Consider the following 60,994-nt stretch of genomic DNA (forward strand, 5'->3'; position numbering starts at 1 on the left):
AACATAAGAACATCCCCACTGGATCAGGCCATAGCCCATCTAGTCCAGCTTCCTGTATCTCACAGCGGCCACACCAAATGCCCCAGGGAGCACACCTGAAAACAAGAGACCTGCATCCTGGTGCCCTCCTTTGCATCTGACATAGCCCATTTCTAAAATCAGGAGGTTGCACATACACATCATGGCTTGTAACCCGTAATGGATTTTTCCTCCAGAAATTTGTCCAATCCCCTTTTAAAGCCATCTAAGCCAGATGCCATCACCACATCCTGTGGCACGGAGTTCCACAGACCAAGCACATGCTGAGTAAAGAAATACTTTCTTTTGTCTGTCTATTTACACTTAGCAGTAATGAGGTGCCTACTAGCTTATGGCAATCCCTCAACTCAACCCCTGCTAATTGGGTAAGAGGCACTTTTTCAAGTGGTTGCTCCTCTTTTTAGCAGGGGGAGAGTAACTGGCCCACCTCACCCCAGCAGTGTCTTTTCTAGTGGCTGTCTGCTGGTGTTCTTTTTGCATCTTTTTAGATTGTGAGCCCTTTTGGGACAGGGAGCCATTAGTTATTTGATTTTTCTCTGTAAACCGCTTTGTGAACTTTTAGTTGAAAAGTGGTATATAAATACTGTTAATAAAATACTGTTAATTATGGAAATGTATATAGAAATGTGGCCAAAAAACTGAGTTGTAGCTGAGCAGGTAAACAAGCATTGGGCACAATATCCTTTCCCTGTTCCAGTGAGGATTTGCTTCACCTTTTATTTTCTTGCTCCTTGCCTCCTCTGTCCCATCACACAATGCCTTTCCTTGGTCTCCAACTTTATCCAGCCCAGCTTCCCAATTCCTACTTTGGCCTGTACCACTTTTCTTAACCTAATAAAAATCTTGCTAGGTAAGTTTTCAAGTTACCCATTTGCTTGCCTACTTGTTGGTGTTGGGAAGTAGAATCATGCTGCCTGGTATGAAATGATAATTTCAGTATTGGCCAGTGGTGTCAGCATGGTACCAAAGATGGGAGTACCAAGCATATTGTCCTATGACTGGTGCAGTTCTCCAAGGAGTACCTTTTTTCTCAGATAGTAAGACTTGACTGCCTTTAACTGGAGCCACAGGACATTGAAGCTTGAGAACTTATGGATCTTATTCATTCAAAGTACATGCTCTATAACTGAGCTATGATCCCCTCTATGCACAACATGATGTGGCCATTCTGTTGCTCACCAAACATGTTACAGACAGCTTTTGATTATGATAGTGCTTTTTAAACCTATGAACCCTCCTGAAGTGGAGCTAATTTTCTTCTTACTATCCAATAAGTACAATTAAGGGTTCTGTATTTCAAGAATCACAGCCATTGTTGGTCCATCTAAAAACAGCAGCATCTCCTTGCCAAGAGTGAGCAGAGCTAACTTACTCCTTAAGATCAACTCTGGGAGATGTGGCTACTGTTCACCTCATCTAAGTGCTCTGTACCTATGTATAGCTTCTCATATTTAAGTGCAACAGCACACCCTAAATGGTAGATGCTGCCCAGAGTAGTGGAACATATATTCAACAAAAACAACATCTCTGAAACCACCTGCCTGCAAAAACAACTTCATTTATCCAGATGGTCTGGTAGATGTCCAAAATTCTCAGATATAATCAGTTATTTAGATAACTGGAAGTGCTGTTTACACCGAGCAATATTTACATAAATGCTAAATGAGGGATTGGTAAGGAGTATTTTCAAACAGCAGAATTTAGAAAGTCCAGAGTTACACTGCTGTTCTCAATAAACCAACAGGATACCTGGCAGCTAAGTGTTTTCCTTGTTGTGTACCCAATGGTAATCATTGGGAGTGTAACTGTGCATGTCATTCAGCAGAGATTTTAACAAATCTTGTCTGCCCTAGGTGGTCAAATGCTGGTATCAGACTGATGCTCTACAGCAGCCATTTTCAGCCAGTGTGCTGTGGCACACTGGTGTGCCATGAATGGTTCCCAGGTGTACCATGGGAGTTGGGAGGAGGGTCATTTATTAGTAGGACCATTGGGGGATGTCAACTCCCTGCTGGCAGTACAGTCCGCCTTATCAATTGTCAAAAGTCTGATGGTGTGCCTTGACAATTTTAGTGCCTTGTCAATGTGCCACGAGACGAAAAAGGTTTAAAATCACTGCTCTACAGAATCTTTATAGAGCCAAACAAGGTTTCCAGTGGCAATTAAGCCTCACATCCTGCACTGACAAAAGGTGCGCCATACTTAAGCTATGTTTAGACCATTTATTATATGACTCCTTTTAAAACTCCCCAATAAAGGGGATTCTACATGTAAGGTACTTTGATCCACTCCCCCAAACTGCTCCTAAAAACAAAACAAAAAAGCATACTATATTCTGATTTCATTTCTATGCTACATTTTATTGAGAACTGAGGGTCAGGGAAGCCCAAGATAGTCTTAACTTAGAACAAACACCTTTGGTGGACATACACCACCTTGGGCAGGGTAAGGAGAAATTATTCCCCCTATCTCCAGGTAAGCCACTGCAGCCCCTATGGGTCTCCTCAGACTTACGCCACCTCTGGAGGTGAACAGCATAACAGCCAGATCCCAACCCCGCCTGTAACTCCCCCTGTATCCAGGGGTTATCAGGAAGGGGATTTTTGTCTCCTTCTTCTGGGGAAAGCTCCAAGCCCTGCAATGCGGCTTCTCAAGTCTGTGCTGGCTTTTTTCAGCAGATTCTCTGTCAGGCCTTCTGGCCCAACACAGAGTTCAGGATCTGGTGAAGCAGAACTCTGTCCTCCCCTGCCCCACCCTCCCCTGCCCCCCAGACGGTGCACCGCCACCTAGCAGTCACACCCCCTGCGGTGATGCATCCTCCTTCTGCTGGCACTGGGCTCAGCGACTGACTGGCGCGGACCCAGTGCCAATGCTCCCTACTCACTGGGTGTTAAACAAGCTTTATGGTAACCTTAACCTTACCTTTAAAGCAACCTTAAATCAAAATTGAAAGTTAGCACCTAAGGGAGGTACATAGGGCTACTCTGAGCAGGAGCAGAGTCCTACTCGTGAGTAAGAGCAGAGTCCTACTCGTGAGTAAGAGCCCAAGGGTCAGGCATTTAAATCAAAGTTGAAAGTTAGCTGCACCTAAGGTAGCACTTAATCGAAGGAAGGGAGGAGGATAAAGTGGAAAGCAGGTTTTTTCTACTTGTTTAAATTAAACCTATACTTAACCCAGGTTAAACCTAATCTAAGTTAGAACATAACCTAAACAGGTCAGTAAATTGGGACACAGGATCTAGAGAGCAATAAATAATTAAACAAACCCCAATAAAAACTAGCTTGAGGTTACAAAAACAGTCCAGCCTAAGAGAACAGAACTAGGAGGTAAAGGACCTAGGAAGGGCCAATTCCCAACCCATTAAGAGCCCCATTAGGCTAATCCAAGCAGTCCACTCAGGAGCCTGCAGAGTAGGTCACGCCCATCAGCAGCCATTTGCCTTCCTGAGCTTTTGTAAACTCACCTGGGAAGGCCAGCCCCCTTTCAATCAGGAAGGAAGGAGGGGGGAGGAGCCAGCCAGGAGTATAAAGCTAGGCAGGCCATCGCGTGAGGCTCTCTGTAGACGCGTGTGGCCTCTGGGAACCCAGTGCCTCGGGAACTAAGTGCCAGGTAAGGTACAAGAGTTTAGCATCTGGGCGAGTTCAGCAGCAGGGCGAGGAGGCCAGGGCCCCATACGCTGCCCTTCCTCTTCCCTTGAGAAGAGGGCTGCTATCCAGTGTACGGTTTTTAAAAGGACCCCTAAATAAAACAACAACAACAACAAAAAAGCTATGCAGTCAGACAGCCAGCAGCAGGGTGGGGGCTATCCAGTGTTCTGCATCGAGTGCCACATGTATGATTATATGCCTCTGGGGCATAAGTCATGGGTGTGTCCTCGATGCAAGGAGCTCCAGGCTCTCAGGGAACGCGTCCGCTCCCTTGAAGCCTTGGTGGCCGACCTGGAGAAGCGCAGGCAGCCAGAGGAGGACCGTGGGGAGACTTCTGGGGACGATCAGGCTTCGTCCCAACCTCAGGCGTGCAGCTCCTCGGCTGCCCGGGTGGGAAGTCTCGGGACTGGAGGACGTCATCCTGGAGAGGAGGGAAACAATCCCCTAGGGGGGACCCCTTCTCCAGGGGATGGGCCCGTATCCGAGCGCACTCGGGATACTCCTTGGCGGGAGGGGGGTCGGGGGCTTCTTGTAGTGGGGGATTCGATTCTTAGAAACATAGAGAGGGGGGTTTGCGACGGATGTGAGGACCGCATGGTGACTTGCCTGCCTGGTGCGAAGGTTGCGGACATCACTTCTCGTCTAGACAGGCTGGTAGACAGTGCTGGGGGAGAGGTAGCGGCTGTGGTGCATGTCGGCACCAACGATGTGGGCAAGTGTAGCTGGGAGGTCCTGGAGGCCAAATTTAGGCTTTTAGGCAGGAAGCTGAAAGCCAGGACCTCAAAGGTAGCGTTCTCTGAAGTGCTACCTGTTCCACGCGCAGGGCCAGCTAGGCAGGCGGAGATCAGGGATCTCAATGCGTGGATGAGACGGTGGTGTAGGGAGGAGGGGTTTAGATTCGTTAGGCACTGGGGAACGTTTTGGGACAAGCGGGGCCTGTACAAGAGGGACGGGCTCCATTTGAACCAGAATGGAACCAGACTGCTGGCGCATAACATTAAAAAGGTGGCAGAGCAGCTTTTAAACTGATCCCTGGGGGAAGGCCGACAGGAGCCGAGGGGCATCCGGTTCGGGACTCCTCATCCCTATGGGATGAGGATGGGGAGGTTAGAGAACAACAAGACAAAGGCAGGGTAGGAGAAGAAATTGGGAAAGGTAGGGTGATGGGATGTGATAGATGGTTTGGCACAATGAGAGGATGCGGGGACAAAGGAGAGAATAAGCAGCCCATCCTGGTGCATTCCGTGTATAAATGCTTTTATGCGAATGCCCGAAGTCTACAAGCAAAGGTGGGAGAACTGGAATGTCTGGTGACAAGGGAAAATATTGACATAGTGGGCATAACGGAAACCTGGTGGAATGCGGAGAATCAGTGGGATACCGCAATCCCGGGCTATAAACTCTACAGGAGGGACAGGCAGGGGCGTGTTGGAGGTGGGGTGGCCCTTTATGTTAAGGAAGGGATAGAATCCAGCAAAGTAGAGATTGAAGGTGGGTCCGACTCCACCGTAGAATCTCTGTGGGTTAAATTACCAGGCTTGTGCAGCGATGTAATACTGGGGGCGTGCTATCGTCCTCCAGACCAGAAATCTGATGGGGACCTTGAAATGAGGAAACAGATCAGGGAGGTGACAAGGAGGGACAGGGTTGTAATCATGGGGGACTTCAATTATCCTCATATTGACTGGGTCAATTTGTGTTCTGGTCACGATAAGGAAACCGGATTTCTTGACGTGCTAAATGACTGTGGCTTAGATCAGCTAGTCACGGAGCCCACCAGAGGACAGGTGACTCTGGATTTAATTTTGTGCGGTACGCAGGACCTGGTTAGAGATGTAAATGTTACTGAGCCATTGGGGAACAGTGATCATGCTGCGATCTGTTTTGACGTGCACGTTGGGGGAAGAATACCAGGCAAATCTCTAACAAAAATCCTTGACTTCCGACGGGCGGACTTCCCTCAAATGAGGAGGCTGGTTAGAAGGAGGTTGAAAGGGAGGGTAAAAAGAGTCCAGTCTCTCCAGAGTGCATGGAGGCTGCTTAAAACAACAGTAATAGAGGCCCAGCAGAGGTGTATACCGCAAAGAAAGAAGGGTTCCACTAAATCCAGGAGAGTGCCCGCATGGCTAACCAGCCAAGTTAGAGAGGCTGTGAAGGGCAAGGAAGCTTCCTTCCATAAATGGAAGTCTTGCCCTAATGAAGAGAATAAAAAGGAACATAAACTTTGGCAAAAGAAATGTAAGAAGGTGATAGGGGAGGCCAAGCGAGACTATGAGGAACGCATGGCCAGCAACATTAAGGGGAATAATAAAAGCTTCTTCAAATATGTTAGAAGCAGGAAACCCGCCAGAGAAGCGGTTGGCCCTCTGGATGGTGAGGGAGGGAAAGGGGAGATAAAAGGAGACTTAGAGATGGCAGAGAAATTAAATGAGTTCTTTGCATCTGTCTTCACGGCAGAAGACCTCGGGCAGATACCGCTGCCCGAACGGCCCCTCCTAACCGAGGAGTTAAGTCAGATAGAGGTTAAAAGAGAAGATGTTTCAGACCTCATTGATAAATTAAAGATCAATAAGTCACCGGGCCCTGATGGCATCCACCCAAGGGTTATTAAGGAATTGAAGAATGAAGTTGCAGATCTCTTGACTAAGGTATGCAACTTGTCCCTCAAAACGGCCACGGTGCCAGAAGATTGGAGGATAGCAAATGTCACGCCTATTTTTAAAAAGGGAAAGAGGGGGGACCCGGGAAACTATAGGTCGGTCAGCCTAACATCCATACCGGGTAAGATGGTGGAATGCCTCATCAAAGATAGGATCTCAAAACACATAGACGAACAGGCCTTGCTGAGGGAGAGTCAGCATGGCTTCTGTAAGGGTAAGTCTTGCCTCACAAACCTTATAGAATTCTTTGAAAAGGTCAACAGGCATGTGGATGTGGGAGAACCCGTGGACATTATATATCTGGACTTTCAGAAGGCGTTTGACACGGTCCCTCACCAAAGGCTACTGAAAAAACTCCACAGTCAGGGAATTAGAGGACAGGTCCTCTCATGGATTGAGAACTGGTTGGAGGCCAGGAAGCAGAGAGTGGGTGTCAATGGGCAATTTTCATAATGGAGAGAGGTGAAAAGCGGTGTGCCCCAAGGATCTGTCCTGGGACCGGTGCTTTTCAACCTCTTCATAAATGACCTGGAGACAGGGTTGAGCAGTGAAGTGGCTAAGTTTGCAGACGACACCAAACTTTTCCGAGTGGTAAAGACCAGAAGTGATTGTGAGGAGCTCCAGAAGGATCTCTCCAGACTGGCAGAATGGGCAGCAAAATGGCAGATGCGCTTCAGTGTCAGTAAGTGTAAAGTCATGCACATTGGGGCAAAAAATCAAAACTTTAGATATAGGCTGATGGGTTCTGAGCTGTCTGTGACAGATCAGGAGAGAGATCTTGGGGTGGTGGTGGACAGGTCGATGAAAGTGTCGACCCAATGTGCGGTGGCAGAGAAGAAGGCCAATTCTATGCTTGGGATCATTAGGAAGGGTATTGAGAACAAAACGGTTAGTATTATAATGCCGTTGTACAAATCGATGGTAAGGCCACACCTGGAGTATTGTGTCCAGTTCTGGTCGCCGCATCTCAAAAAAGACATAGTGGAAATGGAAAAGGTGCAAAAGAGCGACTAAGATGATTACGGGGCTGGGGCACCTTCCTTATGAGGAAAGGCTACGGCGTTTGGGCCTCTTCAGCCTAGAAAAGAGACGCTTGAGGGGGGACATGATTGAGACATACAAAATTATGCAGGGGATGGACAGAGTGGATAGGGAGATGCTCTTTACACTCTCACATAATACCAGAACCAGGGGACATCCACTAAAATTGAGTGTTGGGCGGGTTAGGACAGACAAAAGAAAATATTTCTTTACTCAGCGTGTGGTCGGTCTGTGGAACTCTTTGCCACAGGATGTGGTGATGGCGTCTAGCCTAGACGCCTTTAAAAGGGGATTGAACAAGTTTCTGGAGGAAAAATCCATTATGGGGTACAAGCCATGATGTGTATGCGCAACCTCCTGATTTTAGGAATGGGTTAAGTCAGAATGCCAGATGTAGGGGAGAGCACCAGGATGAGGTCTCTTGTTATCTGGTGTGCTCCCTGGGGCATTTGGTGGGCCACTGTGAGATACAGGAAGCTGGACTAGATGGGCCTATGGCCTGATCCAGTGGGGCTGTTCTTATGTTCTTATGTATGTTTATGGCACTCAGTCCTGGCACTAGGGCTCAATGCCGGTGCTGTCGTAGTTTAGGATTGGGCCCTTAATCTGTTGCAGCAGAAGCAAGAAAGAGTATTATAGCACTATAGAACAAAACCTAACACTTGTACAGCCAAGTCTCAGACATAAATCCCATTGAACTCAGTGGTTCTTACTCCCAGGTGGGCACACATAGGTTTATAAATTGAACATAGGATGTCAGGCTTATTGAAGCATAAGCTTTTGTAGACTAGAGTCTACTCCAGGGGTGTCAAACATAAGGCCTATGAGCTGGATGCAGCCCCCAGAAGCAATTTATCTGGCCCTGTTATAATTAGGTTCTCCCAGCTTTATAATTGGGTTCTCATATCTTGAAAATAAGAACAAGCTTGGCACATTTCCTCTTCTGTCATTTGCAGTTAATGAGCTTCTATGTGAGAACAAAGTACTTCTGGCCACCATCTGCTTAACAATGTCACTTTCTGCTTAGTGATGTCACTTGTGGCCCTCAGCAGGCACCAAGAATGCTAACTCCGGACACCTGAATGAAATGAGTCTGACATCCCTGGTCTACTCTATCAGCCATGTACCTGTACGTGCTATAATAAATGTGTTACAGACCAATCCTAGGTATGTTTGCTCAAAAGTAAGTCCCATTATAGTCAATAGGGCTTGCTCCCAGGTAAGTGTGGATTGGATTGCAGTCATAGGGCCCAATTCTATCCAATTTTCCAGTGCTGGTGTAGCTGTGCCAATGGGACATGCATTGTATCTTGTGGTGTGGCAGCAGTCACAGAGGCCTTCTTAAGGTATGGGAACATTTGTTCCCTTACCTTGGGGCTGCACTGAGGCTGCACCAGTGTTGGAAAAATGGATAGGATTGGCCCCTTTTAAAGTGCCACAAGTACCTGTTTTCTTTTTAGTCAAACAAAACAGATGTTGCAACCTCCTTATGCAGGCCCTTAAATCAGCAATTTTCAACCTTTTTCATCTCAGGGCACACTGACAAGGCACTAAAATTGTCAGGGCACATCATCAGGTTTTTGACAATTGTCAAGGCACACCATGCTGCCAGTGGGGGGCTTACATCCCCCATTGTCCTACTAATACTTGACCTTCCCCCCCAAATTCCTCTGACACACCTGTGGGCCACTCACGGCACACCAATGTGCCACATCACAGTGGTTGGCTGCCTTAAATGATTGCCTTTCCTTCTCCCAGATGGGTGGCCGTGTTAGTATGTTGCAAAAAACCAACAGTGAATAATTTCTTTTTTTAAGTGCTCAGATACACAGCAGCGGAATAACAGCCCCATCCTATGCCTGCCTGCTCAGAAGTAAGTCCCATTAGAGTCAATGGGCCTTACTCCCAGGTAAGTGGAGAAAGAACTGGGCTGTAAGAGCCCCATCTTATGCCTGTCACTTCTGACTTACTTCTAAGTCCCATTATAGTTAATGGATCTTACTCCCAGGTAAGTGTGAATGTGGGAGTAAACCCCACATTGACTAGAATGGGACTTACTTCTGAGTAGATATACATAGGATAGGGTTTTAAGGCTGCAATCCTATCCACACTTTCTTGGGAGTAAGCTCCATCGACTATAATGGGACTTACTTCTGAGCAGGCAGGCACAGGTTGGGGCTCTAAAGCCTGCAGCAGCTGACCGCACAGAACGCAGAGCACGGAAGAGGCTGCGGCTAAGACTACGCTTCCCAGAAGCCCCTCGGGCTGCGTAAGGGAAACAGGAAGTGAAGCGCGTGCATGGTCGGGGTAGAGGGGCAGGGGCTGAGCGGCCACCCGTGGCAGCCGCGGGGCCTGCTCTGAGCGTGGCGCGCGCGGGAGGAGCATGGCAGCGGCAGGCGGCGAGCAGAGGGACCTGCTGGCCCTCATCCATCAGCACCTGGTGCAGGTCGGCTACAGCAAAGCAGCGCGAGAGCTGCTCCTGCAGAGCGGCCAGGTAACCGCAGCGCCTCCCACGTGGGGACCTGGCCGCGTGGGAGAGGAGCTTGCTGCCCTGGGTGGCTGAAACACTGCAGTTGTCCTTCCAGGGGATCCTGCAATTGTGTAACGTGGGGGGGATCCTGTCACTTCGTATGCATACAGCACCATCACTATGCATTACAAAGACATAGGTCCCTGCCCCGAGGAGGCTGCAAACTAGTGCTAGTGATGCTATTAGTGTGTGTAGGGGGAAATATTTATTTATTTTCCACATTTTTATACTGCCCTTTCTCCAAGGAGCTCAGGGTGGTGTACACAGCTGCTCCCCTCTTTTGTCCTCACAACAACCCTGCGAGGTAGGTGAGGCGAGGCTGAGAGAAAGTGTCTGGCTTCAGGTCACCCAGGAAGCTTCATGGCTGAGGGGGGATTTGAACCTGGGTCTTGCAGGTCTAAGTCCATCTCCCAGACCACCACACCACCCTGGCTCTCAATAAGTAATATTGGTACTTATATTTCACATTGATACTTGCAGTATGGGTACTAGCATATTGTGTTAGGCTTGCTGTCAGTAGTCCTATGGAACTGCCATACTCTGAAAGGAAGGAGGTGTACCGTGTGCCTGGATGTGATTGCCTTCTGGAATAAGAAGCAGCTTCCTTTTTTAGAAAGTGAGGGGGGGAGTAAAGTGGACATCAGAGAATCCTTGGCTTGCTCTAATCTTGCCTTCTTCTAATCTTGTCTTCCTCTCCCCACTCTTTTTGGATCTTCCTGTAGAATTCTTCCTCAGATACATTGAACTGATGCATCTGACATGAGCGGTTAGTGCAGATCTCTGTGCTGACTTGCAGAAGTTTGGGAAGCATCAGTATGGATGTTGGTACTGAACATAACATGAGAACAGCCTGGCTGGATCAGGCCAAAGACTTACCTAGTCCAGCATCCTGTTGCCCACAGCACTCTCACATTTATTTATGCACATTACTTGATACTTTGTAGCTGAATGAGTGCAAACTCCCAGATAAACAATGTATACTGTGTTTGAGGTGACTTGAAATATTCTGAAAACTCATCTCTGGTATTTAATGTCTGAGGCTATTTTAGAAGTATGGTTCACTAAGTGACGCAACTCCCTCTGTGTTCTTGCCTTTAAGAGGCTGAGAGCAAGGAAGTATTAAACTAGGTTTGGCCTGTTTACAGTACTGAAGCCAGCTTGTCCCAAAAGATGTGCATTTTAATGAACCAATGAATGCATTCCAATGCTAAATATTGAAAGTATTAAAAATATAAGCGGCAGAGGAAGTAAGGGCTTAGTGTGGTTTCTATGTATACACAAAGATGTTTGTACTTCATATTTACACTCCATCACACACTTGAGCTAGTCACTTGTTCTCCTTGGGCCCCTATTGACACATCCTAAAAATGTGTACAATTAGAGTGGTTTAGACCACAACCCTGAAGCCATTTACTTTGTAAGGAGTAATTGGTTTGCATCTGGTCTTGAAAAATATGGATTCAGAACACACCACATTCCAGTGTGTCTGCTAATGCTAAAGGTCTATTCCACCTGAATTTTAAATAACTTATATAGCTATAATTATAGCTATAATTATCTTGTGATATGATCTAGCAACACACATTTTTTTGTGTCTCCATATTTTTTACCATAGCCATTTTAGAGAGGGGTGTGTGTGTGTGTGTGTGTGTGTGTGTGTATGAATAAAAATGTGCTTAGTGCAAGTAGATTCCATACTTTATTTGAGTGATGAACTAGTGTTTATCCATTAGTAACATCCATTAGTAATGTAAAGATGTATCTGCGTTTTGCTCCAAGAGTTCTGTAACTTCTCATCTTCAGTGTGTTCTAATATAAGGGAGGGCACCAGGATGAGGTCTCTTGTTATCTGGTGTGCTCCCTGGGGCATTTGGTGGGCCGCTGTGAGATACAGGAAGCTGGACTAGATGGGCCTATGGCCTGATCCAGTGGGGCTGTTCTTATGTTCTTATAAGCCTAAGGCCTTGCTTCTTGAATAGGAATAAACCTTTCCCCCCCCCCAACATGTAATGGGAGTGCACATCTTCAGCACTAATACTAGTGAGACTTGGTGTACAGCAGTTGGGTAGTTGCATTCATTTGTAAGAAGCACACAAATGTGTTTGTGGATAGAACAAGAATTTTAACAGTCGAGTACCGTCTACAAGTATGTTCTAGTGTTCTGAGAGAACACATGTCATTTTGGTGGCAGGCTTCTAGACTATCAGTCCAATCCTATGCATGTCTACTCATAAGTAAGTCCCATTAGAGTCAAAGGGGCTTTCCAGGAAAGGTTTGAATTGGGTAGGTTCGGGCTGTAAGTTAAAAATAAGATTGGGGCCACTGACTTTTTACAAGAGGGATGCAACCTGTTTAGAAGTCTGCCCATGGCATCTGCAGGAGTTTCATTCCAGATAGTGAAATCCACTTTTTAAAAGCATCCCTTTGTGTTCTTTTTGTTAGCTACTTTTTGGGTAAATGTTGCCATAAGATGGCTCAGGTCTAACTTATTTCAACTTTCTTCAAGTCACTATAGCTGTATCTAAATATGGTCGGAGCCCTGTTTTCTCCTATTTTTAAACTCCAGCCCATTGGCTCTCTGCATGGAAATAAATTACATGCTTACCTGTACAAGCAAACTGTTTAGTCTGAAACATAGTTGCATGGAATTAAGTTCTACTGAATTCAATGAGACTTTGAGCAAGCCTATAGTTTAGGAACATGGTTTGTGTTTTTTTCCTCTGAATGTCAGGAAGAGTTCAGTCTCTATGGTTATCTCCGCTTTTGGAAGCATGAAGAAGTCTTTCGCTCTGTAGTAAGTTTATGATACTTTACTCCAGAGCTACACACCAAAGAGAGACTTTTTTTTGTTCCTAGTATGGATTAAAGCAAGAATTGTTTTTTTTGTCTTATGCAGAAGAACTTCCCACCATCCCCAGTTCTTCTCAGGGATATCTTCACTCAGTGGAAAAAGTAAGTGTTTGTGAATGTGTGTGTGTTTTAAACAGAATAATCATTAGATGGAGTTGAGTCTTTTTCTTCTTCTTCGTTTTACCCTGAAGTAAAGGTTTTTATTACTTTTATTTGTGTACTGTAGTTTTCCATATGGAAAAATTATCACAGAACCAGCACAGTAATCTAGCCTCGTGTTTCTCAAGGTTTGTCCCCCCCCCCGTACCATTTTGCATGGTCCACCTGTTGGAAGTAACTGGCGATGATGTCATCACCAGTTGCTTTTCGGTTGGGAGGCCAGATGCGGCACTACAAACACCAATAAGAGGCTAAGGGCAGACAGGAGGGCTTTTCTGAGCATGCCTAAAGCTTGTACGGGAGCTTTGTCTGCCAAGCTGAGCCTTCTACCACTGTTTGTCACATTGCATTGCTGGTCTCGCTGCCAGGCAGTGGGTGTCTGAGGATCCTACGAGTACCACCAGATACTGCCTCAAGTACCACCAGTGGTACCTGTGTTGAGAAACACTGATCTAGCTTAAATAAAGTGTTCTTGAGGAATGGCCCAGTTCCAACCTGTAATGGAGAAATTGCACCCAGGCAAGTTTTAGAATATTTCCTAATGTCTTCTATCAATAGCTTATTTTGAAAATCTCTTAAGATCACCACTATCAGATCATGGGGGACAGGTCCATGCATCCTTTTGAAAACTAGTGCTGCTATTTTCTTTATGAAGATAATGTGTGTTAACATGTCTGAAGATATTGGGGCCAAGAGTACACTGTTTGCTAGTGTAGTGCAACGATTTTCAGCCAATTGCTGCTGGCCGCAGCCAGGGAATCTCTTGGCTCTTCTGCTGCCAGGTGGGAAACTCTGTAGTTTGCTACTTTCAGTGAGTGCAGTCTGTCATTGTTTGGAAGAGCATGGAGCATCTGTGCACTCAGTACACCACAGGCATGACAAATGTTACTTAGGAGAAAGAGAAAGAGCTCTTTAGCCAGCTCACCTGTAGATTTGTTGTGCTGTTTGGAATAGGACTGCATACTTGGTGGGCCTTTGAAAGTTGACTACATGAGCCTCCACAGTACCTTGTAGTGTTTAAAAAAAAATCTTTGACTTTTGAGTTTTTGTCCAAAAAATCCCATTGCTTTCAAAGATTCAGGAATCATAGGTGCTACTAGCAAGTCTTAGTGATCTGCATATTTCCAGGGGTGAGCTCTTCATCTTATGACATCCCTGTCCTCCACAAAGACTTAGTTTTGCACTAACAAAGCCCTTCAGCGTCCTTAGTATAAAAGTTTAGCCATTGTGTTTTAGGTACTTGGCATAAGGGCATTTTTTGCCTGTCACTAGGATCCTGCTGCCTCAAACTTCTGTTTCTCTACTCGGAGGAAAACTTTGAGAGAGATGATTAGATGAATACCGGCTTTGGCTACCACACTGGCTCTCGCTGTTCTGACCCTTGTCCTCCTTTTGACTTTTTTGTGTCCCCTGTTGTTGTGTCTGGGAATGTTATGTAGTCTGAGGGCAAAGCCCTGTTTTCATCTGTAAAGCACAATGCTCAAATAAGCATACTGTATTCTGTTATGACTCTTGTGGTGTTTGACCTTGAATGTATGTAGCCTTTGCTTTCTACCTACTGCTTCAGTCTTACTCTCTTGTCCGTCAAGCTAAGTGAGTAGACAACAGAGGAATCTTTGTATGCTTACAACTACTTAATTGAGTGCTTAATCTTAATGCAATATGAAACTTTTCCAAAACCAAAGCTGCTCTTTTCTGGGATTCTGTCATCATGTTGATTAGTCTAATAACTTGTCTATCTGCATGGTTTTTCAGATGGGATGTGGGCCTTTCCTACAGGAAATTGCTAGGATAGGCTAGACTTTGCAAGCCTGACCATTGTGTAAACTTTTCTCATGTTTTTTCTGCTCTTCCAGCCCCTCCCTGTAGTTGACAAAGAGCCTAATCCTGTCCTCCTTCCCCCTCCCTAGCTGAAAAGGAGTGCGTTTTAGCAGGTGGGAGTTGTGGATCAGGAGGCTTCAAAGAGGAAAGGAGACTTAAATTCCCTTACCCATCTGTAAGCTTCTTGCTCTGCAATGTGTCTCCTCAGACCTCTACCAGCTCTACAGCTGGTGCAAGTCTAATGAGAGAAAGGGAGTGGGGAGGCTGCTGATAGAGGGGGTTAAATTGGGTGTGCACTGTTGCTGCCAGATCCAACCCGTCCTAGAGCCTCCCCCTGTTCCTGCCCCTTCCCTGCCCCTCTACCACTGCCTTACCTGCTCTGGCAGCTGTGGTAGGGCCTGGGGATGGATAGGGAGCACTGCCACCTCCTGTGGCAGTGCTGCCAAAGAAGTGCTCTGCCTACTTTCATCATCCATTTTGAGATGGCAGAACTCTATTCTGCTGTCACAAAGTGCTCCTGCATAGGAATGGGCTGGCCTTCAAAAGCATCCATTTGATAACAACCCTTTTATGTAAGGGAGGCCAAACACTCTCCCCCCCCCACTTTTTTTTTACTGTGATCTTTCTGCCTCTGTATATGGATGAGTCTGAGTCACTCAGACTAAAGCTTTTAATCTTTCTCTTGAATACGTAAAGGCTTGAAAGTGTGTTAATAGCCTGATAGCAAATCAGTCATGACAAACTTGGATAACCTTTGTTTTAAATTAGCTGTGCAGATAGGATGAAGTCTATTACTAGGATGACTTAAATTTTGCATCTTAATTTCACGGTCTTGGGGTATGATCACTTTATTCTCATCTCACTAAGAAGTTAATTTTGTTGTCAATTAGCTATTGTGTCTTGAGTGGGAGGCTGCCTAAATGAAAACAGGAGTCCCAATTTTTCTATAAGATTAACCGGAATTGCCAACCTAATTTTCATTTGACCTGGCGAGGAAAGTGTCTTGAAGGGCCCTGTGTGCCACAGCAGCCCAGGAGGAATGAGGCTCAATGCATTGTTGGATAACTCTGCCTTCTCCAGTTTGCTGCCCTTTATAACTCCTTTTCAACATGCTTGTAAAAACTGTCCCACAGAACATCTTTGCAATCCCAGAAGCAAATCGCAGATGATCTCCTCAAGAGAGACGCTCTAGCAAAGTTCAGAGTTCCTGACCCCAAGAGCAGCTCGGAGAGTGAGGAGGAGGAAGTGGCAAAACCCACTGCAAGTAAGAGCCAGGGCTGGGGGCATTCTGGTGATGAGCTTTGAAAGGAAGGGTGCAACTCAGCAAATGGCCCAACCCTGCTCACAAATGGTTGCAATAGCAGGAGTGCGATATGTTGCTACTGAAATGCCTAAATCTTGTCCCTGGTGGTGGTTTTCACAGATAAATATTTTGGCAAGCACCAGGGTGGCATGCATGCAAGCATAACCTGCATAACTCAACCTTTGGCTGAGGGCTCCATGTGTGTGGAGTACATGAATGAGTGCGTGTGTAGCAGGAGGTGCCACCATGGCAGCAGGCCCACCTCTCTCTGTATTCATGTTTGGTCATTGCCCAAAAGTCTGCAGAGGGTGTGCATCTTTGAGGGAAGGAAAGTTTCAAACATCTTGGTGTCTTCAGATAAACTGCAGTTCTGCAAATGTCTTTGTACTATATATCCTCTCACCTGTTCTGCAGGCAACCTGTCTGTGAATAACCGCTCCACTGCCAAGGCAGAGAGTAGCAGTGAGGATGAGGATTCATCTTCTGAAGAGGAAGCAGTTGCTGAAAAGACAGTAAGCAGTCATTTTGCATTGTGCTGAAAGGGTGTGTGTAACGAGCTGCTTGTGAGAATGAAGTGTGTTCCCTATTGTTGTTTTTTCCATACAGTCTAGTTTTGATAGAAGTTGTTTTGGTTTCTTTCTTAGATGAATGAAGGGCTGATCTTAATAGTTTCTGTACTTTCTGGAAAAACTATATAAGTTCAGAGAGTTTAAAAGTTTGACTTCGAAGTATAAAATTCAAAGGCATATGGAAGAATCTTAATAGTTTGGGATAACCACGAAGAATATCTGCACGCATCCAGGCCTTCTCCGTTACTCCTTGGGTTTCTGAACTTGATTACTTACTTGAGTCCAAAGGCCCCTGCATATCTTTTCCTCCAGTATCTCAAACTATATATAAGCTGAAGTTGGTTCAGAGGAGGGCAGCTAAGATGGTAAGAAGTCTTAAAACCAAGGGCTGTGAGGAGCAATTAAAAGAGCTTTGCAGAAAGAGAGGACTTGCTCTCTGTAGCTCGTGCAGGCATTACTGGAACCAGTGGGTTGAAACTACAGAGAAGTACGAGTAGATTTAGGCTAGACATGAGGAAGAATTTATTGATGGCAAGAACTGTAAAGCTCACAGTCTGCCTTGTGCAATTGCGGGCTCTGTCTCGTGGGAGATCTTCAAGGAGAGTCCAGATGGCCACCTGTCAGGATACTATAGTCATCTGCACTAAGTGTGGGGTTGAACTAGATTATTTCCAAGGCCCTTTCCAACTCTCCTACGTAGTCTTCAGCATCACATCAGGTGCTTGCTGCCAAGCGACTCAGGCAGCAAGTGTCCCATGTCTCCTGTGCACATTCTCTGTACCACCCCATGAAGCCATGCCCTCCCGGTTTGGGGAACTCTGGTCTAGAGGGGGCCCACCATTATTAGTTTTCCTAAGGCTCTTAATATGTCTCAAGGATGCCTACAATAATATATTGCTTTTCTCTCTTCCATCATGCATGAGTAGCTACGAATAATGCCCTGTTCACTTCCATGACCTAGGGCCCATTCCTATCCAATTTTCCAGTGCTTGTGCAGCCATGCCAATGGTGCATGTGCTGCATTCTGTGATGGATAGGCAGTCTTGGAGGCCTCCTCAAGGTATGGGAACATTTTTTCCCTTACCTTAGGGTTGCATTGTGGCTGCACCAATGCTGGAAAGTTGGATAGAATTGGGTCTTTAGTCCAGTGCCAGTGGAAACCAGCCATGTTCACAGATAATGGCTTAGGCCTGTCCTAAATAGAGGGTTTCAATCAGACACTGGTGAACAACATTTGCATTAACACATTTTGTGTTGGTATCATTTGTCCTGCGTCAAAGTGCTGCAGTCTCTTCAATGCCCTTACAAGTGGAACTGCCAGCTGTTGTGGACTTAATTGCATGCCTGTGTGTGTTTCTGTGTGAACAGGATGTTCTTAGAGCAGAGGTCAGTTTGGGAAAATGGTCTCAGTGCATGTTGTGTGTAAGATTTGGTCAGTGGTAGTATTGTAAAGATCATTTAATGGAATTTTTTGTTTTTCTTAGGTGAAAACCCTTGTGGCAGGAAACAAAACAGCTAATTTTCTGCAGCTTGCTGCTGAAAAATCCAATTCAGTCCCAGGTAAAGGGGTGGCTGTAGCTGCTGTCCAGGCGAAAGGTAAACTGAGCAAAGCTGTTTCAAGTAAACAGCCACTTCCAGCTGTGGCCAAAACAAAAGAGCAAAATAAAGTCCTTTCTGGTAAACCAGGACCCCTGATTCTAGCAGGAAAAAGCCCTGCCCAGGCAGCTGCTGCAAAGAAGGCATCGAGCTCTGAAAGCAGCAGCGACAGCAGCTCATCAGAGAGTGAGGAAGAAAAGACACCGACAATTGCAAAACCCCCAGCTCCTACTCAGGGTAAGAGGCTCGCTATTTCAGAAGTGTCTTGTAAGCTACTGCTGTTCTGGCTGAAAGGCTTGCATCTCTCCTCTGGCTTGCAGTGAGATTGGCCTGTATTGCTTTCCAACTAATGCTGCTGCCTCAGTCATTTCAGCTCTCTTCTTGGATTCATAGCAAAGGAAATTCTTCTTTGTAGAGACTTGAAGGAAGTCATAAACTTGTGACTCTGTCAAAGAGAGCACACCCAGTTTTGTCGGCACATGCAGAGCAATAAATAGCATTTGGGTTAGCATTAGAACAAGTATAAAATGTTGTTTGTTTCAGACTTTTAATTTCCATTTTGGTGTCCATCCAGTGTATCTTTGGCCTTTTTTCCCCTCTTTAAAGATGATGCTTTGAAGGAACTGTTCTTAGGCTTTTCAGATATTAGGATTGGAACATGTGAAGTGGTGTTTTTCAGTCATTCCTTTCAACTCTGGGTTGCACCTTTCAAGTCTGGGAACACAAACCACAGCTTGGTGACTTGAACTTCTGTTTTCAGAGCTGAGTTGTGAGCAATTGAGGGAGACCTGTCAGACAGCCAGATCTATTGTAGTCATTTCTAGGCAATTATTGCAGGGACTGCTTAAGAGTAGCATTGCAAATGATCTTAAAACTGTTAAGGTTAGATGTTGTAGGATCCTAGCTTTGTCCCAATGTGAGCAGGTTGCAAGAAAACAGCATATACAGCAGAGTACTTTCAAGCAGCAGTTATAGTTTGAGCAAGGGATATCACAAGCAGAGTAGTCAATAAACAGTCCAAGAGTCAGCACGAAGAGCAGTCAGTCCAAGTATAACAAATCCAAATCAGTTTCCAACAATACACAGTCAAAGTTTCAGTCCATAAGTCAGTAATAACATATACATACAGTATCCAACCTCCTCAGTCACTGGCAGCAGTTCCACAGTTATCCCCTACTGCTGCACTGGAAGCTCCAGCAAACTAACCTTATGTAGTCAGCTTAGCCAATCAGTGCTGGCTTGGTCACACCCAGGGTGTGTCAGTCCCAGGTGCCTGCTGATTCTGCTGATTCAGCAATCTACACCTGCTTCCTGAACCAACTTGTAAGCTGTGGTTCTGCTTCCCTCAGGACACAAAGCTAACAAAAACTTGATAGATGGAGTTAGAGTTCCCTGTCTTGGGACATTCTACTTCTTGATAACCTTAAAATTACTTTCTTTTATGTTTATTGTAAGCATAACTGCCTTTATCTCTTCTTTAGCTCTCAAGAAGACAGAGAGCAGCAGTGAGGACTCAAGTGATGATTCTGAAGAAGAAGCAACAAATACACCAGCAGTCCAGGTATTGCTTTCTAAGGATGCAGCGAATCTCAGGCACTTTGCAAGATCATTGCACTGGGTTGATTCTTTGTACACACCCATCCTTAGATGAGAATGAAGATTCTCATTCATTCATGAAGAAGCATTCTCCATAAACACTGTTTTCTGTCTCTACCTCTCAGCTACCAGTGTGTGTCGGAAAAATGTTTCTCATCGCTGCCCTGGCAGTGATGCACAACATAGCAACCCCAGTCCCACCATGCTTATGTTATTTGTTTGCACAGACAAACGCTGTACCCAGGGAGAGAATCTCTCTGATGTGGAATACTTGATGTCCAACATTCCAGCTCATGGGGAGATTTTTTTCCCAGGCACAGAGTTTGTGCAATGTTGTAATGGGGGCAGGGTTTAGAGCATCAGTGCATTTTAAATATTTGGGGCTGTTCTTCCATTCAAATGGTTCCAGGAAAGCACATGGAGAATATGTCACTTTAAGTGGCCAGGAAAGCTCTTTCTCTGTTCTTCCAAGTTATGCGAAACAAAGGAGCCCAGCATTTTCTGGCAGCCCTTAAACTGTTCAAGGCCGAGGTTATGGCTCAGGTATTTTATGGAGTGCAGTTGGGATGTGTTCTTGCGCCGCATTTATTTAATCTGTTATCTCAGTAACTTTGTTCCTAAATTACTTGATTTAGATATATGTGCACCGTGCCTAGATAACAAACCAGTTCCTGCCTTATTATACGCTGATGATCTTGTTCTATCGTCCAGAACTCAGATTGGGCTTAAATGTGCCATTAAAGCATTTATTGCTTACTATAGTGAAGAACTATTAGAAATAAATGAGGATAAATATAAAATAATGGTTTTTACAAAATCAATAAGAAGGACCAATGAAAGATGGAAAATTGGCCCGTATAAGTTGCAGCAGGTTAATGAATTTCGCTATCTTGGAGTAGTGTTCCAATCTAACCTTCCATAGTCCAAACATATACAGTATCTTAAGGGGAAAATTGAATTGACGCTACAAGCATTGAGAAATTTTTTTTACATCAAAGGAGGACAGTACATGCCAGCACTCCTAAAGGCATATAAAGCAATGGTATTGCCACGTATGTTATATGGCTCACCAATCTGGTTTTTGGGACCAATAGAACAGCTTGAGCAACTCCAGCAAGTCTTTTTTCGGAAGCTTTTAGCCCTACCCCCATGAATAGCCTCTGAAGTTATACAGTTGGAATTGGGACTTCCAAAGATTTCAACCTTGATTTGGAAAGCTATTATTGGATTTAAATACAGACTTACACTTACTGAAAATCTTCCTATTTTCACAAAACTAGCAGCACAAGAATGCTGCTGGGTAAAACGGAATAACAACATTAATACGAAAATATGTGAGCTGGGCCTACAGTCACTAGAAAAATTTAGTGGAAGAAGCCATTTGTTGCTTGTTGAAAAGCTATTAGTTCAAGATTGGAATTGCCTTCTAAGGGAGGCTAAGTGTAAATGCTCCCCTTCTTTTTTTGGAATTAAATTTCCCACTACATTTTCTTTATCCATTTATTTTTTTTATTTTTATGTACTGACGGTTCCCAAGTCGAGGCGTGCTTATATGATTGCACCATGTAATGCTTTACCAACTGCACAAATGAAGGGTCGTTTTCAAAGGATCCCTCCCGAGCAGCGTTATTGTGATTGTCCCTTAACTGAATTAGACACCCCAGTGCATATCTTTTTCTGATGCCCAAAATATACAGCAGGTAGAGATTGTTTCTTAAAGAAATGGATGCATATATTTTCTGTTTTCAGACTGAAAATTGAAGATTTTCAATTTGAAAAGACTGAAATTACTGTTAAGTAGTCTTTGCAAAGAGTGTGTTGTGGATATAGCCAAATTCTGTTTCTTTGTGGTTTTAAACTCTAGTTTTAAGATTTTAGATAAATAGGTGTATGGCTTATGTGCTAATCAACCGAATAAACTTGAACATACTTGGAGTGCAGTTGGGACCTCCCCCAACATCGCGAAAATAAATTGTGTTCAATCTAAATTTGCTAGGGCTGCCCTTCGCATACCTGGAACCGCTTTTTGATGTCCGGAGACATGACAGATTAGGATAGAGGCCTATGTTTGGATAGCAGTTGTTTGTACTGGTTAAGGCTGCACTTGCACCCGTTAGGGCTTGCACCCCTAATTCTTTGAGATGAGTATAAATTCAGGTGGATTAAAGGGTTGGAGCTAAAATTGACCTCCATGGGGTTTTCTATGTCATTTTTGGTTGGTATGGGACTGGATCAGACAGGAGCCAAGATCAAGCAGTGGATTATTGATAATAGAGCACCCAGAACATCTCAGTAATGGTAGAGTTCTGTATTAAGGAAGAACTTAGATATGTAACTGCTTTGGCACCCTACCTCTCCTTGTTAGTGATACTGAGTTATCAAAGGGCATTTATACTGGGTTGATGTGATGGTTTGCCCGCAGCTGTAGTGAAAGGACATTACCAGAAGGTCCCATTCTTAGAATGATAGTGTCTCTGTGGGGCAAATCAACTAGAAACCATTGAGCATGTTTTGTTGGTCTGCGATTACTATAGGGATATTCATGTGAATGGTTCAAGCAGCTTCCTCATGAGGAAGCCTACACCATGGCTTCCTCATGAGGAAGCTGCTTGAACCATTCACTAAAGAGGCTATGCCGTGTCTCCAAAACCAGACGTGATAGGGCAAAATAGATGCCATTTTTTGAATCAGCACCCCAAATATACCCAGGAATTGGTGTAACGTTTAAGGAAGCAAAATGTGTGTTGGCCTGTGTTACTGATCTTGGTTTTATGCTGTGTTCTTTACATCAAAGATGTCTACCCTGAGTCCAGCCTAGGTTCTATATGCTGATGCCACCCTCTCTTCACCTTTCACCTGATGTGAAATGGGAAAAGTTCTGATGTGGTAGAATGGACTATACCATTTCATATTGTAGATGGAGAATCATGCTTTGGGATGCTCCCCATGTTGTTAAATGAAAACAATTCCCTGGATGAAGAAACAACCATAGGTTCAAGATGAGTCTGCCCCCTCCTTTCTGTTATATGTGAGTGTGTTTTAATATGAGGGAGCATTAAAAAATGTGACACACAATCACCCTGCAATCTGAAGTGGTACAGTCCACTCTGTCACCTTGTTCTGCTGCATGTGTAGACCAGGCTGGAACAGGGAATAGATAATTCCACATATTCTTCTTACAGTCTCAAAACAGGTTATTGGGACTTGAAAATATAAATTTTAGTTTCCAGAATTTTCTGTGTGTGTGTGTGTGTGTGTGTGTGTGAGAGAGAGAGAGAGAGAGAGAGAGAGAGAGAGAGAGTAGTTTAACACATCAACTATTTGAAGTCATGAACTTTGTTTTTTTTTTTTAAACTATACCGTTCTCTTCACCACTGAACGATAGGCAAAATTGCTTGGGAGAACACCTCAAGCCTTTGCATCACCAGTGAAAAATGCACCATCAGCTCTGCTGTCAAAGAAGGTAGTTCATACTCCAACTCCGTTGAAACAAGCAGACAAGCCATCTGGGACAGGTCTGAAGAAACCAGGGCTTCTGTCTCCTACAAAGACTGCTGAGACTGCCAGAGACACAGAGAGCAGTGAGTCATCGTCATCAGAGAGTGAGACCTCCCCAGTCCCGATAAGCCAGAAGGTTAGTGATTATTGCTTTGCTCAGAATAATGGGATTGCTTTTTTTGTTTTGTTTTCTGCAGGTAGTCACATATGTGTGAACTCTCAGCTTTTCAAAATGTAGCTGCTTTTCCCCTTATCCCTCTACCTTTACTATGTCCTCTCTTGGCTACCTTCACACTGCTTGTTTTGTTCCTGTGGACAGTTATTGAATGAATAGATTAGGCTTCTGATTATTCTTTGTCATCCTTGAATTTACACAGTGACAACAAAAATGGCTGCAGGAGATAAGTTCAAAGAACAGTTTTATTTTTTATTTTTTTATTTTTTTAAAGCTCTGTATTGGAATCGGCTTCCAATACACTGGAATCATGTTAATTTTTCTTCTTAAAACAAAATAAGTTTCTACTCCTTGCAGTTGTTGAAAATGTTTTGTGGGCTTAGTAAATGTAATGTGATATCCTTCGGTTCATCTGTGCCTTCGACAAGGCCTTTTCTTTCCTTTTCCGGCTTTTTCCTATTAACTTCCAGCCTCAGTTCTTGGATGACAGAAGGAGAGATGGACTAGAGAAGTCTGGCATCCTGTGTGATACTTTGCATCCTTTGTGATACTGTATGATACTATTAGGGCACCGCTTAGCAGTATTTGTTTCAACTGGCAGGGGAGCTTTTCTGAAGACTGTTGCTCCATGAAGCACTATCTAAGTGCATACAAGACTGGAGCCTTCCATGAGCACCGTATATTTTGAAGGGTATGCCCTTTCTCAACCCCCTCCCCCATCTTGGTTGATTGCACCCTGTTTGCTTTGCATAACACCAGTGTGATAAAGCCAACTCAAAAGGGAGAGTGATGAAGTGAATTTGATAGGTAGGATTTAACATTGTTTCTTCCCTATTAGTCTGATACTATCATGTTCCTCCCCACACACCCCAAAAAGTTTCATGTATCAACACATTTAATGGAGGCAATAAATAAACAAATTTCAGTAGTGTGGAGATGAAGGAAAAGGACTTGTGGAACTTGTTCAGATTTCTGGCTACTAGCTAGGACCCATGAAAATATAAGGAGAGCAATTTTATGTTACTTTGTTCTCTAGCCAAATTGGTAAAGGAAACATGGAATATTTAGTTTCAGAGATTTTCAGGAAAAATTGAGATGCATATAAACCCTAAATCCAGAGCGCTGCATGCATGGGGGCTTCTAGACTTTCTCCCGGCAGCTGCCCTCTTAATATTCCCCAGAAGAATGGGGAACCTTCCAGAGCCATCCAGCTTGAGAGGCTACAAATATCAGTCCTTGCCCTATGCATTTGCAAAGGATGCGCAAATCAAGTATCTCCATTTTAACTAATGATAAAAATAATCTGATATCCAAAACTATTGCAGGGGCAGAGGATCTTACTAATCATGACAGAATTGGGCACAGTGATTTAATTTAACTTTGTAAATAGCCATTGGCTGGAGGAAGGTAGCAGTTTCTACGCTGGGCAAACAGCTTGCCAGACCAGCTGCTCAAACCACCCTGTCACACAGAAGTGTGGGTGGGCTGATACTTTTAGAATTGTTCAGTTCAGAGTCTTTTTGGAGTTGGGGAAGATTGGCCACACTTAAATTTTTGGCAAGGTTGAGTTGTGCCTGTAATACTTTCTGAGGCCAGTAAAAAGTTTAATAGTGCCATCTACTTCAGCCTTCTGTTTTAACCATCTTATTCAAATTTTGACAAATGCAGTACACTCTAGCTTCGAAGCAAACCAAATCCAACAAATTATTTGCTCATCATAAAATCACTACAGGGAGGTACGTGCACTTATACTTGGAACAAAATGTAAGGGTTCTCCAGCTAAGCTTAATGGATGCCACATTTTCCGAAAATGTTACTCCTATTGAGCTGTTTTGCCAAAATCATTTGAAAAGTTCAATTTCCCTAGATAAGAACTTCCCATGCTTTTCAAAGAGCTGCTGCTTCTTTGGGTTATCTTGGATCTCGCTCTGGCTCTGATGTGGAAAATGCAAGAAACTTTGTGTGCTTATAGAATGGGCTTGAACTGCTTTGATAAAAACAAGACAAAATTGATCTCCTGTGTAACAATTTGTCTTACGACATGTTCTGGCAAAGTTTATCCAGAAACACTATTGTGCATGCACCCTAAATGGCAGTAAGCCCCAATTTTTTTTCCTGCAAGTTCTAACACCTAGGCACACAAATATTCGACGCTATCATAAAGTCTGCCCAGCATAGTGTATCAGTGACTGAGAACCATGCATTGGGCTTTTCTCATGCCTTTGCCTAGTAGCAGATTTTATGATAGCTCGAATATTACCCCATTTCTGCTCTTCCAACTAATTTGTTTTGGTTTTCCCACCCCTAATAAAAGTCCAGACCAAATCTGTTTCTGTGGAAAGGGAGTGAAGCTGCTACGATATGTTTTTGAATATAATAACTTTAAATTGCAATGTTGTATGTAGTTTACTAACAACCCAATCCTATGTTTCCCTAGCACCAAGGGCTACAGCAGTGCCAAAATGGCGACTGCTGTATCCAATGGGGCAGGGAAGCAGCGCCAGGTCTCTTCGGAGTAAGGGAACAAATGTTCCCATACTCTGTGTAGTGGCCAGGCGATCACAATGGGTCTCCTCAAATCTGTGCCCGCAGAATCAAGCAGTCCTGTGTCGGGTTTCCTTGCCCAGGAGGGGGGTTAGCCTATGGCAACAGTCTGCTGCCATCTCCACCCCCCTCTCCCTGCCCAGTTCTGTCCCCTCCCCGCCCTCTTCCCTACCCTGAAAAGGCCTGTCACCAACCAGCAGAACTTACCTCTGGGAGCCTTTTGTTCTCTGGCTCTGTGGCCCTGCCCCAACTGAGACTGGACCCAGCACCACTAGTGCGCCATTACCTCTGGCGCGAAAATGCCTTATGGTACTTTTTGCAACAGTTGGGCCAGGGGTGCTGGTGGAGTGCTGTTGCCGCAGCCCATTGGATTGAGTCCTAAGAAGAACACAATTTGATAATGCTAGTACCCACATGCTGGTGCTCCCCCCCCCCCCAAGAATATTCTTGGCAGGTAGAGAGGAGGAACTACTTTGGGAGCATACATTAATTCTTTGCCTCCATGAGCAAGATCCAAAATACAGGTATACCCCGTTATCCATGGGGGTTCCTTTTCGGAACCCCCCCCACACACACAATTATGTGAAACCATGGATACCAGGGAATGCCCCCCCCACCCTCTGGAGGTGAGGGGATAAGAACTCCCCTCACCTCCAGAGTGGGTGCACGTGGGGGGGGGAGCGTGGACCTGATCCATGGATAAGTGTAACAGTGGATATGAGAATTGCGGATAAGGGGGTCCCCCCCTAGAATGTAGAAATCTGGGAAATGGTTTCGTTCCTTATTGGAGAATGTGAGTTGTAGTGATGGTTAATTAGTACAAGTAAAATAAGCATCATGTCTAAATTTAATGTAGAATTTGGGGTGTTTATTTACCTGATGGGGTGATTATGTGTATATTTCCTCAGGAAGGGAGAGAGGACAAACAAGCAATCTTAAAGCATCTGTAGGCTCATTAAGCATTCCAGGTTCCATCCTATGCTACATCTTCAAATACCTGCAACTGTTCCTAGATGGCAAAGAGAAGGCAGGCTCTGTGGGCAGTAAATACTTTGCCTTCCTTCTGTGAGAGGAAGCGGACACCAATGCTTTATGTAGGAGGAAACAGAAAGCAGAGAAACTGCCCTAGATGACTCTTTAGCCTGATTCAGCCTGGCTACTCTTATGTAGGATGACTTGGGCTTGACCTGACTTTTTCCATGTGTGGGTTTCCCCTCAATGCTGCATCTGAGGATGATAAGAGACTTTGCAGCAGGGCTGATTTGGCTCTTCCCCTTACCCTACCAATGTTACAGATGGCTTGCCCAAACCATCTGGATTAGTTTTACTAGCAAACTTTATTCCATGTCCTACAGGCAGATCTGGAAATATGATATGCTTTGGGCAGACTGTGAACTAACTGCTGCCAGCTATTCTACTATGAGTGTTTGGAAGACAGAATATTGTGTCCTCCTAATGGAAAGGAATGGGCTAGATGGCCCTTCTGTTCTTTCCAGCCTTTCAAACAGCCTGCAGCCTGTTCTACCTTGTCAGTCTTCAGAGTCATAGGATAAGTCTGTAAAGCCAGCAGGCTGGATCTGTTCAAGACCCCCAAAAGAGAAGGACCTATGTGTTGGCATGATGTAAAGAATTTGAGCTCACTCCTTGTAGACCCTGTTTTTGAATGCTCTTGCCTTTGATATCCCATGTTCCTCCTGTGAAGGGCGCTAGATTGCCCCAGCCCCTTAGCTGCTTGCCCGTGCAAGCTTTTGGGTTCTCCTGAGTCATCCAAGCCTGCCCAAGTGCACACACTCCAAAAGTCAGAGTAAAAGTTCTTCATTATAACTGAAGTTAGTACTTTAAGTAGCTGCCACCCAACACAGTGGGCTTCTCAAGGGCAGCTAGAGATGTCAGTGCACACATAGCTACAGGTTCTACTCTACTCACATGCCTATATACACTTACATGATCTTTCCTTCCAGATGTCCAGAGAAGCAGAATTCCCCCTTGGCATACGACAACCCCGTATGTCAGACCCAGAGCAAAGACCCAGCACAGATTTATCGAACGGCCCACCAACCATAATTCCCCAATTCTGCTGAGTCATGCACTGCCCGCTTATGCGGTTCAGCCAATCATACACCCAGGCCCGCTTTTGCCATTGGGCCAGTCTGAACCCCTGCATGTACTTCTCTTCCATGGTGTGATCTCATCATTTGCACCTGTGTGTTATCTCCTGGTGCTATCCTTCTGGTTCCCAAGGGCATCTGGCCTTCTGGAAGCCTTCTTCTACTTTCCACTTCAAAGTTAACTCTTCCTCCCCCTTCCTGTTGATTAACACCTTCTCCACTCCATCAGTCTGCCTAACTATGCAGTTCCAACTTCAAAAGACTTAACTTCCTTTCCCATATTCTTTTACAACCTATAGGCATCTGAATATTTCTCCCTCAGTTATATTGTCATATCTTATCCCATCACTTTAATGTATTTCAGATATACCCTTATAACTCCAAACCCCTTAAAATCCCATACATCTCCTTCCACCTCTGTAAATGTTCCTTTTCCATACTTTAATTCTGGTCTGTGTGCTACTTGTGGCACACTTTAATTCTGGTCTGTGTGCTACTTGTGGAACACTGTGCTACTCATGGCAGCAACATCAGAAATGTGTTGTGCAAAATTATTCATCCTTTTACTATATTCTCCTTCAGTCATGCCACAGAACAAGGCATTAAGAATTAACTCTTGCTGTTGTAAGCTTACCAGCCCAGGTATTGGCATGTTTAATAGATTAAAGCTGTTCAGAAAACCCCTGTTTATTTATTGCCCAAGCCTTGTTCTGCTTCCCAGAGCACTAAAAAATGCAGCAGACCAGAAGCCGGTTTTTTGAAAAGGCTGCTTTTGATTTTATTTCCTTTGTGGGGCCTTTAAACTTGGGTGTAATTTTGCTAGTCATATGCTGTCCCCACAGCTCCCCCCCCCCTTTCTTTTTCTTCTGTGTCTCTCTCTTTCCTCTCCTGGCCTTTTCCTTTGAAAATGAACTCCTTTGTACACAGCCCCATCCGTTTTAACATTGACAGTTGATAGCATTTTGGATTGATGGATGCTTGTCATGCCATTTAAGAAGCAATTGGACTAATGGGAACTATTAGCCAATTGATGCCAAAAGACCAGCCTTCATACTCTTAAGGTGAGGAGTGTGGTGTTTTTTGGGTTTTTTTCAGATGAAGCCCTTTAGTTTGATATTAATGTTTATTACAGTGCAATCTAGTAGCTGCTTTCCCTAAGAAAAAGTGTGCTGAGCATTTCAGATTATCAGTAGGCAGATGGGTTGTGAGGGTGTGTGGAAATCTTTCTGCAGAATCACCTGTTGCCCATGTGTCCTGTTCTCCCCCCCCCCCCCAAAAAAAAAGCTGGCCAGTATGTGAAAAGGAGGTGCTGTACTTCTTTTGAAGTCCTTTTAGGTTGGAGCTTGGGCCAAAGAACTAACCAAAGTGTTGCTCTTTTTTCTAATGTATTTTATTTCTTTTTCTAGTGAAAGCAATTTGTGCACCTTGGTAATTGTGCAAAATTCTGGGATGGGGATCACTTTGCTGATCTATATTCAAATCCTTGCTCAGCCATGAAGCTCCTTGGGTATCCTTGGGTCAGCCACTGTCTCTCAGCCTAACATATCTCACAGGGTTGTTGTGAGGACAAAAAGGAGAGAAGGAACCTTGTACACCACTCTGAAATCCTTAGAGCAGAAGTGCCCAAACCCCAGCCCGGGGACCACTTGCAGCCCTCAGGAACTCCCAATCCGGCCCGTGGGGAGTCCCCAGTCTCCATTGAGCCTCTGGCTCTCCAGAGACTTGCTGGAGCGCATGCTGGTCCGACGCAAAGGCTCTCAGTATGGGGGTGATTCTTCGACCTCCCATGTGAGCTGTGGGATGAGGGCTCCCTCCACTGCTTACTGTTTCACGTCTGTGATGCGGCAGCGAAGGAAAAGCCGACCTTGCTTTGCGCAAGGCCTTTTATAGGCCATGAGCTATTGCAGGATCTTCATTCATTCTTATAAGTTCCATTTCTAATATATTGATGTATGTAAATTTATTCAAATTTGAAATGTAAATTAATTCTTTTTTATTCCTGGCCCCCAACACAGTGTCAGAGAGATGATGTGGCCCTCTTGCCAAAAAGTTTGGACCTTAGAGCAGCCTTAGAGCAGGGGTGTCTAAACCTTTTGGCAGGAGGGCCACATCATCTCTCTGACACTATGTCAGGGGCCAGGGCCAGCTCTCTTCCTCCTCACCACCATAAAGTTTCAGCATAAAAAGATTCACTTCCCTTTCTAAACTGTCATGTCTCAGGGCCAGTAAAGCGAATGACAATTAACTATGTTTCATTGGTTCTAAAAATTATCGGAAATGCTGGCCTTTCATGCTATGCTTTTTAGATCTCTTGGGAATGACTGAATAAGAGGCTCGAACAGGCACTTCTTCCATGAAAATCAATCATTTGCTGGTGGTAATTTTGGTTTTTGTTCTTCCTGTTGTGCAGAGGTTGCAAACTCCCCGGCCTCCGACTGCAGCCAGACAAAGCCAGGCTGATAAATCAGGCCCCCTGGTGAAAGCAGCATCAAGTGCTTTGAAAGGGAAGGAGAGCAGCAGCTCATCTGACAGCGAGGATGAAACGGTTCCTGCATCACTAAACCTGCCACCTCCACCCAGTAAGATACCTCTAGTTTATCACTGGTGTTTGGGTCCTTGTGTCTTCAGCTTCTCTGTCAATTTCTTTGATTCTTTGCTTGAGCAGCACACATTTGGAGCACATGAGAAGCAATCAGGCTCCCTGCAGCGCACACACAATGCAGCCTGAAGTGCCAAAAGACATGCCAATTATTCTGAAGCTGATGTGTCAGTGTTGCTCAATTTCTGCATTTGTTTTATTTTGGAATATCCTTTCAGGCTGGCAAAAGAACTGTTCGATTTGGGGAAGGGAGGAGGATGCTCTTGTTTCTAATTTATTTTACTGTTGTCAAGCCAGACCTGTGTGAGCTCTTCTGGAGTTTTACAAAAATCACTATCGGCAGCTGTCTATCTGTAAAGGATCATTATTTCACTGTTACCTTATCGGCCTGGAATCCTCCCTGGTTTCCTGCTTCTGTGAAGGTCTCTTTGACAGAGCATTGTGATCAGGTTGTGTGTCCTTTAGGCTCTGGCCCAAGGCAGTTATTTTCTCCCATCCGTTTAGTACTGCGGACAAGAGGGAAAGAAAGCTAGTTGACTAACTCACTGAATTGTGGGTACCTATGGAGGCAATAGGGTATTTGCCTCTAAAACCAGCTGATGGAGAAATATTAAAGTGCTCTCTCTGCAGTATTTGTAAAATGACAGCTCTACCACCCAAAGTAGCTTCTCTACCGGCCTGAGAAGAGTGATGGGATTTCTTCCTCCTTTAATGCTGTTGTAGGCAGCCATTTTTTCAGAATAGCTCAGAGTAGTGAAAATGACTTGGTGGAAGCAAACCTCTGAACTCCATCATGGGTGAAGATGATGGGTAAAGAGTTGCTGAGGGATCGTTTTTAATGGCAATTATGAGTAGACCATCTAAAGATTGATATGAATACCTTTGTTTTTTACCACTGAACTCTATTCTGAGTTCTCGGCCTTTTAACATCTTTTTAACATCTTTTAATATTTTTTTACAGGCCTGATTCTTTTATGACTTGCTGCTGCTCTATGCTCTTTTTTACCTATTTTTTTACTCTGACTGCTGTTTTTTATGATGTGTTAATATGTTTTTATTTGTTTTTAAATTATGTTTTTATATGTTGTAAGCCGCCTTGAGTCCCTTTGGGGAGAAAGGCGGGATAAAAATAAAGTTGTTATTATTATTATTATTATTATTATTATTATTATTATTATTATTATTATTATTATTATTATTATTATTATTGCAAGGAGCATGCTTTGCTCATGTAAGGTCTTTGGTCCATAAGATTCAATGGACCTCCCTTTAGGATGGGCAGTGGCTTTCCTAGGTCTGAGTAGATAATACTGGACATGTTCTGTTTGAAGCAACTTCATATGAAGGGAGTTGGTGAAAATGATGTATGTTTCAAGTTATAGGCTGATAGCATCCTTGCCAGCACGTACCCTATCTTACAGCCCAATCCTAACCCGATTGCTTTTGGCATGTTTCAGTGATGCTAAAATGACTTCTGGTATATCCTGTGGGCAGAGAAGCAGCCAGAGGTCTCCTTGAGGTAAGGGAACATTTGGTCCCTTAACGTGTGTTGAGCTCCAATAGCCTCTATAGGTCTACTCAGAGCCATACCAACTCAATTGCTTGTGCAGAACCAAGTAGCCCTGTGTAGGGCTTGTTTGCAGCAGAGGCCACTCCACAGTCCCTGCCCCCTCTCGGTCCTGAACTGCCCTCCCATCTCAAAATACCCCCATTTTTGCTCTCCCCCGCTTCCTGGTACTGGACTTATCCCCATTGACTGGCGCTGCTCTGATGCCAGCAGAGGCTTTTCCACTGGCGGCACTGGTCTCTGCATGGTTGCACCATGCTTTACAGCTCATTTGTGACAGTGGGTGCTTGCATAGGGTTGGGCTGTTAGGTTCTTGAAGTCCTGTAATGAGTGTACAAAGGAAAGAAAGCTAAAGAAAACCATCACTAGTAAGAAAGGAATCTACCCTCTGTTCCTAATATTTGATGGCACATAGGATACACAAACCTTGGTGACTCCATATTCTGACCTAGCCTGTGTGTGTAGAAGCTGTTGAAATCTTGAGCTGTGATTGTCTTTTTGATGCCCTCGTATTGAATATTTTGTCTGGTGTTCAACTGTCTACATTAAGACTTGAAAACTGATCACTGCTGAACTATCTTCAAGGATTCTTTTTCTTTTTTGGCCTTTGCTAGGGGAGGACATTCAGTTTTGTCAGGATATTTTGGCACTACCGGGAGAAATTTACTGCCTGAGCATGGCAAGGCCTGAAAGCCTAGAGCCTATATCTAGATGTAAGCCCACTGCTCAAGTAAGGCAAAAGTAAAGTGTACCATGTGACCCTGGACTGACCAATGGTGACCAGACAGATCTGCTGAGTCACAGTGACTTAGCAGCCCCAATGCAAGTCTTTGGGGGACGGGCTGGTTTATCCTGGGAGAATGATGTAACCAAGTCAAGAGAGAATGAGGTAATGGGGATGATGTCATCCCTTACCCAATTCGTCAGGGGAGGTATAAAAGGGAGGCTGCTAGAGTCTACCCTTGTGGGTCGTTTGAAGGAGTTTGGAAGAGCGTAAATCTGTGTTGGTGTATCTGAAGAACTGTGCTTACTGTTATGCTGCTGGTGAGACTGGCTACTTGTATCATATGTAAATATAGCTTGGTGGTGGACGTCTGCCTGGCTTGTGTTTTCATTCCTTCTCTTCGCTATCTTGGATCACTTCGGGTGCCAGCAGTTTGCTGCGCTACATCCTCTCTGCGGGCTTTGCATGCTGCATAGCCCCAACAGGTTTCAAATTGGAAGCTGCCATGTTTCTATGGTTATAGTAATTATGGGGAAATTCATCGAGCTTGAAGGGTGTAAGGTGCTCCTGATCTTCCAGATTGAATGCCAGTTAAACTAATTTGGCTAACTTGTGAGGTTCCTCTCTGCTCTTTTTCTCCAACAAGCTGGTCTAGATTTGGTGGCAAGTCTGAGTGGGCTTCCGCAAATTGGGTAAATGTGGATTTTTTGATCCTGTTGCAGAATATCCTTCTTTTGCCTGTTTGTTGCATTGGTTGCAACCTGTGCATTCTCATCATTATATCAGACAGAAGTTCCTGTAACTTTTCTTTTTCCTCTAGTACTGTTAACTTGAAAGCTTTATCAGCACAGTAACAGGCCTCTGAACTCTGTCAGTTCACCTAAATTGAAGCCTGGCTTACTGGCTACCCTCTGACACGCTAATCCTATACAGGTATCCGTCGCTTAATGACAGATGCCTTCTCTGAACCTCGTTGTCAAGCAATTTTGTGGTTATGCGAACCTTGTGTTGATGGTGACATTAGGAGGCCCAAGAGGCCTGCTCTGGGTCTTGCTGGGCTTCCATGAGCCTTAGAATGGCATGCAGAAATTTCCTGAAGCTACTTTCAGTTTTCAGAAGCAAATCAGAAGTAGTTTTCTGAAAGCTTCTGAGGCCTGTTGAGGCCTGGCGCAACCTAGAGGAGGCCCAGGGGTCTCCTAATGATACCAGCAACACCCTAAACCACAAGGTAAAGAATTTCCACTACCAAACAGTAAACCAATAATAGACCATCATATATATGCAATCCATCGCTAAGCACTGCACACCTGTATTGAATTTCAGTGGGACTTGCTTCTAGTAAATAAGGGTTCTTCCTAGGAACTGCAGTTCAATACATCCTCTTGTTTCCTCTGCCCCAAATGTGAGTGTTTTTCAGGCAATCTAAAGGTGTGCAGAAATGACACTCTTCTTTTTCACTCTCATATACTCTCTTATACTTTTCTTTAAGCCGTCCACTCATAAAATATGACTCTTCCCGCAAGCTTTGTAACAGAAGCAAGGATGAATGTGTATGAATTGTCCTGTACCTTGAGCTACAAATGACAATATACTGGCAGTGCTTTCCCTTCTTCCTAGCCCTTGAGAACTATGATTGTTTGCTAACTTTCATACGATGTAGGAAGCTGTCCTCTGCTGAATTAGACCACTGGTCCACCTGACTTAATATTATTGACACAGACTGGCATGGTTCTCGAGGATTTCACGAGGCAGGTAATTGCATTTTTCAGTCTGATGCATCCCACTCACATGGAAGGGGGCTTGTAACTTAGTAAACTATTGCGTGCTTTACATTCAGAAAGTCCCAAGTTCAACCTCTTTCTGGGTAGGGCTGGAAAAGACTCCAATTCAAAACTTTGCAGAGCTACTGCCAGTCAGCAGAGACGATGCTGAGCTAAATGGACTGTGGTCTGTGGTCTGTCTTTGGTATTAACTACATATGTACCTATGCTGTATATAAGAGGATGCAACCAGTGGCAGTCGGTCATGTAATTCAACTGGTAGTATTGGTAGTGTATGTGATACAGATTTCTTAAGAGGGCTTTGTATCCAGGTATTGCCTTTTTTCCAAACCAGTTGGCCACTTTTATTCTTTTGTCTGGTCTGACTCCCTTGTGAGCTTACACTGTGGGCACTGTGGGAGTCCGTGTGGACTCCCGTGTGGGCAGGAGGTCTGGTCTAGAGGGTTGAGCCTCAATTTGCCTGAAGATAACATCTGAAGTTCGCCAGTTCGAGGCCACCGGCACCGTGCGACCTTGAAGCAGCTGACAAGCTGAGCCAGTTATTCCATCTGCTCTGAGCGTGGGAGGATGGAGGCCAGAATGTGCGACCAGATCAAGAAAGAAACATCTGAATGTTGTGGTTTCTTGAAAGATAGAACCTTCTTTCAAATTGTAAAAATCCCTACGGGGATTTAAATTGCCTGCCTATGTAAACCGCCTTGAATAAAGTCTGAGGAGAAATCTGAGGACCAAGAAAGGCAGTATAGAAATACCTGTATTATTATTATTATTATTATTTATTACACTGCTAGAGGATGCAACATCCAGAATAAGAGAGAATCTTACAACTTGGCAGGAAGAGAAATTAGTAGTTACTAGTGCATGTTAGAACATGTGAAGATTCTAGAAGAATCATGTCTATCTTACGAAGGTTATAGTCTTTGAGAGAGAGTCTGCTCAGGCTCACTTATTTTTGTGGTCCTCTCCCACCTTGGGCTTAGGTGTGCCAACTCTGTTTAGGGTGGCTCTACAAGCCTAATGCTGATATTTTAGCATTGGTTAAGAACATCCCTGCTAGACCAGGCCATAGGCCCATCTAGTGCAACTTCCTGTATCTCACAGTGGCCCACCAAATGCCTCAAGGAGCACACAAGATGACAAGATATCTGCATTCCATCTGGCATTCAGAGGTAGCCTACTTCTACTGGGGAGAAGGAGAGCATGGGGGATCAGTGTGATGTTCATACATATCACACTGTTTTCCAGCAGATAGCAGGCCCCAAATCATGTTGCTTAGCTCACTGTTTCATAACCTGAGCAGCTAAAAAAAATATCTGGAATCTAAGTAATAATAATGATTTGGGAAATCCCCTGAGGGACTAGTTGTATTAAAGAATCCTTGCTTCTGGGAAATTCTTATAGAAGCTTCTTCCTGTGGAATATTAGGTGTTGTCTTGCAATTTAAATCTTAATGTGCACAGAGTTTGAAGAGATTCTTGAGAGTTGTAAAGGTTATGAGAGTGTGAGCATGCCTGCATTGGATTTGGTATGGAGCAGCTTTTAAGGTCAAATCTCTGTCATGAAACTTGGGCATGTCACTGTCTCTGCACCTCAGTTTCCTCTAAATGTCTTCATGGAGATGAAATGGGTTTTAACCCCAATGCACACCAAGCTGAGCTCTTTGGAGGAAGGTTGGAACATAAAGTAGTAGTGCACCAGAATAGTGATGAACCAACTACACTGTCCATTCCTGAGGTTTTAAGAATGGTGTCTTTTGACTTTTTCAAAGTGTAAGTTTCTACCTGTCATATTTGGGAAGAAACAGTTGAAAATGTGCATGTTTAGCTTTTTAACATTGAAAGCAAAAAGGTGATAAGGACAGACCTTCCGTGACCTGCACATCTCCATGGCCTTAGCCTTTTCACAGCTGCCTCTTGGCATGAGAACAGTCTCTCACTATTTCTTTCCTTCTGCCACTCTATGGAAAAACAAATGCTGTGGTCTAAACCATGATTTTATTTATTTCTTAAAACTTGGGTCTTCCTGGATTTTAAAGGAACTGCCTTGGTGTTGCCTCTTCTTTTGCCTTTGGGGGCCTGTCTGAATGGGAAGACCAACCAAGATAAACGTTGCTGAACCATGTTGCTTGGCTGTTTGTAGATGTAGTTAGACTTAGTGTCACAAACCAGAGAATCTTCCTGCAAGTTTCTGTCTGCTCTTTAGTACAGTACAATGGAAGGACTTACTCAAAGACTGTCAACTAACAGATTTTCCCTGCTGTAGGTTTGGCAGGCTTTGTAGTGGGGGAGGGGAGGGATATCAGACATCAGCGATGAGATCAAGATGTCACTGCTGCAAGTTGAAGTCCAGTTGATTTCTCCTATCTTAATTTGGTAAGAAGTTGTAGGGGAAAATGTTTCTCAGTGTCATGGTGGTTCTGATATGATATGAATCCCCTAATTCTGGCATCCTTTTCCTTTTTCTCCATCTAAAAGAAACACTGACGAGCAGACCAGGGAGTTATAAACAAGTATTGACAAAACTGTTTGTGAAATGGAGAGCCATGAGGTCTCTTTAAATTTGTAGTCTACTAGGATGGTGGTTCTCAAACTGTGGGTTGGGACCCACTAGGTGGGTCATGAGCCAATTTCAGGTGGGTCCCCATTCATTTCAATATCTTATTTTAAATATATTAGACTTGATGCTACCATGGTATGTGACTACGTTTGGGGAAATGTTACAGATCTGTACTTTTCATAGGCTACTTTGTATATGCTTTTAACGATAGTAAATGGGACTTATTCCTGGGTAAGTGTGGGTAGGATTGCAACCTAGAATTGTTAAAAATTTTCCTGTTACGAATGTCACTTCTAGTCATGACATCACTTCTGGTGGGTTCTGACAGGTTCTCATTCTAAAAAGTGGGTCCCGGTGCTAAACGTTTGAGAACTACTGTACTAGGAGATTGAGGAGGGGGATTCTTTTTCCTACAGTGTTTTCTTTTTCAGACAAAAACAAATGGCTACAATCAGGAGCTCTAAATGGATGAGTTCTCCTCTGCAGTTTTGCTTCTTTGAGGCTGCAGATAAACCTACTGTCTTCCTGGTTTCTTTCAGCAACCAAGGCAAATGCTACAGTTGTACTAGCAGGTGCCAAGAAGTTCCAACCTCCTTCAGCTTCACTTCAGAAAGCACAAGAGAGTGAAGACAGTAGTGAAGATTCCAGTGATGAGTCTGACTTGGAGGAAGGCATGGTGTTCATTCAGGTAATTAAGAACATAAGAACATAAGAACAGCCCCACTGGATCAGGCCATAGGCCCATCTAGTCCAGCTTCCTGTATCTCACAGCGGCCCACCAAATGCCCCAGGGAGCACACCAGATAACAAGAGACCTCATCCTGGTGCTCTCCCCTACATCTGGCATTCTGACTTAACCCATTCCTAAAATCAGGAGGTTGCGCATACACATCATGGCTTGTACCCCATAATGGATTTTTCCTCCAGAAACTCGTCCAATCCCCTTTTAAAGGCGTCTAGGCTAGATGCCAGCACCACATCCTGTGGCAAGGAGTTCCACAGACCGACCACGCGCTGAGTAAAGAAATATTTTCTTTTGTCTGTCCTAACCCGCCCAACACTCAATTTTAGTGGATGTCCCCTGGTTCTGGTATTATGTGAGAGTGTAAAGAGCATCTCCCTATCCACTCTGTCCATCCCCTGCATAATTTTGTATGTCTCAATCATGTCCCCCCTCAAGCGTCTCTTTTCTAGGCTGAAGAGGCCCAAACGCCGTAGCCTTTCCTCATAAGGAAGGTGCCCCAGCCCCGTAATCATCTTAGTCGCTCTCTTTTGCACCTTTTCCATTTCCACTATGTCTTTTTTGAGATGCGGCGACCAGAACTGGACACAATACTCCAGGTGTGGCCTTACCATCGATTTGTACAACGGCATTATAATACTAACCGTTTTGTTCTCAATACCCTTCCTAATGATCCCAAGCATAGAATTGGCCTTCTTCACTGCCGCCGCACATTGGGTCGACACTTTCATCGACCTGTCCACCACCACCCCAAGATCTCTCTCCTGATCTGTCACAGACAGCTCAGAACCCATCAGCCTATATCTAAAGTTTTGATTTTTTGCCCCAATGTGCATGACTTTACACTTACTGACATTGAAGCGCATCTGCCATTTTGCTGCCCATTCTGCCAGTCTGGAGAGATCCTTCTGGAGCTCCTCACAATCACTTCTGGTCTTTACCACTCGGAAAAGTTTGGTGTCGTCTGCAAACTTTGCCACTTCACTGCTCAACCCTGTCTCCAGGTCATTTATGAAGAGGTTGAAAAGCACCGGTCCCAGGACAGATCCTTGGGGCACACCGCTTTTCACCTCTCTCCATTGTGAAAATTGCCCATTGACACCCACTCTCTGCTTCCTGGCCTCCAACCAGTTCTCAATCCACGAGAGGACCTGTCCTCTAATTCCCTGACTGTGGAGTTTTTTCAGTAGCCTTTGGTGAGGGACCGTGTCATACGCCTTCTGAAAGTCCAGATATATAATGTCCACGGGTTCTCCAGCATCCACATGCCTGTTGACCTTTTCAAAGAATTCTATAAGGTTTGTGAGGCAAGACTTACCCTTACAGAAGCCATGCTGACTCTCCCTCAGCAAGGCCTGTTCGTCTATGTGTTTTGAGATCCCCTATGTGAATTAGGGGAAGATCTGAAGTGGGAGGGGGAAGATTCTTCTCTGCGCAACTGCTATTTGTACTCAGCAAACTGGGCCTAAATCCCTCTTATGAGTATAAACGCACAAAACATTTGAACTACCTCTAGCTATGCATACCTATCATTTTTCTTTTAAAAACTAACATCTTTCTGATCAGCTGTTTCTCACGGAAGGGGAGAGCCAGGGGGACTAGCACCAACACCCCCCCTTCCTCAAAAACCACTGTTGAACAAAACTGAAACTTAAAAAGAAGAATGACTGCTTATACAGCCTTGGTTCTTAGACTTGGAAGAAAACCAGGAATAGAGGACCTGTTTGCCCATTTGACTCCTCGTGCAGTTTAGGAGTATATGTGCAGAAGTCCCCTTCTGTATGTGTGGCCTCTGTTTGGAGTTGGGCATCTGTGCTCGCTCCGTTGCTGTGCTGATCCAGCTGGAATATAGGGTGCATAGCAAGTAGAGCTATAGGGTGCATAGTAAGCAGCTGGGCATGAATTCCATTTTGGCTTTATCCCTTGTGATCTTATAGTACTTGTAGGCGACTGGATTGAACAGCTTCATTTAGAGCCTCGCTGTTTATCCCCCTTCTCCCAAGGTCACACTTTTTAAAAATTGAGTCGAGAAGTTTGCTTCTGCACAGTTTTTGATGCAGTGTCTCTCTTGCTCAAAACTTGCTACTCCTTGGAAGTCTCAAAAAAAGGGGGAGGAGGGAGAGACCCAGGGTAGAACCAAGTCAGGGGTTAAAAGGTGGGGTTGGATAAATAAATGGCTTATCTTTTGCGCAGCGGTCAGATCTGGCACTCAGATAAATATAAGTTCCTTTAAAAAAATTGTTTTTGTTAATATAAGCACAGCTTGTAAATCACAGCTGAAAATTCTTAAGTGTATGTTGACTGCATAAAAATATATCACATCTGGCATAAGTATATGAAAAACACATGAGGCCTCACAAAACGCTTGTTTGTGATGCTAGGGGGTGGGGGGAGGCAGGCAACTAGTTAGCATTCTTGATAGCATTAGCATTTTGTTTGAAAATAAAAATGGGTTAAAAGTCTGCAGATTACATTTAGTATTGTCAAAACTCTTAGCTCTGTTCCAAATGTGTGTTTCAGGTTTTATTGTTCTGAACTCCCTTTTTGGCTGCCTGCCATTTGGGGGAAGAAATTGGTGTTTCTTTGTCAGCAAAGGTGATTAAACTTTGTTGATTCTGAACTCTTAACAATGTGAGGCTTAGTGAGTAAGTGAGATGCTCTTTTTCTGTCTTGGCAGAAATAGAGAACTGCACTTATTTTCTATCTGGACAGTATTGTGCAAATTGTGTTCACCTACATGCATTTACTCCCGTAATTCTAATTAGAGGATTTGAGTCTCTGCAAATTAGGACTCTCTGAGCAAGGAAGGAGGTGAGATGGGGTATTAGAACACTGCTGCAGGGCTATGTGTACTCTGCTCTACAAAAAATCTACACTGAGGCAAGATGATTCTGGCATGCATAAACTAGTCACATAGAAATGCTTAGTATTGTTGGCATTTTACTGATGATGAACAGAGGTAATTCAGATCCCTTCCTCCTGGCAACTGGAAATTTTGTTCTGCAGCCTCTCCTGCACAGACTTGGAGGTCCCTCTAGACCAGCCATTTTCAACCAGTGTGCCATGAGTGGTCCACAGGTGTGCCACAGGAATTTGGGGGAAGGTCATTTATTAGTAGGGCCATTGGGAATGTGAGTTCCCCCACTGGCAGCATAGTGTGCCTTGTCAATTGTCAAAACCTGTTGGTGTGCCTTGACAATTTTAGTGCCTTGTCAGTGTGCCATGAAATTAAAAAGATTGAAAATCACTGCTCTGGGCATTTCACACATACTTTTAAGACTTATCTGCACCATCTTGACGGTCTGAATCTTGCTTTTTCTAAGAGAGCAGAGAAAAGAGCTGAGACACTTCAACTGTCTTAGGGTGCTGTATTCTGTGCTTGGTGCCAGTTTTTGTTCTAGTGGGGTGTGATCCCCCAAATCATGAGTTCTGTTTGTGGGCAAGTGCTGCAAGTTGTTGGGGCAGGGCAGGAAGCTAAATTGTATCAAGAATCCCCCACATGCCCTTTGGTCCTATTAAAATCTTTTTAAAAAACAAACTTTTAATCTCTTCTGGTAACAAGCAAGCAATTGAAAAAGAATATAAATCTGGTTTGTTATGATTACAAAGGAAATGAAAACTTTTCAGCTAAAGTCATATACTGTTATATAGCACTTGGTAGTTTCTCAGCTGTGTGGTTCTTGCTCTCCCACCTTCTTTGTGAGTTAGATCACATTCTACAGTCGGCAGCTGCCTCTTCAGTGAGTCACTGAGGGTGAAAGGCAGTAAGGCCCACTTTGATGCAGCTCCTTCAGAGTCTGCCTCTCTGCCCACCATCTCCTAATGTCAGTATCTGATTTTTCCACTTATATGTGGCAGCTCTTTATGTGGACTGCTGCCATTGTCCAATTGTTGGGTCACTCAAGTTTGACACAACTGTTGAATCAGCTGGTGAGAAATGGGATGGCGGTGGTGCTTTCCAGTCTTGCTTGGATGTACATTACTGATTTTGTTCCCTTGAATTGGGAGAGCTTGACTGTGTGTGCTTTTATTCATTGGAGCCACTGATCTTGTCACAGTCTCATGATATAATAATTCTCCTGTCTTAGAAGCCAGCTCAGGTGACACAGAAACCTGGAGTTGTTCCTGCAAAAACCCTGGCAGTAAAGGCTGCAGGTGCCAAGGCAGGCAGTGTGCAGTCAGCAGGGAAAGGGACTACGAGCTCAGCAAAGTTGGCAGCTGCCTCTCTTCAGAAAGAACCAGAGAGCTCGGAGACTGACAGCTCTGATTCCTCGGAGAGTAAGGAGGATGGGAAGCAAGCAAAACAGGTAAAAAAAAAAAGCCATTCTGTACCCTGTTGGTGGGCTTGTGAAGGAGTGGAGGCAACCTGTGGGCACACAGAAGCAAAGTGCAGGACTGCAAGCCGTCCTGACAACAGCTGAGCTGTCCATTGCAAAGCCATTCAGGCCAGTACTAGTGCTGCATCCTCTTGGACTGGTGACATCTTCAGTGTACAAGGTGCTTAGCAATTTGTTAGTTTTAGCCAGTGCAAAAGTACTGTTGTCAGATGTGCTGGCCAGGCCACTTCTCTTTCTTTTGCCACTGGTTCTCCTCTTATTGAGAGACTGATCCCTTGCACTTTTCCTCCTGTCAGTGAGGTTCTCAGGGCAACTTCCAACCAGGCCTGGCCAGTGCTTGCACACTGCCCAAGCTGGCCAGGAAATGCAGTCTACCATAAATAAGAATTTTAAAAAATCTTGTGACCACATTAGTGTTACCTACCGCTCCACCCCCCTCTCCCCACGACAGGAGGAGAGCAAGCTGAACTCAGTTGTGGAACCCTCTTCCACTTTTTCTTCGGCTGCCCTGTATGCAGCCTCCTCGATCCTATCTGAAATTACGTGGGTGGAGCAAGGAGGCTGTGTAGCCAAAGCTGGAGGTCAAGGAAAGGAGCAGGAGTCGCAGTCTCTCCATCTTCCAGCCTACTAGGCTGCTTTCTTAAACAATCGGGAAGCAAGTAGGTGGGTGCAGCTGTGACAGGGTTTTTCCCTCCTAGAGAAGGAAGGGGAATGCTGCTACCTGGAACCAGTTCTTGCTTACTTTGAGCAAGCAGAAAGGGAATCAGACCACAGAGTGGAAAGCTTTCAGCAGGGATAGTATCACCACCAGCTGAGATGGTGATGATGGGGAAAACGCAGACAGTGAGGTGCCCCTCATCATTTTGCTATCCCTCCAAACTCACTGCTCAAAATGAGGCCTTTGTTCCATGTCCTCAGAGAGATGGCTCTGCTTCTAACCAGGTAATAAAATAATATTTATTGCCTTTTCTCTCCCTGTCGCATTCTCCCCAGCAGCATGGCTGTTGGAAAAACCTGCTTGCAGATGACAGATGGTGCTAGGGGTCTGTTGTTGCTTTCGCTTCCATACATGTTTCTCTTCAAGGTCAATGCTACAAAGTTCTGTAGAACCTTCCAGTAAGCCCAATCCTAGGCTCGGTGCACCGACTCGCCGCTGGTGCGCACTGTTGCAAATGTGCTGTAAGGCGTGTTTGCGACCCCTACCGCTGGTCGAGGGCCAGTGGTAGCCCAGTGCTGGCTGGTGCTGGGCTACTGCTGGGCAGACACCCAATCTCTGCTGCTCGGTGGTCAGGCAGACCGCCGAGCAGCAGAGAGGTAAGTGGGGGCGTGGGAGGAGGCGTTCCAGGGAGGGGCGAGGCAGGCGGAGGGGGGGAGGCAGGGAGAGGGCAGGGGGAGGCATGGCAGGGGAAGGGAAGGAGGGGAGGCGGGACCAGTGGAGCAATGCTCCACCAAATCCAGAGTCCCCGTTTTGGGCTCACTGCCCTATACAGAGGCTCCTGATTCACTGCCAACCTTTTGATTGACAGTGAATCAAGTAGCCCCACTGTGGGACTATTCCATTTACATGGGGGAAGGGGACAAAAGTTCCCCTTTCCCGAGGCGTCACCAGCTGCTGCCTGAACAATGTAGGATGCAGTGGCAGCCATTTTTGGCGCCGCCGTAGCTGTGCACCCCAGGCTTCTCAAGATTGGTGTGTTAGATGTCTAAGTCTGATGTCTGTTTTTAATTATAATAATTTAATGTGCACATAGTGGATTTCACTATTTAATCTTTGCAAGGCAGCAGGTGAAGTGAAGCACACTGGGTAGAACCTGATAGCCGGCATTTAACATTAGAACTTTTGCGACCCTTCTTTTTTAGATACAGTATATGATCTCCCATAAGGAATGGTTAGTTGTGAAATTTAAAATTATTATTAATGTGCATTTTTGGCTGCTTCTTCTTCCTCTCCCCTTCCCAGCCCCCCTCTCACCCCTTTTTAAAGCAGCAGACACTCTTGGGGAATGCAGCCACTCCTTCAGGAAAGGGTTTGCAGAGCAACTCGACTGTGTCTGACTCAGTTTCCAGCAAGGACCAAGGCAAAGGTCCTGCCTTGAAAGTGGCGCCAAACTCCTCCAAAAAGGCCACAGTAGGCCAGGGCCCAGCTCAGGCTGCAAAACATGCTGGAATTCTAAATCGCAAGGAGAGTTCAGGAAGCAGCAGTTCCTCAGACAGTGAGGAGGAGGAGACAGCAGCTTTGACAACAGCCAGACAGATCGCACAGCCTGGTAAGAAACAAGGGATACTGCCAGTAATGCTTAAAAACCTGGCGAGCACCATGGAGAGCATGTGCTTGTACCACACACAGCTCGATACACACACAATGTGGCGTTACCTATATAAGAGAGTCTGTTTCTGAAGCAGGGTTGTGGTTCATTCAGGGAATATTTGCATGATAACCACAGCCTTGGGATAAAAAATTTTCTAGAAAAACATGCTGAGCCTTGAGATGTAGGTGTAGGCTGAGGCTGGTTAGAGTCGAGGGGAAGGTACTCTCCATGCTGAGGTACATGCCTGACAAATCTACAGATTGAGTCTTGGCATTGATAATGGGTTCCAGAACTCAGCCTTGGCTCAAGTTAACCTGGGCAATATTTTTCCTCTTTAGCAGGCGTGCTGCAGAAACAAGGAGCAATAAAAAAGGCAGAGAGCTCATCTGAGGAGTCCAGTGATGAAGACCTAGAGCCTTCACAGGTATTTCTTCTTCAGCTACATAGCATGGACTGGAGAAAAATAAAAAGAAGAGAGTTATGGGCACCTGTGAAAATGCTGTTAGACAATGATGGATGGATGTTTCCCTTAACCTTGTGTGTTTGCATCATGGATTTTTAAGGATAGTGGCAGTACCGCTAGGTTCCCTTTATGACACATTGCTGCCATTTAAGCCATTTGGGCTTAAGTGTCATTTAAGCCATTTCTGCCCAACGTTGCATATATGCAACAGGGATCAAATGTGTACACTTGTGGGCCAGGCAAAAATGGGTTAAGTGGGACATAACTATGTAGCTTTATGTAATCAGTCTGGTGTTAACACAGTAGACATTGAATTGCACTTCTCACTCACACAAGAATGTGTTAGATTTGGAGCTGGGGTTTAGTTCACAGTCAGCCATGCATGGCTGAGTCTCAGGTCCCTGCTTCAGAAGGCATACTTTGTCAGGTTGCTGCGGGCACAAATTGAATCTTGGTCATAAAGCACTTGACTTGTAAGCACGCCCAGTGTAAATGTGGTTGTTAACAAAATTGCTGCTTACAGCTTCCCACTGAGGCCTGGGGAAGGAGAGTCTCTGCTCATCCAGCCACGTCACAGGATTGGGTTGCTTTTGAAAGTGAATGCTCCTGACCATTGTCCCTGGGAAGCTGCATAGCCACGCAGCTCAAAGATGAGCTCCTCACAGCTTGGAACTCAGCTGAACCCGAAGTCGCCAGTGATATCATTGCTGGAAGATTGTGCTGCTGCACAGCATCTGAGAGGGTCCACACAGTGGCACTGACCCCTTAGGGGAAATATAGCTCCTATTTCAAGAAACGCTCTTCCACATGCTGCTCTTGAAATACATGAGGCTGAGGCAATGAATGAGAATATTCACTTTCCAAGGCAATAGCAACTGCTGTCCCATATAGCTTGTAATAAACTTGGCTGAGGAGAGACCCTCTCCTCACTGTTTTGTGGGAAGCAGTGTCCCTAATGACCGCTTTTATGAGTACTTCAAGTGCAGCTAAATCCCCCACCATCTGCAAAAAGACAGCAAAGCAATTTTTTTTTAATGCAAAAAGCCCACCGGGACATTTTCTGTGCTTCTCAAGTGCTGCTGACAGAGAAGCAATGAGCGGGAAAGAAGGACTTGAAAAGAAAGGAAAACACAGTTACTCGCCACCACCCTTGAAAAGGAGGCGAGTGTGAACATTTGCAGGCGGGTAAAGTTTTACAACAAAACTGTGATACTCTAATGTAGAAATGTCACTCTATTAAAAATTATTTGTAGTGCAGGGGTTCGTTTTTTCAAGGGTGGCAATTGCTGCCGTTAATGACTTCCACCTTTAATTTCTATTTGAGTTCATAGCGCATGATTTAAGAAGCCTGTGTCCTTTTTAACGTTTATCCCACCGTTCCTTCAAGGAGTTCTGGGCAGCATGCATGTTCTCCTAGTTCCCTTTATTCTCACAACAACCCTGTGAGGTAGGCTAGGCTCAGAGACTGTGAATAGTCCAAAGTGACCCAGTGAGCTTGACGGCTAAGTATAAATTTGAACCTGTGTTGAAGTCCAGTACTGGCCACTTTGTCAGACTGGCTCTCAAAACCTTGAAGAAGCAACTTTTTGAAAAAAAGGCAAAACATTAAAGAATGACTAACACCTCGGTGGCGGTAATTTTGCTACTTGTCTGTAGTTAGAGTGCACACCTTGTTGGGGTCACTTAGAGCTCCGACACTTGCAGTGTTCCCCTTCTTTGCTTTGGTTTGGGTTTAACTCGCCCTGCCGATCTTGAAATTATAGCAGTGAACTCTTTTGTTGGAGGGGACATGGGGTATGAGGTGGCAGAGATGAGGGGGAAAAGAGTCACATCTTAGTACATACAGCAGATAAATGAAGTTAAGAATAAATGGAACATGTCTGTATTGCACATTTATACTGAAAATGGGTATAAGCATCTTAATAATACATGGAGTATAGTCATTTGTTCCATAAGGATGTGGTCAATATCACACATGCTTTAAGGGGGTGGTCTCACAATGAGTTGAACCCCCCCATAACTAGAACATGAGTTGCACTGGTCTGACCTTCAGTTAACCTACTCGGTGCAAGTGGAGGGCAGACAGACTGAAATGGCTGTGCAGCGAAATGGTTAAATGAGGGAACTGTGTTATGTATTCAGCAGCAATTTTTATTTGCAATTTAAGCCATGTCCAAGCTATAAAATTTACTTTTATAAGCAATGTACAGTACGTGCCATACACTTGTGACACATTAGGTTTGTACGCAAGCCTTGGAATATGCTAATTGCCGACAGCCTCTCCTATGCATGTTTACTGTTTTTTGTTATAAACCCATAAAACACTGGTATAAATGCTCTCATCCCCTGCAGGGATAATGGATAGCATTTTTTCTTCCTGTGCCTTGTTCCAACTATGCTGATTTCAGGCTTCTACCAACACAGTGGAGAACTGTGGTTTTGCCTACACAGGCTCCTAAGGCAGAAAGCTAAGCCATGGAAGGGCTTACCTGGGTTGATATGTGACCTTCATAAGAATTGGGTCAGCTTTTGGGACCCTACAAATCCCCAACAAGCTTCCTCCAACTCTTATAGGATAGCAAATGAGATTAAACTCTAAGAAACTTGATAACCTGTAACTTAGAGGCCCATTTTACAGGAGAAGAAAATCTATGTGTGACTCTCTCACGCCTTTCCCTTCAGTGTCTTCTTGAATGGGTCCGCACACAGGCCTGTCAGTTGCCCACATCCTACAAGAGCTTGCAAGCTCTTTTGCCAACTCCCTGCTTGTGCTTCAGGCTTCATCTCCACCCTCCTGCAATGTATAGTCTTGAAGCATGTTCTGAGAGAACATAACACTAACTCTGGTCAGAGCCTGAATGGATGACCACTTGTGAACTATGTGTGAGGTTGTGAGTTCCAAGGTGAAAGAAAGGTAGAATAGAAAAGTTCCATGCTTTCTGAAGGATCAAACAACAGGTTGACTAACCATTCTCCAGGAGTTTATCTGTTCTCGCCGGCCCTGAATTAACTGAGGCTACAAAAAGGTTTTGAGTTAAGTAGCTTCTTGGAGATTCTTATGGAAATATCACTTCAGGTTGTACTTCTTGAAAGGAGGTGATACTGTCACTCAGTGATTGCCTTTTCTCATCCATGTGTGTACACTCTCTGCAGTCCCTCCTAACAGGCTATCAAGGTCTTTTAAAGACCCCAACTCCTGCTACGCCAAGGAATGCAGCTTCTATGCTATCCAAACAGACTTCTGGGAAAGCCACATCTACTACTGCTACTCCTGTCGTCTGTGCCTTTGCAAAGTCTTCTGAGAAAGCTCCCATTTGTGACAGCTCCTCAAGTGATAGCAGTGACTCTGACACAGATGCTGAAGAAACACCTGCCAGACAGAAACCAGGACTTCAAGGTTAGTCCTTGAAGAAGGCTGGGGGAGGGGGGAAGAGAGAGAGAAATTCATGTAACTGTGTAATAGGGGCACACGCCTCTCCAAATCCACTTGCCAGGGACAAGTGTCACAGCCCTCGGATGTGGAGTCCTATGCAGCACTGCATGAGGCAGCCCCTTCCCCAGTTGTGGAGTCAGAGAGGGGTCTCTGTACGAGTAGCAGACACGTTCTGACTACTCCAAAGTCTGCCTGTGTGACTTGAAACTTCCCCCTTCTCCTGTGTAGAGATCTTAAGTCAGTGGCAGCCAAAAAAGTGTGTAATCTCTCCTCTACCATAGGTATGTCCTATAGTGGGCACAAGACATCACCCCCCCCCCCCCCCGCCTGCAGTAGATTTGATGTCAGGAAGGATTTTCTTATCCATTCTTCTCTGGTCTCAAAACCAGTCATGATGGATAAAAATCAGTGACCCTTTTCCCTTGTATATTTTGAATTACAGTGTATTAAACCTCTGCATTCTTAATACAGTCTTGTGTCACTTAGCGACAGGGATGCAGATAAGCACCCCCATCGCCAAGTGAGCTTGATGTTATGTGAGCCACGCTCCCCTGGGTGATTTAATGGGTCTGTATCCTAAGGAGCACTTGCTTCTCTACCCCAACTCCCTTTGTCAGACCTTTGAGCCCCCACAAAATGTCTCCTGAGGGTGACCCTTGGAAATTGTATGGGATACAGCTTGAGGCTGCTACGTGGGGGGGGGGGGGGAATGACCAAATATTGGTGTGGAACCAGTTTCCATGAGTCTTTAGCATAATTTTTGGCCATCTTCCCCATCTGCAGTGCCCGCCCATGCCACATCCTATGCAATTCCTGAGGGTCCCTCAACTATCAGGAGTGGTTTTTCATTTATCTGCTGTAGGAAGGAAGGGTAGGGAAGATAGCATGTGCAAATATCACTTCATGAGTACTCCTTAGGGTGCAACCTTTTTTTTTTCTCCCAGCCAGATGGTTTGGAATGTGAATAGGCCATGCTTTTGTGTAGCTGGAAGAACATTGTGTAGCATTTGTGTAGCTGGAAGAACATTTCATAAACGTGTGGTGCTTTGGAACGCTGATGCCTGAACTACAGGGCTTCCACTGTGCTGGCTGCATTTGTCTCCTAGCAGACTGGAAAGTTTTGGAATGAAGATCAAGGGTAGCAGAATAGTAAGATCTACCACAGGGAAAGTAAGAAGTAGCAGGAAGGTCCATAGATAAATCCTCTATTGCCACCTTTTGGCTATCCCCAAAAATGTCACAGTCTATTTTTACCTTGAGTGCTGCTGTCTCTCGTGCATCCCTTGGGTAGGATGGTGGAAGAGAATACATTGATGTGGGCTTTGCAGGTTATTCATACCCAAGCGTCCTTGCAGAGTGAGTGCTTAGCAGAGGCTTGGGTCAGACTTCTTTTCCACTGCTGCTTAGATTGCTCTGCTGGTGGCTAAATGAGCAACTGGGTGGTAAAATAGCAGAAGTGAACTGTATTGCTTGCTGAAACCCAGAGGAGAAAATATATAGCAGGTATATTCTTATTGTCAGCGTTGTCATTTGAGTCCCCTGATTATTGTTTCGCTGGGTGAGAAGAGGTGGGGGTGGCATGAAAAGTCCAAGGACCTGTCTTGGCTATGGTGCTATTCATGTTGTTAATAAACCTGACATATTGGGTCAAAATGATAATGAGACCAACATATTTTAATATTGGAAGGTATCTAGTGTATTTCTGTCTGCCAAAGGGCATTCGTAGAAGAATAGTTTTGTTTCTCCTTGCTTCAGTGATAGATCATCTAAATGACAGATTGGTACCTCTGCACCTTTAAACATTCTGAAAAAAGATCATAACTATAAGAGCAGCAGTACTGTGAGTGATTGAGGAAAGCTGTGGACTCTCTCCCTTCAGACGACAGGCTGATCAAGTACTTACTATGGTGCACGTGCATGCACTTGCACACCTTTCTCACACAATGGAATTTACACAAGATTCCCAGGTAGTCTCCTATCCAAGTTGTGACCTTCAGTAAAACCATAGCACTGGGTGCCTTCAGGCCACGTTCTTGGACCAGCCGTGACTCATGCTGGGAGGCTGAGGTGCAATAACTTCTCAGGACCCTGCAAAACAGACTGATGATGATTTTGTGATGTGGGACCACACAGTACAGTGCACAACAGGCAGTATGGGGACACACAACCATATCCCCACTCCACCCAATTACCATATTGCAACCTTTCTCCTAGAAGGTGTTCGTTTTAGATAAAGCTTGAGGTCAGTTTTAGACCTGCACTCTAGCTGCTGAAGCGCATAAGTTGTTTGCTGTTTCTGGTACCATGTCCCATTTTCAGTAACTTGTCTGAAAATATCCCACCCCTAGAAAAGTCTTGTTTGCTGGAGCAAACAAGATCCCAGGTCAGATGCTGTCTGAAAGCAGGGCCCATTTTAAAAGTCGTGGGCTTCAGCATGTTGGGTGTGTTACCAAAGACTGCGCTCTACAGTGCAGGAAAAAAATCTGTCTTGCACGTTTCATGTGCAGAATGCTAGATTTTTAAAAGCATTAATCATAAAGCTTAGCTACTAATTTGATGGATAAGCTTCTCTGTAGCCAATAAGTCTCAAAAAAGGAAAGCTTGTGTCATCCTTCTTTCAATTTGTTTCTATAGAGATGGCCTTGTTCTTTTCTGGAAGGGATGCTGTTGTGGCGAAGAAGGCTGTGGGGGCCCAAACGGTACCAGGAAGCATTGGCAAACCAGCCCCCCCTGCAAAGAAAGCCAGAAAGGCTCAGAGCAATGGCAGAGCAAAAGGAGCTACAGCAAAGTCAGTACAAATGCTGTCTGTGGTGCCCCCTGAAGGAGTTGGTTCCAAGAGTGAAGAAGAGGCAGTGACACAGGTGTCTAGTGCAGGAGCCCAGGGAGACACACCAGCCACCCCACATAAGGCAACCAAGGCTCAAAAAACACCCAAAGCTTCCAAAGCTGGGGCTATGGAGAAGCCACCAAAGAAACGGAAGCTAGCCACTGGGGCTGCTGGCCTAGGGGAACCAAAAAGAAAGAAGCTGAAGGGGCAAAGTGGCCTCGAGGTACCAAAGAAAAAGAAGAAGAAATCCAAGAGTTCGAGTGGTACCAACACACCAAAGAAAAAAGAAGGCAAAGAAAAGAAATCCAATAAGAGTAAGAGTTTCACCCCCTATATGCTTACAGCTAACCTCCATTCTAATTGACTTTCCACATCCTTGAGTTTCCCTATTTAACATGCTCTGCTGCCCCCTGGTGGGCTTATATGTTATTGCTTACTAGCAATAAGTCTTAATCTGCATTTGTGTTCAAAACCCAAGGAAAGCATGCAAAAACTCACAGGCTTTGGGATGGGGTTTAGGGTTTTCTATTTTATATTGAGTAGATTGTAGTCTCTGCAGGAGGGTCTTTACCAAGGTGGTGCTGTGTTTCCCAGCACTTGGTGCTGCTGTTGAAGGTACTGTTCAGGAGCCTGGCATTTTGAAACAGATGAGAGTGGGAGGAGACAGGAGTGGATTTAATCCTCTTGTAGGGAATGAAGGATCCATGTTGAGACTCCCATTCTTGCTCTTGTTCCAGCTTAAACCTCAGAAGAGAAGCACTAAGGGAGGTGGCCAGGAAGTGGTTGTAGCCACAGCCTGCTCTCCTCTCCTCTGTCTGTTCTCCTATAATTGTTTTCGAAACCGCCCTACAGGTAGAGCACAGCTGCAATACAAGGACATCTGCAAGAGGGATCTGAAGGCCTTAGGGATGGACCTCAATAAGTGGGAAACCCTGGCCTCTGAGCGGTCCGCTTGGAGGCAGGCTGTGCAGCATGGCCTTTCCCAGTTTGAAGAGACACTTTGCCAGCAGTCTGAGGCAAAGAAGGGATAGGGCCCATAGCCAGGGAGACAGACCAGGGACAGACTGCACTTGCTCCCAGTGTGGAAGGGATTGTCACTCCCGGATTGGCCTTTTCAGCCACACTAGACGCTGTGCCAGAACCACCTTTCAGAGCACGATACCATAGTCTTTCGAGACTGAAGGTTGCCAATACAATACAAGCATAGAATCTGGCTGCACCCTCCACCATCTTTATGCCTTCTGCTGCTTTGCACCTCACCTTTTCCCTGTCTTACCCTTTGTCCCCCCTTGCTATTTTGTTTTATTTTGTGGAGCTTTCCTGCCTTTATCTACGACCCTCCCTCAGGCCAGACAGAGTCCCAAGTCATAGATTGAATGATCCCTAGCACTATGACCTAAAGCTTAGTGTTAGGCTCATCCTTCATAGGCCAGTGTAGAACCAGTATTCATGTTTCTTGGTTATATCTTATTTAATTCATCTCTTTCACTCATACTGCTGTCTTGGCTATAGTTGAAGCCTAATTGCTCTAGTACCAAATTCTTCACATGACCCATTTGATTGGGCTCCCTTTGTTTCTGTGCCAGTTCCTTGACAAACTTGTAGTTGCACTTTTGATTGTTCACTACCAGTGAATAAACTCCTTCTTTGAGCAAGTTATTTCCAGTGGAATTTGGGGCAGTGCCTGCGACAGTGGGAGTCTGAGCTGGAGTATTGGGTTTTGCAGGTGTAGGCAAGAGAAAAAACTACTTATAAACAACAGCATCCATATGTGTGGTGCAGCATGTGGGCACACCCTCTTTCTATAGATTCTCCTTGTGACTGTGGCCAGGAGCCGAGAGGAGAAGCACGGCTGTTAGTTAACAGGCACTTGTGTAGCTAGCAAAGCTAAGAAATAGCATTTTTCACTGTATGGGAAATGGTCTCTTTTAAAATCAATAGGACGCTGCCCTTTCAGTTTCCAGCCCTCACAGATGGAGCAAAAAACCATGCTGCAGCTACAGGAGCTGCCAGTCCTTTTGTTGCATTAAGCAGATTGAGCAAGATGTGAATATCTCCATGCAGATGACTCAACACTATTTAAGCTGTATTTAAATGCAGAGAGCTGCTGATGAGAGAGACAAAGTTGTTGGACTGCTGTTCATCATTCTCTGGTAAAAGAACAGCTTCACAGTGTGTAGACTTCTGCACTTTGTTTCTCCTCGGTCATTTTTGCAGTGCCTTCTCTCTCACTCAGTGTGCCAGTTCATCCAAGGAGAGGCAAGGCAGTTGGAACCATCTTTTAGGAAACGGCAAGGAAGGGAAATGAAGTGGGTGGAAGAGAGAGCAGATTGGGGGGGGGGGGGGAAGCAGGATTTCTGATAGAGCTGAGTAACCATGATTAAGTTTGAAGGGTGAAAATCACCCTGGTATCTGGTTGTGAAATGCTTAACAGCTATTAAAGGCTCATTTATGTGCAGCCTTGACACACAACTTCCCTTCATTCAGACCCAATCTACACATTTTGCAGAGTAGAGTAATAAGTTGGAGTTCTGGATTGTTCCACCTGAGACTGTAGGTGTGGGGATTGTGTGCAATTGAGCATGATGGAGGAAACGTTTAGGGTAGAGGTCTCCCTGCTTTGCTGGCTTACTGCATGCAGGACATTTTTTTTGCAAGTGGAATGAATCACAGGTGATGCCCCACCTGCAATCTAAAATGGAGAACTGTCCAGAATTCTACTGCCTTGTGAGTATTTTGCATGTGTATCATGCACTAGGCTTCCTCAACTTTTTAGGCAACTGATTCATTGAATGGTGCTACCATGTGTGTTCTGTATTTCCCAATGGAGGAGCAAGCAGTATGTCTCTCATACCTTTCCTGCCCAGGTATATAATCAAACAGGTGTGCACATCTGTTACAGCCTCTTTTTTTGACATAAATATACAGTTATTGTATTTTAGGACAATTGGTGTAAAAGTTCCATCACTTAAAATATTAAGCAGGAAGCATGGTACATATATTCAGCAGTGCTCTTTGAAAAGTTGTAGTTCTGATCCTGATCGTTCCCTTTTTCACCTGCACTATTTGTTTTTTGTGTGTGTTTTGACATAATGTTTTATAGAGAAAAAGAAGAACAAAGAACTGAAGTCTCCGACTTCAAAAGTGTCCCAGAAGAAAAAGAAAAAAAAGAAGGTAAGGAGGATATTTATTTGATTTTTCTCTGTAATCCGCTTTGTGAACTTTTAGTTGAAAAGCGGTATATAAATACTGTTAATAATAATAATTAATATTTAGGGGCGCTCAATAAATTTGCCTTTGATTTTTGCATATTAGAATTTTTAGCATGATGCTGACTGCAACCATTTTGTCATGTGGGCCATTTCTTACATGCTGGATGACTTTCAGCTCTAAATTAAACTGGAGCTGAGGGTTGACTTTGTGCTAATAGAGAACCAGAACAAGGCCTGATGAAGTAGCCTGATAGCTTCTAGCCTATAAAAGCTGAAGCCGTAAGAATTGTGTTGGGCTGCAATCCTGCACAAGAGCACTTGCCCAAATCTGTCACTGCTTCCTTCTAAGGAATCAGGCCCATCTCCAGCCCAGACTATGGACCAAACAGGCTGACCCTTTCAGGGATGACTACGTTTTGCCGGGGGTGCCTTTCCTGGTGTGATCTGCTTTTGTATTTCTTTAATAGAGAATTGAGTAACCTGATTTGCACGTGAGATGATGGTGAGAGAAATGGGTTTGTGGGTGACTGAGCCTGGGAAGAATGGGAAGGCCCTGAATTTGCCGTATGAAACTGGGTCTGTGTTGGTGAAATGAGCCAAGGACTTTGGCAGTGGCAGCACCAGTTCTGTGTGTGAAAGAGAGAGAGAGAGAATCCGAGTAACTTGTTTTGGATTTCTTCCAGAAAACTGGTGACGTTGAGGGAACAGCATGAGCAAGTGAGTATCCTTTAGTTCTGTGCCAGTTAACATGGAATAGCTTGGCAATGTTAAACCTGTTGCTCTTTCGTCTCGCTGGAGTCTGCTGCTTAGAAAATGGACTAATTGGAAGGACAGCTGTGCCACAAACACTGTTTGGAGGGATATGCTTGTGTTCTGCAGTGGAATTCAGTCCCCCTCCTTTAAAAAAAATCCGTAACTCAAGTTTCCTTTCTCTGCAGTGGGAATGGGAAAAAGGATGGAGCGGACTGCTTCCACTGCTTTAATTTAACTGACGTTTCTGCTTCGAAGAGGATAGGCAGACTCTCTTGTGCTTGACTATAACAAGTTATTTTTAAGCTTTTCGTGCTTGTCCTCACTTAGTGGGTCCATGTGTGAGGTTGGAAGGAGGGATGCTGACTTTCTGGATTAATACCTGTCAGTAATAATGCAATAGTCTTTTAGTTCCTGCAGTCTTATTTTGGCAGGTTGTTGATTGGGTGGTGCTCTGCAAAGCTTTCCCCTCCTCCCCCAGAGGAAACCTCAAGTAAAAGGCATGAAGTAGACTTTCATGCCCGGAATGAAGAATGCCAGCTGCAAGGGAGTGACACCAGGATGCATGTCTCTTGTTGTCTTGTGGGCTTCCTGAGGCAACTGGTGGGCCACTGTGAGATACAGGAAGCTAGACTAGATGGGCCTTTTGCCTGATCCAGTGGGACTCTTATGAAGAGCCTGCAAGAAAGAATAGATCTTCTGCTACATTTAAGCTTTTTTACATTCTGTAGCTGAAGTTGGGGAGAGCACCACTTGTGCTCATGGGCCAGCTCTTCTGAATTGCAGCTACTCTCTGTCATCTTCTGCCCGAGGAACAAAATTTGGACAATCTCCAAGATCTCTGTTTTGTGAGAATAGAACCATATGTCCATGAAGTGATATCGTGGAACATACAACCACTTTCTGTTCAGGCACCCACTACTCTAAACTCCACTACTACTGCATTTGGAGCATGCTGGATTCAGCAAGGTCTGATCCTTGATTTTTTTCATCAAGGTTCTGCAGTATCTTCCTCAGCCATCTTGTAGATTATTTCTACCTCTTTAGGGTTGTGGAGAGGAAGCCTTAAACTACCTTTTAAGCCATTATTTTGTCTATTTTTTACTGTTCATGTGGGATCTGTGAATTTTTCAAGGTGTTTGGCATCTAGAAGGCTGACACATAGTTGTGACAAGAGGCTAAGTAGGTAATCAGAATTCTTTAAAAGCTGTATAAGAGTCTTGCTCACTTGGGGCTGGCTTGAGAATCCCACGCTATAGATTGAGATGTCTTGTGGCAAAAATCAGATTGCTCTGAGGTGAATGGGAACTGGGTCACTGTCTTTCCAGCTGTTGGCAGGAGTAAGAGTAGCCACTTCATTAACATCTGGATGGAAATAAGAACCTAAGAAGAGCCCTGCTGGGTCAGACCAAAGGCCCATCTACATCAGCATCCTGTTTCATACTGTGGCCAGCTAGATGCTCCTGGAAGTCCAAGGTGGAAGATGAAAGCATGCACCTCACCTGCCATTGGTTCCCTGCAAATGATATGCAGAGGAATATTGCCACTGGAGGGAGGTGGCATGACTAGCCATGACTAGTAGCCAATGATAGGGTTGTCTTCTGTGAATTTGTCTGATACCCTTTTAGAGCCATCTAAGCTAGTGGCCATCACCACATCTTCAGGTAGCAAATTTAATTGATTATGTACTTCTATTTGTCAGTGCCTCCTGCCCAGTAGGTTTCAATGGATGATCCCTGGCTGTCAAGTTGGGGAAGAGAAGGATAAGATCTTTTCTCTTTCTCTACACAATTATAAACCGCAATCAGATAGCCCTCTCTCTTGAATGAAATTTAAATAATGTCCATTTTTTTTTCCTGCAGTGTGTCACAGTACAAAGTGAAGACTGGGCTCGTGCTGAAAGAGTTCAACAAAAAGAAAATGTCTGTTTATATTTTTTTAAACAAAAGAAGAATTGAATGTTAAAAGATGGAATTTAAATCTTAATTTATAACTATTTTTAACTGTGACTTTTAGAGCTGAGCATTGCTAGCAGTTGACTAGCAGCCCTGGGTGTGGGCTTGGAAACTGGCGATACAGTATCTGAATTGACAGCAGATGAGGGAAGGCTCAAATACCGTAACTATAGAAATAGGAGACAGAGGATGGGAAGGTGGTTCTGATGCCGCACACTCTTCAAGGCATTAACTCTTGCTTGCTTTCTCCACTTCCCCTTGACCCCTTTGCCCAGTCCTCAAAAGTTATATTTTTTTAAGAAAATCATCAGGCTCTTTTCGTACTGCCTTTTTTCCCAACTGACGTTTTATCTTCAGTGGAGTAAATTCTTCTGGAATTCTGTTCTGTCTCCTTTCTCTGGATTTGTGTTCAGTGTATATACCATGAGTCTTATCTTAGATTGGCGTTTTGTCATCTCCTCCCTTTTTTAATAGAACACAATAAATCATTTTGACTGGAAAAAGAAAGTGTGTGTGTGCATCTCTGGAAACATGCAGCTCTCTCCAGCACAAAGAATTTTCTTTCTGAGGAATTTGACCAGCTTCACATTATTGCAACTTTTGTGTTAAGTATGCTTGGTTTCTGTTTGATGTATTTATCCTTCTCTTTTTCCTTTTCAAAGAAACCCAAGTTTCCATTCCTTATAGCTGCAAGGAAATGCTTATGGTAATAAGTGGTTTTCTGTAACAGATTAGAAGCCAACAAGACCCTTGTGTGTAGGGAATTAGGGATGGGTTTGAATTGTGTGGGACCTGTATCTTTCTGTTTTCTTGTTTTTTCCCATAGTCTTAGGGCCCAATCCTATCCATTTTTCCAGTGCTGATGCAGCTGCAGTGTAGTCTCAAGGAAAGGGAACAAGTGTTCCCTTACCTTGAGGGAACCCTCCATGACTGCTCCTTCATCGCACATACCCTGTTGGCATGGCTGCATCAGTGCTGGAAAATTGGGCATTTTGTGTTGAGCCTGCGTTGTGCATTGTAAAGATCTCTCTTCCACGCACATACTCTGCTTGACTCTTCTGTTTCTAGCAATGAATGGACTATATATTTGGGTATACATGAATTGCCTGTTTTCAGAGGAATTTACACAAGGTAAATTTTGCCTGCTTGCTGAGGGGCAGCCAACAAAAGTACACTGCCTCAAATGGTATCCATCTCTGCTTTTCCAAAGAGCCTGGCTTGGGACACCAGTTATAGCAGGGAAGAGGCAAACACTCCTTGTGATGAAGCAGCAAATGGCATATGGAGATTCTACTGTAGTAGCTGACAGGAAATGCTGAGGGTTTAACTTGCTATTTAAGCTATTTTCATACGAGGTCCTCCCAGAATATCTCTCTCCCGTGGTTAGGAGACACTGCTGCTGTTTCTACAGAAGCTGATGCTGAGTTATCCAAGTTCTGATGACTGAAGTAAAACAGGGATCTGAAGACAAGTTTGTCAAGTTACATCTCGTATTGTCCATTCAACTATACTGATTATATTAATGGAAGAAGGAGTGTGTCTATGGAGATGGTGGTTCATACAAAGGGGGAAGAGAGTAAGATCTTTGGGGTGCTGCGTTTCACCGTTAAACTCAAGTTGCCTTGAGGCATCATCACCTCTTTTCCTTAGATTGTTTATACAAGAAATCCTTTAAATCTGGTCCAGCCAGGAGAAAAGCATCTAGGCTGAGTGTTTTCTTCACCTTGGGGTAACATACTGTTTAATACCATTGTGCTCTTACAAAAGGATTTATGATTGTACTTGTGTACCAGTAGCAGGGTTCTGAATTCAATAAAGAAGTTTTATTAGCTGAAATTACCCCCTCAGGAGCCATAGGCCTCGCTTACAGTGCTGCCAATAGGCAATGCAAGTTTGTAGCAATAGTTGAGAAATAATTCAAAAACCGATTTTCTCTGCTGGCTGTGTTGGTATTATGAGAAATGTGCATGAAAGCAGTTGTGGTTTGAGCAAGTAGCGTTAGATACAAGTGTTGTCGCTGAACATTTATGGAGCTCTGTTATAATTTACCATTAAAGCATGTTTCCATTACAGAGGTTGTAACAAGGACTATCATACTTTGTTATATTGGGCTGGGGGTCTTTCTAACATAGAACAAAGCTGGTGTAGCCAAATGGCTGATCTGCAAATTAGGAAGTGCCTTCTGTTCTGAGCTTACTTGCTGGCTTAACCCAAAGCTGCAATATGGGAATAACAGTATTTACATTGCAGGGTTGTTGAAAAAATTACAAGGTAATACATGTCTAGCATGTTGAACGCATTCAGGCACTGTGCAAGTACCAAATACAGTGCTATTTCTCATCCAGATTGTAAATGATATGGGGCAGATACTGTGCTGCAAGCTTATTCATACAGCAGTTTGTTAGTACTGTGTGAAATATTCACTTGGAATCTCCATAAAATAGCACCTTCCCCTGTGACTGCCCTCATACACAGCCTCTCACCTTACCTCACTAGTTACAAAACCCTGGAAGTCTTAGGCAGCATTACAGTGCCTCTCTGATTTGCAACATAATAGGTGGCTGTGTTGGCCTGTTAGAAGAAAAAATGTACTTTTGGATATTGGGCAATTCTTTAGTACCAGCAAGTGCAAAGTTAAAAAAAAAACAACTGCAAGATTTTGAATTCTACAGAATTACATAGAGGAAAGGGAGACATAATCAATACAAGAGGATATCTGTTCATCATTCAAAGAACTGATCTTCTCTAAAGGATCATTGACTCTTCCTCCTATCCTGAGATTCTCTCACTCTGTGGCAGCAGCAGTGCTGGGAGCATGGGAGTAGGGTGTCCTTATGTCACGAAAAGCCCTGGGGTTTGCCTAATTTTTCATGTGTGTGTGACATTTTTAGTACCCCAGAGGTTTCTGCCCTGCCTTAGCATCATACGAAGACTGCATAGTCATCCAGATTCAGTAATCCTTATCCACCATTGTTGACAATGTCTTTCTTTCCCAGCTGACCAGTAAACTAAAATCTTGAGCTTGCACCAGCCTGCTGAACTGTGAAGATCACCTAATTCCCAGGAGTGGGAAATTCAGGAACCCAAGTGACAACCTCCTCGCTATTCAATCCAATAAGTTAAATCGGGTTAATGTCCATAGATTATGAAAAGTGAGGTCACTTTGCACATGCACCCCTTTGCACATTTGCCTGTGTCTGACATCTGGAGCATCTGATGCTTCACAGCAGGTGTGCCTGCCCACCTTGAGTATAAAAACCAGGAGCCTGGAACAGCATCATCAAGTAGGAGCCCAGTACTATCCTTCCCCCCCCACCCCGTGCAGCCATACCCCAAAGCCTCACCCCCTATCTGATCCCTCTTCAGTCTTACCTGCTCTGGAGGCTGTGGACAGGTCTGGCTATGGGTGGGGAGTGCTGCCACCTCTCACAGCAGAGCTCTCAAAATGGCTACTGATGGAGCACCCTACATTCCAGCAGCAGTAATTTTGAAACCACTGAAGTGCCTTCGCTGTCACAAAACCCTCCATAGTACCCAGAAAAGTTGCAAGAATGTTTTGTTCTATTTTCTGCTGGTCTTTTACCATCCTTGCCATCCCCTCA

General features: G+C 44.6%; 1 protein-coding gene across 2 annotated transcripts; it reads left to right on the plus strand.

Annotated features, from left to right (window-relative positions):
- The first annotated feature begins 9,695 nt into the window (after window positions 1-9,695).
- TCOF1 (treacle ribosome biogenesis factor 1) lies at window positions 9,696-59,464 on the plus strand. Of its 2 annotated transcripts, none has more exons than XM_066613328.1 (17): window positions 9,696-9,882; window positions 12,815-12,870; window positions 15,882-16,012; window positions 16,466-16,563; window positions 18,105-18,453; window positions 19,698-19,777; window positions 23,198-23,446; window positions 30,548-30,716; window positions 37,904-38,052; window positions 42,195-42,413; window positions 44,404-44,710; window positions 45,091-45,176; window positions 48,369-48,612; window positions 51,283-51,789; window positions 54,579-54,649; window positions 55,371-55,404; window positions 57,300-59,464. In XM_066613328.1, the coding sequence occupies exons 1-16, from the start codon at window positions 9,772-9,774 to the stop codon at window positions 55,398-55,400; spliced, it is 2,856 nt and encodes a 951-aa protein (XP_066469425.1). In that variant the 5' UTR covers window positions 9,696-9,771; the 3' UTR covers window positions 55,401-55,404; window positions 57,300-59,464. The 2 variants fall into 2 exon arrangements, with proteins under 2 accessions (XP_066469425.1, XP_066469426.1); XM_066613329.1 differs by having other exon boundaries at window positions 45,094-45,176.
- The last annotated feature ends 1,530 nt before the right edge of the window (window positions 59,465-60,994 follow it).

This window comes from Tiliqua scincoides, chromosome 2 (assembly GCF_035046505.1).
Source record: "Tiliqua scincoides isolate rTilSci1 chromosome 2, rTilSci1.hap2, whole genome shotgun sequence".
NCBI classification, from domain to species: domain Eukaryota; kingdom Metazoa; phylum Chordata; class Lepidosauria; order Squamata; family Scincidae; genus Tiliqua; species Tiliqua scincoides.

Excerpts from the sequence above, each read along its gene's own strand:
- TCOF1 (XM_066613328.1), top strand. The coding sequence starts at position 9,772 with ATGGCAGCGGCAGGCGGCGAGCAGAGGGACCTGCTGGCCCTCATCCAT. Across the intron at positions 16,013-16,465 it reads AGTGGCAAAACCCACTGCAA|GCAACCTGTCTGTGAATAAC; the intron begins GTAAGAGCCAGG and ends CCTGTTCTGCAG. Across the intron at positions 19,778-23,197 it reads CAAATACACCAGCAGTCCAG|GCAAAATTGCTTGGGAGAAC; the intron begins GTATTGCTTTCT and ends ACTGAACGATAG.